At 35.7% G+C, this 72,089-nt stretch overlaps 1 protein-coding gene across 1 annotated transcript; it reads left to right on the top strand.

The window, feature by feature from the left end:
• The first annotated feature begins 28,640 nt into the window (after positions 1 to 28,640).
• On the top strand, positions 28,641 to 66,474 carry SMC2 (structural maintenance of chromosomes 2). The gene is made up of 17 exons (XM_061201084.1): positions 28,641 to 28,676; positions 31,666 to 31,899; positions 33,410 to 33,569; positions 34,080 to 34,197; positions 34,953 to 35,091; positions 35,475 to 35,594; positions 40,008 to 40,212; positions 42,146 to 42,281; positions 45,084 to 45,208; positions 49,435 to 49,628; positions 50,666 to 50,809; positions 54,008 to 54,202; positions 56,110 to 56,310; positions 58,650 to 58,766; positions 61,917 to 62,077; positions 65,114 to 65,261; positions 66,163 to 66,474. Exons 1-17 carry the CDS (start codon positions 28,668 to 28,670, stop codon positions 66,319 to 66,321), a joined length of 2,565 nt encoding a protein of 854 aa, XP_061057067.1. The 5' UTR covers positions 28,641 to 28,667; the 3' UTR covers positions 66,322 to 66,474.
• Positions 66,475 to 72,089: the final 5,615 nt, after the last annotated feature.

Below are 72,089 nucleotides of genomic sequence, written 5' to 3'. Positions count from 1 at the left end.
GAGATCAATGGAACAGGATAGAAAGCCCAGAGATAAACCCACGCACCTATGATCAACTAATCTATGACAAAGGAGGCAAGAATATACAATGGAGAAAAGACAATCTCTTCAATAAGTGGTGCTGGGAAAACTGGACAGCTACATGGAAAAGAATGAAATTAGAACACTCCTTAACACCATACACAAAAATAAACTCAAAATGGATTAAAGATCTAAATGTAAAGCCAGACACTATCAAACTCTTAGAGGAAAACATAGGCAGAACTCTCTATGACATAAATCACAGCAAGATCCTTTTTGACCCACCTCCTAGAGAAATGGAAATAAAAATAAACAAATGGGACCTAATGAAACTTAAAATCTTTTGCACAGCAAAGGAAATGATAAATAAGATGAAAATACAACCCTCAGAATGGGAGAAAATATTTGCAAAGGAAGCAACTGACAAAGGATTAAACTCCAAAATATACAAGCAGCTCATACAGCTCAATATCAGAAAATCAAACAACCCAATCCAAAAATGGTCAGAAGACCTAAATAGACATTTCTCCAAACAAGATATACAGATTGCCAACAAATACATGAAAGGATGCTCAACATCACTAATCATTAGAGAAATGGATATCAAAACTACAATGAGGTTGTCACCTCACATTGTTCAGAATGGCCATCACCAAATGTCTACAAACAATAAATGCTGGAGAGGGTGTGGAGAAAAGGGAACTCTTCTGCACTGTTGGTGGGAATGTAAATTGATACAGCCACTATGGAGAACAGTATGGAGGTTCCTTAAAAAACTAAAAATAGAACTACCATCCGACCCAGCAATCCCACTACTGGGCATATACCCTGAGTAAACCGTAATTCAAAAAGAGACGTGTACCACCATGTTCATTGAAGCAGTATTTACAATAGCCAGGACATGGAAGCAACCTAAGTGTCCATTGACAGATGAATGGATAAAGAAGATGTGGCACATATATACAATGGAATATTACTCAGCCATAAAAAGAAAGAAAACTGAGTTATTTGTAGTGAGGTGGATGGACCTAGAGTCTGTCATACAGAGTGAAGTAAGTCAGAAAGAGAAAAACAAATACCGTATGCTAACACATATGTATGGAATCTAAAAAAAAAAAAAAAAAGTCATGAAGAACCTAGAGGCAAGATGGGAATAAAGACGCAGACCTACTAGAGAATGGACTTGAGGACATCGGGAGGGGGAAGGGTAAGCTGAGACGAAGTGAGAGAGTGGCATTGACATATATACACTACCAAATGTAAAATAGATAGCTAGTGGGAAGCAGCTGCATAGCACAGGGAGACCAGCTCGGTGCTTTGTGAGCACCTAGAGGGGTGGGATAAAGAGAGTGGGAGGGAGGTGCAAGAGGGAGGGGATATGGTGATATATGTATATATATAGCTGATTCACTTTGTTATACAGCAGAAACTAACACAACAATGTAAAGCAATTATACTCCAATAAATATGTTAAAAAAAAGATCCCTTTATAGGAACATTGGGTTTTTCTAGTATGCACCTCAAAAACTCTTCCAGCCTCTACTCACTATCCAGTTCTAAAGCCACTTCCACATTTTCAGGTATTTGTTAGAGCAGAACCCTACTTCTTGGTACCAGTTTCTGTCTTAGCTCTGGCTGCCATTATGGGAGCTCTATACTCATGACGTCATTCAAAACTACTTCCTAAAGGCTCCACCTCTAAATACCATCAGACTGGGGATTAGGAATTCAACATATGAATTTGGGGGGGGACACAAACATTAAATCCATAGCACTGCCATAGTACCCTACCATAAAATTTATTGATCTGTACTGTTATTGTCTGTTCATTTATCTGCCTTTTTTGTTAGAATGAAGAACAAGATTTTTGCCATTTTTATGGTTGTATTCCATGCATCGAGCATAGTGATTATTGGGCCCAGATAAATATTTATTGAATTGCAGGAGGAATTAATATGTGGAATAGAAAGATATAGTTCTTTTTCTAATAGAATGTTTTCAATATTTATTAATACTTCTCTAAAGGGCAGCAAATGCAATTTTATTATTTTACACATTTTCAATGAATTCACAGTTCTTTTCATTAATTTATAGTTTGTCATACCTTTTTCTGAGAAGAGAGAAATTACTATTAATTTATAGATAAACTCAAATCAGGTGATACCTCTTTCAGAAGTTAGTGCTAGCATTCAGACCAAAATCTCCTAAAAATCAGCATTCAACACATAAAAATGATTCCTTAAAATGCTCAGTATTATGATGGTTCTTTCTGTGGTGTAGACAGAAAAAAGAACTCTATATTTTTAATAAAGAATTCTGTAACTTAATGGGGAATGTGAATGATATAATTAGCTAAATCCATACAGCTATTATTATTGAAAAAGTGTTCTCATTTTTCAAAAATAACACACAAGACATTGAAAACATCATTTTCCAGAATTCATTTTTTCCTTTTTCCCTGTCTAAGATTATTGAAGTGTTGAGAACTGGTGAATCATTGTTTTATCATTCATTCTAAACTCTACCCAATGCAGACTACATAAATTCAAGCCTATTATTCTCATAGCATTTATTTCATATTGATGTCAGTTTACTGCTTCAAGAACATTTAATTGAATCTGTTGAATAAAGGAGATGAAGCATTTTTGGAAATAGGAAATTACACTGATATTGATAAACTATAAAGAATCAACTTATAGGTGCCTCCAAGGTCTGACATGGGAGTAATTAGTTCCATTTTATTAATTTCTAATTCTGCTTTCTGTTTGTAGCACAGGAAGCATTTTATCAATAATGAAAGATATAAATAAAAATGAAAATCTCTTGCAATCTCACCTCACTAAAATATCCTTTGTTTTCATATTTTATGTTCTCTTTATCATAAGAACACAAATTTTATGCATTTGAAAGTAGTGCACACTTTAATGTTTTTTGCACTTGACAGTATGTATAAACATTTTTACATGTTGCTGTTCTTCACAACAATACATTTTAATGGGTGGTTTATAGTCTACAAATTGATATCCTGCTTTTTACTGAACCATTTCTCAGTTTCAGACATTAAGCTGTTTTCAAGTTTTCACTACTATAATTAAGTTGGCAATGGGTACTTTTGCATGTGATTTTTCTTTTTCCTTAAAATAATATAGTCTCAAAAATATCAACAAGAGATCCAAAAACTTGAAAATTTTCAAAATTTTTTTTTTGCTATTTGGTTTTCAAAAAATTACTACAATTTATACTCAGGGCAGTGTGCATTAATGCAGTAGTTTCAACGCACACTCACTTGCACATATAACGTAATTTAATAGTTGTAAAAAGATATATCATTTGATTTTACTTCTTTAATAAATAGTCACATTAAACTTTGTTCCCTATGTGATTATTGGTATGTGGACTCATTATCCCCTTCTGGATTGCGGCTCCCCGATATAAGGACTCTTAAGGCAATGACAAGGTTATAAAGGAAGCTAATAATCCTCTGAAGGGAAAATGATCCCATCCCTCTTTTAGCCCCTTTCCAATTTGCTGGTTTATTCTTCAGCTATGTCTGATAGGGATTTGTATTATACTTTATTCTTGCCACAAAATCACTAGTTCAATATTTTCTGATGTTGGGACATGATATGTATCATTCTGCATTTCATATAATAGAGGAAGTAGGGATACTAATTAAGTTGGGGGCGTGGGTAGGTGCAAGCTCTATAATTACAGAATAGCATAGGTGTTTCTATTTGACATATAATCTAAGAAATAATATCAGTAAAATATGAGGAACCACTGAACTTAAGAGTACCACTGAGCTTATTCATGATTGTGTCGCTTTAAGGTCGCTATTAACACTTTGATTCTAAGGGGACTTTTAAAATGTATTAAATGCTAATTTTGTAAAAAATAGCTACTATGTATCAAGTGGTATATTTTTTCTATATACCTTATATCTAATTTTGCCAATAATCCTATAAAATAGATATCCATTTTCTCCACTCTACAGGTTAGGAAACTAGGAATCAGAGAGGTTAAGTATCTTGTCCAGGTCCATGTAGTAAATGGCTAAGGTGAATTTCATATCCAATGTTGTCTCTCTCTACAGCTATGATCTTTCACTTATACTGAGTTATTTAAAAGGATAAGTATATTTTCTTCTTTAAACCTTAATTTTCTATTATAAATTATACTTTAACATTAGTATATTTTAAGATATGAATAAATTATAATCCATGTAATCAAAACTCTCAACCAATTTCTATTTCTGCTTATAAACCAAAAAATATTTCTTTCCATATAAATTTTCACCTGAATTTTAAAAACCCAGTATAAATAAAAGCCACTTTGAGGGCCTTATCTCCCAGTGCTCTGTTACACTAACTGTACTTTCTGGGTAACAGGCTCATTTGCCATTCTTTGAACATGATTTACACCTTCTTGCTTTTGCACCTTAGCTTATTTTCAACTGCAAACCTCCTTCTCCAGCTATTAGGGGTGTAATCCAAAAGATATCTTCCTTATGACAGATTTCTTAATTACTTCAGTCAAAGTAACTCCTACCTCTTTGGAATAGCTATACAACTTTGTTCTATGCTCTTCTACTTCATTATTTTTATTCCACACAGTGTATGGAAAGAACATGGGCTTTGAAGTTGTACAGGCGTGATTCAGTACTCTTCCCTAGGCTAAATTATGTCACTTTTCTAAAGATTGGCGTGTCAGTTAACTACTGCTGTGTAACAAATCACCCCAAAACTCAGTGTCTTAAAACAGTAAGGATTTCTTCTTGCTCTTCCGTCTGTGAGTAAGCTAAGTGGTTCTTGTGGTCTTGGCTGCACTTACTTATGTATCTGCAATGAGACTTGTATCAAGGAGGCAGCTTTACTGGTCTTGGCTGGAGTCTTTCATGTATTTGGTGGTTGGCTAGCAATAGATGATGTAGAGAAGTCTCAGGATCGCTAGACTTTTTTCCACATAATTTCTCATCCTCCATTAAGCTAGCCTGAGCTTTCTCCACATGGCAGTGAGCGTTCCAAGAGAGAGCAAGCGGGTGTCTTAGAGCCTAAGCTCAGAAATGACAGCCACTTCTACCACATTCTGTTGGCCAAAAACTAATCATAAGGGAAGTTCAGATTCAAGTGGTAGGAAATAGAGTCCGCCTCTTAAAGGGAGGAGCTGCCAAAATCAGCATAATGGGAATATCTACATTTCAGAGCTGTTAAGAAATAGGATATCTGATTGAAAAGTACATAACAAATGCTTTAAATATATATGTATACTCAATACATGCTAAGTTACGTGTTCCTTACACATCTTGGCCTGCCATACCCTGCACAAAGTCCACAAGAAATACCAAATGAATGGATTATAGAAATATATAATTTAGAAGACTTTCTGAAAAAGATTTTTAAAAAACATTTTAATAAAAATATGCAATTAAATAGTTACACTATTGCCTCAAAATTATATTTAACTCGTTATGTAAAATATATAGCAAAATAAAAATTGATGCTAAAAGTCATGACAACTTTAACCATTTTTCTTCAAACTTCTGTTTCCTAATTTATATTTTTATGTCATAAAAAGTGGGAATTTTGAAAGGAGGTATTTGATCATTTTCAATATATAATTTGATCAGGACCATTATTTTTGGCAATAGATTTTCTTTTATGGGAAGAAAATAGAGTATATAAATTCTGCATCGCATGCTGGGAGAAAATCAGTATGGCTACACACTTCTCATGCGTCAAGAATTTTTACTATAATAGAAATCTACAGGAACCTAACACCTTCGAACTTCACTGCCTCAATGTGTCTTAGGCAGACATGGTGAGAATGCATTCTCGTGAGTTTTACTTGCTGAAATAAAGCACACATTGTGTTTAGTAGCCAAACAAATGTGCTGACTTTACTTATAGTTTTAGAAACCACCTTATTTTGTCAAAGAGCTTTGAAACAATAATCTGAAAAAACTAGTGTTTCCAAGAGAAAATTGAATATACATATGTTTATATATGTAGTAAAATTCAGGGCCCAGATTTGACTCATATAAAAATGAATAAAATTTCTCTCATTCAATAAGCAAATACAATCCCCTATGATAATGAAACTTCCCTAATTAATCTCCTGTTACAGATTTATATGTTTCTATAGAACCCTGAGCAGGCACTTCAGTGTTTCTAACATTTGATTGGCATTTTATCTTTTATACACGTCAAGGGCAATTTTCATACATGTAAAAAAAAATACGCAAGTTTGAATGTTCTATATACAATATATAAGCTTTTAAAATTAGTGTTGCAAAGTTATGAAGTGGTTCAAAAAACTCAGACAACAATGTTGAATAATATAATAAAAATCATGTGCTCAGCACCTAGCTTTACCATATTCTCACATTATTCCATATTTGCTTTAGTTATACTTGGGGTTTTCTCTAAAATTTTTCATATTTCCATTACCTTCATTCCTTCCCACAGGTAATCTACTCTCATTAACTCAACGTGTATCATTTATAGTTAGGTTTTCTAATATTTCCATTTGTATTTATCTCTAGACAATATATACTGTGATTTTGCAGAATTTTAAACTATATAAATGGTATCATATTATAGGTATTATTTTTCAAATTGCTTTGTGAGCTTTATCCATATTAATATGTGTTGCTCAGGTTTGTCTGCATTATTTTTGTAATATTCTATTTTATGACGATATCGCACTATTTATTCTCCCGTTGATGGACACTGCAATTGTTTCTAATTCCTCCCCTTTTCAAACAATGCTGCCAAAAAGTCTAGGACATATCTCCTTTTGTACACATAGAAGAGTTTCTCTGCTAGAAAATGAGCTGCTGAGTTATAGGGAATATACTCCTTCAACTTGACTAGATATTACCAGTTCACAATTCATTTGCTGTGGTTGAGAGTTCCCATTCTCCACATTTTTCTTTCTATAATAAGTTATGTGCTTTCTTATTATCATATAATAACACCTGTAATGCTTCTCTTAACTCAGACCTCAGTGTAGTACTCAACTATGGTAATTGCCAGACTCCTCATCAAGATCATGGATCATGATTAAACATATCAGTTGGTCTACCATGGTTTGCAGCAAGGAAGATGTTTATTTTGTGAGAGGAAGAAATTGGGAATGTTGAGAATGGGACCTCTCTCTGCTCCCATATGGAAGGAATGTTTGGTTGGTTAAAGACTGACTATATCCAGATGAATCCTCTGCAAATAAACATACGGATCTCACAGGGCAAGGCTCTTGGTGTTTTGTAGCCTGGGAATCAGTAGTTAAGCATTCTTACCCCTCCACTCCCAAGTTCTCCTAGAAAGTCTATATATTGAGAAGCTCCTCTTGTCTTTGGAATGAGACACCTTTGGTACGTGTTGTGTTACAGTCCAGGAGACAGCAGATTTTGCCCTCCTATCCCCCAGAAAGTGATAAGTCTACTTTGCCTACTGTTCTGATTTTGATCTTCCAGGTAGCATCAAGTTTGTCTGATATTATAATGATACATTACAATGATATATCATTATAATGATATAATGATACATTAACCTCTTCAATTCCCAGTAGCCTCATTTATTCCAGGAGAGACAACTGGGAATCAGGGAGGGAAAGCATTTTCTCAGAACAGCGAGAAACTAGCAAACCATAGACTGTAACCCAGTCCCTCTGCTTCTTAGCAAAATGTTCTCTCTCCTATACCATTCTTCCAAAATGACTCCCTTTAGTTGCTGTAGTTTTTCCTCTGAGATTTTATTGGCATTTGCAAAACTGGGTTTTGTAATGTGTTCTTAGAAATAATACTGTGTAAATATGGACTTTAGTCTCAATATTATATAGGTCCTCTGCACTCAGTATTCTACCCCCTGTCGAGTCTTACAGCCACAGAATTTCAAAGCAGGAAAGGATCCTCAAAAAGTTGGCTCAACACTACCAATTTCCAGATAAGACAAAGGTGAAAAATTAAATATAAAGAGGTTATTTGCCCAGTGTCATACTGCTAACAAGTGGCACTACCACTATCATACTAACTTTTTCTAATTATAACTGTAAAGGACAAAATAAAACTCAGCTACAAAACCTTATTAAACAGAGATGACTACTATTAAAATATCTTTGTTTCTCCAAGCTAAGTATCCATCAGAAAAATTTATAAAAGAGAAATAAAGGGATGCCTTCTCCCCTGTATGAATTGTTTATATCTGAACCATAATACATTTTTAATTGAAGACAAAGACAAATCTTTGGGTGTCCAACTTAGGCTGACTTACATTACAGTATGTCACAAGTTAGGCCACACCTCTGTGTTTTTGCCTATCTGTGTTTTGCTCCCACTGCCTGTATCCCCTTTTCTCCTTTCACCTCCAACACTTCATCATCACCCTGAAGGAAGAAAACCTAACCATATTGCCAGACACAATTTGATTCTCCTCCTGAATTAAGATTTTATTAATTATTCAATAATAATTGACCTCTCCTATCTTTGTAACCCATTGTAGCTTGAACATATACTTGTCATCAAATGAAGCAATTTTTTTCATCTTTCCAAGTATATGTCTGTACCTTGGGATTACAGACAAATTCATCTTTCTTTCCTCAGTACTTAGCAGAATAGCAAGTACTTAGCAAGTGCTGGACACACACTAGGGGACAAAACATTTGAATTTTCTTACCTCGTGGAACTAAAATTTTAGGAGGAGGAGATAGGAAATAAACAAGTAGATAAGTAAATAAGTAATGGAATTTTAGGTATTCATACCCAGCATGGGAAAGAAAGGAATCAAGAATAACTTCTAGGTTTTGGAGAATGGTTATGCCATTTACTGAAATGTAGTAATTTTTTGATTTTTTAGTGAGCAAAACCAAGTGTTTAGTTTTGAACATGTAAATTTGAGTTGCTGACTTGATATTAATGGAAATGTTGATTAAGCAGTGGAATATAGGAGTCTGGAGCTTGGCGCCCAGCAATGAATCTCCACTGCAACAAGCATGGAATTAGGGATAGGAGCATTGTTAGTGCAGCCTGGAGCAATACATATAGACTGACAGCAAGTGGCTGCCTGGACTGATTCATAATCCATATGTCCCCGTCTCTTGTGTGTTCCCATATATGTTTGAGGATGGTTACTCTGAAAGGAAAGGACCTAGAATTGTTGAGGAGCATGTGGGGGCTTGAAGCAAGCAAGATTTGAGTGCTAATGTTGATGTGCTCACATTGATACCTACAAATTAGTGAGGTATGGCATATTCCCATAATAGATGTACATGCAGAGTGCTATGTAATTGTTTAACAGTGTCCCAATGTGATTATTTACTTTCACTTTATAATTCACAATTAACATTTATTAATGTCAACAGACTAGTGGTGTTACATCAGTGGAGATGGGTGACACAGTGGGAGGGTACTGGATTTGGAACCAGTGTAAGTAATCTTCCTTCAATGAAGAACTTGTTGCCTCAGCTGCTGGGAGTCCTACTGGCAGACAATCCTCAGCTGTCACCACCTTCAGGGGTTGCTTCAGCTGCAGAGAACCATGTTTCCCCAGTTCACGCCCCTTCCCAGGGTGGCCCACACCCAATGTGGAGAGTCCGTGTAGGCAGACCACGGAGAGAGCTATGGCTGAGAAGCCCAAACTGCTCTCACACTGGATGTTAGAGACTTCCCAGCCCAGCCATCAAACATGTGAGTCAAGCCTTAGGGGTGACCTAGCCCCAGCCATCACCTGATTGCAACTGCTTGAGAGACCCCAGGTGAGGATTGACTAGCTGATACTAGTCAACCCTCAGGTGAGCAAAGAAACGAGCGCTATTATTTTAAGCCACTGTTTTCGGGTGGTTTGTTCACAGCTACAGATAACTGCAATTATGATTAAATTATTTTACTTCTTTCAGCCTCAATTCCTCTATCTATGGTATGGGAATAATTTTATTAAAACTTCCTGAACCTAACTCATGAGCATGTTGTGGAAATAACTTTAATAGTAATGTAAACTAGGCATTAGAGGAGCAATTTACTATAATTATCACCGTAAATCATCATGAACTTGGAAGGGAGTGTACAGAATACCAAAAAAGCAGGGCTCTTAATTTCAAGGAGCAATGATATCACCTTTCAGTTCACAATCATTTGTCCTAACCACATAAACATTTGTGGCATTATCTATGGAATTTTTTAAATATAAATAAAAGATCTGGAATGGGAGGGGTGGAATGGAAATCAAGAAGTGGACTTAAAAGCGATAATGTAACATTTACTTTTGTTTAGCGCCTCTGTATAGCTCAGATCAGCAGGCTATTTTCAGGCATATTTGTAGAAGGCACAATTTTGTCCACTCCAGCTTCAAACCTGGAAACTCAGCACTTAACAATTAGCCTCTTTTACACTCACTAAACACGGCCTGCCCCGCACCCCGTCTTCTCTTTGTTCTCTTCCCCTATGTAATTTGAACGCCTATGTCTCCAACTAGATATGTCTTTAAAGAAACAGATCCAGAGATTTTTTTTTTTTGTAGTTGTGCCCTAAGAGTAAACATCATAGCACTTCATAAATAGCAGATACCTAACACATGTTTTCAAAATAGATAATTATAAAATCCAACAGTACAAATATAATTGGAAAGATAATAAAGGATCAATGAGTTCTTACTAATAAGATGCTTTTCATTTAATTGAAAGTTGAAAATTCAACTATCAGTTTAACCTGCTATTTCTTTTCTTTTTTGATTTTCTAGATTCCAGGATTTTCCCCTAGTTGTTAGTACAGCCTGCCAAATAGTCCAGTTCTCCCCTTCTCCTTGTGCCTTTCCAGGCACATTTTGAGATTGCATTTCCTGAGCCCCTTGTCATAAATAGCTGTGGTGAGTTGTGAGTGTAAGTGATGTGTGTCACTTTGGAGGGAGCATTTCAAATTCTGGTTCCAGACACTTCCAGAGCTCTTGTTCCCTCTAGCAGGTATCTACAAGATTCTAGGTAGTGGCTGCTCCATTAGGCTGGCTTCCTTACTGACTATGAAAAGAAGAAATGCCTCCTTCCTCTGCAATGGATATGTAGCATGAACAAGAAATAAGTCGTTGTTTTTAAGCCCTTGGTAATTTTTGTTTATTTTTTTTTCCCCATAGCATAACTTCCTGATATAGCCATTCTGATAGAGCACCTAACGCTTAGTGACCAGAACTGATTGATAAGTTTGGCAAAGCCTGAGAGCAGAAGAATCACAGCTCAGGTATGATTTCTTTCCTTTCCAGTTCTTTGTCAGTGGAATATAAATCGGTTTAGTAATTCAGCACTTAACTTGAGACGCCAACTTGTTACCGTAGAGACCACGAATCAGCACTTCTAATGACTGAATCATATGCACATTTAGGCTTTCCAAACTCTACATTAAATTCTGTTAAAATAGCCTATAGTATCCCAAATTTTATCTGGCATTATCTTAGGTGGGTTCCCCAAAGAGTAGACTGAGACACAGATTTGTGTGCAGTAAGTTTATTTGGGAGTGCTATGCAGAACACCTGTGACCTAGTGCAGAAAGCAGAATTGGCCAGAGGGAGAAGCCACACTGCGGTGCAGTCACAAGGCTTCAACTGATGGCATGGAGAGCTCTTTAGATGGCCCCTTATAGTTGTCCTGGTTGAAGCAAAGGGGCTTTTGTGTCCCTGCATCAAGTCATTGGATATGGGCCAACACAGAAGAGGAGGTGTAACTTTCAGCTGGGCAGCTTCCTTCTGTGGAGGACAATGCTGGGGAAGAGGCTCAGCTGTAAGCCATCTGCAGCCAACACTCCTGGCAACTGGAGGATCTCATGCCTCGTCCCAAAGGAGGGTTCTGCGTGGTATGGCACAGCACCCGCTATAAGTAGTATAAATTTCTAGTAAAATTATTGGAAGCCTGTACAGGGTTATCTCCTATCAAAACCATTACCTCCTTGTTTTGTCCCCAAATGATCTGTCCACTTGGACTGTTGTTTCCCTATCTCCAACTGTCAGAGGCATATTTTTCCTTAAGGATTCAGCTCAAATACCATCTAGGAAAATCCTCTGAGGATGTATCTCTCGATGATGTCCCCAGCCATGATTTTTTTCTTCTTTTGGGCTTCCCTGGGACTCTGCACTGATCCTGTGTTACAAGTTTGCCTTATATGAGGAAAAGGTCCTTTAAGTGAATGACTGTAGGGTTGCTTCTCAAACAAGGCATAGAGAAACTAAGATGGAAGATGGTGGGGTCGCGGGGAATAACAGGAGGGATTCCGATGGGACACTCTAGTGCCATTTGTTTTTCTGGGGTCCCACACAGATGACACTATGCCTGTGAGTCCCAGACTATCTTGTTGACCCATGTTGTGTCTTGTAAGTTAGAGTCTTCTCTCTTTTCACCATATTCTATTGATTGTTTCCCCAATATTATTCTTAAAGTTCTAGTCAAGGATTGTTTAAATGTTCCATTCTTGACTTGGCCTTAGTTCAGAGCCTTAAAGGGAGAACAGATCATTTCAATTCCGTCTCAGGCTTTCTGTCCCCACTCCCCATCCGACTCTATCCGCACCCACAGCTGAATCCTGCATGGTGGTTGTGCTATTACTCATTGAGGTATTTGTTGGAGGGAGAGGGAAATGTCAGAGAGTAAAAGTCTGGGCTGTTAGGTCTAACTTATTTTACAAGTAAAAATCCTACCTACAGAGTCAGCCTCTGATAATCTGTTTTAATTTTTATTTTGCAGGAAAGCAATTTCTTTATACTTTGAATTAAAATCATTCATATACCTATTTTATTTCATTAGACCTTAATTTATTTGAGATAAAGAATAAATTTAAGAAAATCATCAGAAGCCTTAATTTCCCCATTTGCAAAATGAGTGGCTATAATTCTTCCAGGGCCCTTCCATCTGTAAAAGTTGCTGATTTGATGTGAGTCAGCCTAAAATGATAGGATGTCACAATTCTAGAAAAGTTGAGAATACCTTATCTCGTTTCCATATTAGTTTGCTGGCAGATATGCTGCCTACATCTTTTTGTTACTGTCAAGTAAAATAACTGCTCTGGAATAGAGGGCGAGAATAACACAAAGAAAGTAAAACAAAGAAATTTCACAACAGCCATCATCAGGAACTCAGGGGCAATTTGACTTACAGCAGCTTGAAATTTTAAAAGAAAAACAGAAAATGCAGTCTGTTTTTTCATTTGCTTTCTGTTTCTTCTTTAAACAAGCATACTCTATCTCCCCAAAGATTTTCCCCTAAAGAGAAAACACATTGCACAGCTTGACCTCTAATTTAAATCATAATTAAGCTTCCAGTTAATCCCCCAGTGTTCTGTTAAATCCCCTTATCCTCTTAAACAGCATGACCCCAGTTTTATTTTCCCTAGACATAAAATGCTGAATTATAGCTTATTTATGAGTTTCATGAATAAGACTAATTTGATTGCCGTTTGCAGAGAAATTCTCACCAGGTTATTACACTTCTAGATCCCATTAACTAATAAAAACTATACAAAATAAAAATTATTCTAAATTAGTCTTCCAAGCAGAATCGCTGGCAACATTTCTTTCTATAAAAAGAAGATGCCACCAACCAGCCCAATTAGGAAACTTTCCTCCTGTTGTCCCTGCTCAGCACTACTACCTATGCTAAATCCAATCTATTTTTTATTTTACGGGTCAAAAGAGCAGGACTGGGGAAAGTATATGGCGCTGAGAGCTCCGTGAAACCGAAAGCTGTAATGTTCATTCCATGATAGATTCCTCAGCCTTATGAATGTCACAGTGGTCGCTGGTGGTATTACACAAAAAGAACACTGCTAGCTGAAAAAAATTTTCAGTGTTAGATCAATGAAATAATCACCACCATTAACTTGCTGAATCTTATATTGAATAGTTTGTGGATTATGTCGTATAATTCAATATTTTCCAAGTCTTTCTTATTTTTAAAATCTATTCTTTCCCTTTACCTTGATCAGAAAGCAGCAAATGAATCTCCTAAATTTATTCATATTCAACCAATATTGTCTACTATGTGCTATGTCACAAAGATATGTCACAATAGGAATATAGGTCAGAAGAAAAGTCTGGATAAAGGGTTAAGGGATTACAGAAGAGGTTGCAAATAAGTCGCCCAGAAAGGGATAAGATTTGGGGTTTGAAGTATAAGTAGAAATACACATGGGGGTAGATATGGAGAAGGGATACGCATTTCAAGTTCAGCATGGGCAAAGATACAAAGAAGAGAACATCAATATTTCAGGAATGACAGAAAGTTCTTTAAGATGGCACATAAAATGCTCCATAATCTGGCTTCTGTGCATCTCCTACACTAAATCTTGCTACTTCTTGCCTCATACATTGTGTTTATCTTCTTTGCCCTTGCCTGTGCAATCTATTCTGTTTATAATGCCTTTCACTCTTCCTCTGGTTAATGTCTTTAATACATGTCATCTCTATTCAACTACAGACTCCTTGAGGACAGGCCCACATCTTATTCATCTTTGTATCCCAGAACATAGTACAATTCTCAGAATAAGGTAGGCATTCTATAAATGCCTATTGAATTCATACATTCATTCATCTATCCATTTAAAAAGTTATCGAACACTTCTTTTTTTTTGTCATTGGTTGGTGCTTGGTTTACAGTAGTGAACAACAAATGACATGGTAATCTAAGGAAGAAGCTGCAGGAGATGAGTCTAGGAAAGCAGGTTGAGAATAAATTATGAAAGGCCAGGCATGCCACCTTAAAGAGGTTAGAATTAATTCTGTAGGCAATTTTCACCAAGTTTATACAGAGTAAAGAGATATCATATTTCTGATATAGAAACATATATATTTTGTAGGACATTAGAGACGGCAGAGACTGGCGGCTAAATATTGTTGAAGTAGAAATTTAAGTAGGAATTTGAATAATGTAGAGAGGAAACGTTGATTACAGAGGGGCAGATCTTGTGGGAAAAAATCTAAGAGTGAAATCTAGTAAGAATTGAGTTGTTAGTAAAGGGAAACCAATGGAGGAAGGTCAAGCAGATGTGTGTGGATTTGAAATAAAAAGTAATAAGGGACCACTGTGAGAGGGAGAACAATGAAATGAGAATGATATTTGAGAAAGGGGAATGAATAATCCTCCCATAATGGAAGGGGTGTGGCAAAGCAAAAGAGCAATGAGATGAGTAGCGTTGGCTATTAACCAGCGTGGAAGTGATAAAAGCCAAGGAGAACTGGAAAAACTGAACAAATGTGAAATAAGTACATAGACACTGGATTTTATGAGTAGTGCATGAAAATATTTTCTTAAGAGCTAGTACCAGACATCTTTCTCTGTTTTTTAGGAAAAGCTAATTTGAATGTGGAATGTGAGAATCTGAAAGCAAGGTTCAGCAGCAGTAAAACAAAGATCACTGATGTGCTTCATAAAAGGTAAATGGGAAGACCTCCGCTAACGTGGTTGACTAAAATTCCCTTTATAAACTCATAGAAATACTGGGTAAAATATAACTATTGTCATGTAAGCCATATATCAAGCACGGTAACAAAAAACAAAAAACAGAAAATTCTAAGTGCCAGAGACAAATTGAAAATTTGAAGAGCAGACACTGACAGGCAGCCCTCCAACATTTATTTTATACTTGGCTATAGGGCTCAGAAGCCAGTGGCTGGGCTCTAATGCACAAACACTGGCCCTTGAGCTTCACTGAGTCAGAGGAGCTGGAACTAGGCCCTTAGGTAAAACTCAGAGCCTTAAAGATCTGCCAGTCATTGGGATTGGAAAAACTCCACCTACTAGCCTGGGTAAGAGGCAAGGAAATTTGTTCTTTGTCTGGAGCTTTGGATAGGGGGATAAAACAAAAGATTACTTCTGAGCAATCAAAACCCCAGACCTGCAACAGATATAAATTTACAATATCTGTATAATTCAGGAACCACAAACTGAGAAACACAATCATTTACAAATGTTCCCAGATCTTTAAGAGCCAAAGAACCCTGGCAGAAACAAATGTGTAACTGCTCTGAAAGGACACTTTCACAACTCAGGGCATAAGAGACTCCCATAAACAAAACCACCCCATCCCAGAACAGCACCACAGGAGGAAATAAATCACTATGAGTAAGAGTCAGCCACTGCTGTAAACAGTAAGATTTAGGAACTCAAAAGCTGGAAATAGAAGTACCTGAAAGAGAAGATAAAGATATTTAACTTGACTAAGGAGGCAAAATAATAGAAATCATAATGAAAGTACAGGCAGATTTCACAAGGCACCAAACAGAACATGGAGTATTGAAAAGAATATTGTCATTGAAATGAAAATGAATGTGTCTAAGCAGATCCCACAAGTGAATGAATCCCACCTCCTTTTCTATTCCTCATTTTAAATTATGCTCAGCTGTATTTCTTTCCAAGTTTGTCAGACAGGTTATACTTGGTGTATTCAAAATGTGCTGCTACTCAATACAATTTTGCAGTATGAACTTCAGTTCATCCCCTTGAACCAAAAATTAATCTCTCAACAAAATGAATCAACCTTTCCTTATTTCTGCAATGAAGGTAAAGTTCTTTCAGTTTTTTCCTTCTGTCCTAAATTCCAGGGAAAGAGGATTCACCCAGGTTCACTGAAGAACTACTGTAGGACTCCAAAATTAGAAAAGTGCACCCAGGGAAAGACGGTCCCTCCCAATGCCCTGGAAGAGTAGAAGACCAAATCTTTTTCCTAGGTCTTGTTTTATGGCTTTTATCAGTGTCCTTGCTGGTCCTGCTGCCTTCTACATAAGGACGAAGACTACACTAGCCAGCCAGTGTTAAAGCTTTCAGAAGCTTGAAGCTTTTGATACACGGTGATGAAACAAGAACAGTGCTCTATTTATACTGTATCCACCCTACAGTCTATCTTTACTTCCAGCCCTAACCTCTCCACATAAGAGTGGTTTTAACGGCTTTGTGCCTTGGTATTCTCCACTCTCTGTGGTGATCTCAGGGGCCAGTTGTAAGTCAGCCATTAGTGATTTCCTCAAATCCATCTGTACTCATGGAAATTCCTTCGTGCTTCTGACGTGTTCTAAGACTAAAATTGCTCTAGATCTCTCCTTTTATAAGGAATTTTCATTTTAATAATTACTTTTAGTAGTAGTTAGATGTGTTTATTTTTATAACTACCCAGAAGTTCTTATCCAGCAAGTGTATTTGCATATATGTTTTATCCATTTGACTTAAATAATATCAGCTAGTTATTAACTTATTAAAATAGTGCAAAGGCTAATAATGTCTGTCTTAACACTTACATTTTCACCCCAAAGAACTGTTTATCTCACAACTTGGTAAAATCCACATTAGGGTTTGTTGGCAAATTAAAATTCTTTATTCATAGTGATGAAGAGGACAGAGTTGAAAAGAAATGTATATTAAGACTGAATAGAATCAATACAAGTGAAGAGCCGTGGCGTGTAGATGAAGGAATCACAGCACACAAAGATAACTGCTTGACTAAATGACGTTAGGCCTGTAATGATTGACTTCTATAAGTGGGTGGGATGAGAGTAAACAAATGAATTCTTTCTTATACAAACAAAAAACTTCATAAAACTTATTCTCTTAAGTAGAGAAAGAACTTCAAAACACTGGCTCATTCTTGGTAATTCTTGGTAGTTCGACTGGTGTTGAATATTGCAAAGCCAACCCGGGGCGAAGAAAACAACTTTAAATATACAACCTAAAACAGCATACTGGCCGCACCATCTTTTTATACATCACCTAGGGATAGATAGCACCATAGTGCACTATGAAGCCAAGCCCTTCCTAACTCATTAGTATCAATATCCTTAACTGTGAGTAAACTGGCCATTTTTTTTTTTTTTTTAAAGAAAAGTACACACTGATAACAGGATCTGTTATTACGAGTACTGGAGTCTATACACGAAGAGAAGTAAATATACTATTTAAGAGTACGTGCTCTGGAGCAAGACTGCGTGGGAACAGATCTCCGCTGCTCCGCTAACTACTTGGAATAAGTTGTTTAACCTGTGACTCCGTTTGCTCATTTGTAAAATGAGAGCAATATCACGGATTTCATAGGGTTGCTACGAGGATTTTAAAAAGCCCTTGGAACGCAGCCTGGCACACGAAACGCAATAAATATCAGCTGTTACAAGGTGTTCCCCCTAAAATTCTCTGAAATGTTAGTTCTGCCATTGCTTATCATTCTACAGCTTCTCAGTGAAAGGAGGGGAACTCCTATTCGTCCAGCACCTACTATCGGCCCCACCCAATTTCTCCCCTGGGCGCTGCACAGCTCTGGCTGCGAGCCTATCGTCCCTTCCGGACGCTAAACCCGAGATGAAAAGGCCCGCCAGGCTTAGTAGCCGGCGAGGGGTGGAGCCAGACCGCGACCTACAGTCCTCACAAGTTCGGTCGGCGCTGCCCCAGTTCCAACAAGGGGCAGCTTCCATTTTTGACGAATCTGCGCCAGCATGGGGAGATTCCGGGGCTTCTGAAGCAGAGCGAGGAGACCGGTAGGAAGCCACCCTGCCTCCGTTGCTCACAGACCACAACAACCAGCACCTGCGAGTCCCCCCTAGGCCCGCGGGAAGGCGGGGCTTCCCGAACGCGGCGGCAGCAAAACCGGGCCTGAGGCGGGGCGGGGCCGGCGAGCGCGAGGCCCCGAGGCGGAGGTGCGGGGCTGTCCGAGATGTGCCGGACGCCGAGCTTAACGTATGCCACCAGCTCCCTTAGTCCTCAGGCCCGAGCCGTCGCTTTCCCGGAGCCGCCACCGTCGCGACCTTCTTTTCTATCTCCCTGTCATTTTGGTTGTTTGATGGAAGAGAAAAATGGAAGTCAGGCATCTCTGAGGCACCAGCCAATGAAATAGACAGAGGAGGTGGGGTCCTTTGCTCGCGCCTAAATTCAAAGGCATAAATAGTTCCTCTCCGCTGCTGAGCGCGGGTTGAGTGTTGTATCCGCTATGGTGGAATTCGCTTCGTAGCGCCCGAAGCCGGGCAAGGCTGGCCCACTCTCCGCCCTAGTGACTAGGAAGAGCTTTGGGGGCGCCGCAAGCCCAGGCGGCCTGACGCAGCGGTGAGGCAGGTGCGTGCGCGCGGCCGGTTGGGCCTAGCCTGGCATTCCTAGCTGGAGATGGGCGTCGGGGGCTGCGGAGCCGAGGCGCAAGGGACCTCAGACTAAAGTTAGTTCTAAGGGTTCCTGGCAGAATGGCTAGTTCCTGCCATTGAAGTAGGGCGAGGAAGTGTTGACAGAAAGGCCTGGTGAGGCGAGGAAAGAGCCTGAGTGAAAGCAAAAAGCTTCATCTCTTTATGTGGGATTTATCTATTTAATAAATATTTACGAACCCCCCTCGCCCCCATCCCAAGCTCTCGAGTCAGGGACTGTTCCGGCATACAGCGGTGGACGTAGGCGAAGGTGCTATGGATATTACATTGTGATAGGTTGGATAGACGAGTAAATAAGTACTGTTTAGTGTCAGCTTTAAGTGCAATGAAGGAAGAAGGAAGCAGAGCGAGGGGGTGGGTAGAGGTGCTCTTTTATATAGGGAAGTCGGGAAGGACCCCAGTTAGGTGACGTTTGAGCAAAGACGTGAGTGTTGGAAAGGAGAGTGAGCCATGCCAGTATCCGGGAGAAGGGCATTATGGGCAAAGGGGATGCGGTGTGAAATAATCAGCCTACGTTAGCTAGTGTATGATAACGGTGGAAGATAAGCCTGGAGAAGTAAGTGGTTGGCTTCCAGGTTGAATTAATGGTTTAATTAAGTTCTAACTAGAGACTAACGCCTGTATATTTTTAAGTTAAAGAAAGATACCTTTGCATCAGAGGAAGTAGTTTGGCAAGTGGCTGTTTTATTTCCATAGAGCTGTCATTCTTATGTTTCAGTCTTTTACATTTATTATGATTCCAGTTTTACATTCCACTTATGTGTTGTTATTTGTTTTGTACAGAACTGCTTTGTGGCTTGCTTGATTTCTAGCAGAGATTTGCCTGTCCGAGTCAGTAGTGAAAATGCACATTAAGTCAATCATTCTTGAGGGATTCAAGTCCTATGCTCAGAGGACTGAAGTCAATGGTTTTGACCCCCTCTTCAATGCTATCACTGGTTTAAATGGTAGTGGGAAATCCAACATATTGGACTCCATCTGCTTTTTGCTGGGCATCTCCAACCTGTCTCAGGTAAAGTGTAAACTTTCTCATTTATGTGAATTTAAGTTTGAGGAGGCTCGAGGGAATCCTCATTGCACTTGGAGACTATTGCCAGTATCCTCTTCATTTGCATTTTTATGTGAAATATCTTATACCTCACCGCAGTCCTTTAAAGGTAGGTATTATTACTCCATATTTTAGGTGAGAAAATAGAAACTTAGAGGAGTTGCCTAAGGTTCATCTTCTCAAGATGTTTGGAGCAACGCTGAAACTCAGGCATTCTCATTCCAGAGTTGTACCCTCACCCCATCCCTGCCTCCCCCCCCCCCACATTATAATGTCTTTTCAGGACCTTCTAATGGGATTGGATGAATAGTGAAATTCTTAGACACTGTCTTTCCTTAAATCTTTCAAATGAGCTTTTGTTAAGAAATGAGTAGAAAACAGTCTGTTCAGGGTTGAAAAAGTCCTGTGGAGAAAGGTGCCCATTTTCAGGTTGTTACCCATTTTCTTTGCTCTTCTTGCTTATGAATGCCACTGCCTATCCTTGGCTGCTTAATGGATACTACATGGGTGATTTTTCAACAGCAAGAAGCACATTTTTAGTGCGATTTTACGTAGTATGGGGTTTTGTAACTGAAACTTTTCCTTTATTTTAGGTTCGGGCTTCTAATTTACAAGATTTAGTTTACAAAAATGGGCAGGCTGGTATTACCAAAGCCTCCGTGTCAATCACCTTTGATAATTCTGACAAAAAGCAGAGTCCTTTAGGATTTGAGGTTCATGATGAAATTACAGTAACAAGGCAGGTGAGTGGCTACTAAATATTTGGTTACCTAGAAACTTGCAGGTCTGATGTGCGTTTTGGCAATGTGACTACTGGAGAGAGAAAGTTTATGAGCCAAATTGATGGATCAAATACTGACTAGATTCCTTAAGAATATCTTCCTTATGTTAAATTTTGATCATGCAAATTCCGCCATGTACCAAGAGGATTGAAAGGGATCTGAAATCCATCAGTCCAAGCACTCAACCATGCTTAAATCTTGAACCACACTTGAGTCTTCTCTCTCTGTGCTGGAACACCTGTAGCTCTTGGGATCTTTCTATGTTCTGAGGTAACCCATTCTGTTTTTGGAAAGGTCTAATTAGAAAGTTATTCCTATATATTGAGCCAAAGTGCTGTCTTCAAGTTTTACACATTCATCCTCGTTTTCTTGAGAGCATCAAGAGCAAATCTAATTTATTCTGTATTTCAACATTTAAGTGTTCTGTAAGTCTGTTTTCTAAGCTAAATCTCTAGGTCTTTCAATTGATATTTAGTTGTTTATAGGTCTTTCAGTTGTCTCACCACATTGAATACCAATTTGCTCCAGTTTTTTATATCTTTTTTTTTTTTTAATGCTTGGCACCTCAAATTGCACATACCAGAATTGGTCTAGCTACGACAGGATTAAGCAGAATTGTTGCTGCTTTCATTTTAAGTACTCTACTTCTATTTTTCTCAATATGATGTTGGAGAGTTCATGATACATTGTGAATTCATATCTGATTTACTTAAAATCACTCTAAATTGTTCATGTGTGTTATTACTTAGCCACATACTGCCAGTTCTGTATCTAAGCAGGTTTTTGAAACCAAGGGAGGACCTTACATCTGTCCCTTAAAATCTTTTTTATTATAGTCAGAAAATGTTTTCAGTTTGTCAAAGTTTTATTTTTAAAAATTCTGTTAATTCGCATTTACTCTCCAACTTAGCATTATGTAACTTAGATTTCCCTCTCTATTTTAATGAAAGCCTCTGGTTGAAAAAAAAAGGGGGGGGGGATTGACTAGATTGGGACAGAATCCTGTTCTCTGTCATTAAGCATCTATCAAATAATAACCCTTTAAGGATTTTAAGTAAGTCTGCTACTAATCTACCCAAAATTCCTGTCCTCATGCAATCCATATGCCTGTATCTTCACCATAATTTTTTTATAAAGACTGTCTCAAATTACTTATGGGTATATTAGGACTGTTGTTCAAATATATTAATAAATGATCTACCACCCTCATGATCCTGTCAGGAAAAAGGAGTGAATTAATATTTATTTAATATTTATTAAGTGCTTAATGTGTGCTGGGCATTGTTGAATGCACTGGGAAATACAGATAGAAAGAATGAGAAACATACCTTATCTTTAAGGACCTCAAAATATGGGTGAGACAATCATACCCAAAAAATGATAATGCAAGTGCTATAGTATAGTGTGAACAAGCTGGTATCTAGTATAAGTTGTTCCTATTAAACCCATGATGAAGTTCCATGGTTACTCTTTTTCTTTCAAGTATTTACCAGTCATGTCTTTTACTAATCCCTTTTAGCATCTTGACAAGGATTGATATTAAACTATTTGCCTTTCGTTTTCAGTTTCTGACTTCCCTTCCTTTGGAAATCAAAAAGGGGAGGAAGAGGGGTTAACCTCTGAGTATGGAAAATTGTAGAAAGAGGGTGATCAGGGATAGAAACTACAATCTACACATACTTGGAAACATGAAGCTAGAAGGGACCTTAGGGACCTAATCCACTGCAGGGGAGGTTAGGAGGCTTGTGCTTGGTTACGTAACTAGTTAGCAAAAGTCCCTGGATTAGAAGCCAATTATCCTGACTCAATCTCATATTCTTTTTGACCATGTCACACTTTCTTTATTATTTATTTACCCTAGATTGATTTTGTTTACCATTAGTTGGACAGAACAAACATTAAAAATAATGTATTTGGGAATTTATCATCATAGCGCAAGATGTGTGTGTTCATTTATATCTTTTAAAATTCTTTCCTTTTTAGGTGGTTATTGGTGGCAGAAATAAATATTTAATCAATGGAGTAAATGCAAACAATACCAGAGTACAGGATCTCTTTTGTTCTGTTGGCCTTAATGTTAACAACCCTCACTTTCTCATCATGCAGGTATTTCGTTTGTGGTCTTTATGTCTCTTTCATAATAGCTTTGACATCTTTTATTTTTTAACTTAGAAGTGCTTCTGTTTGGATTTTTCATTTTTTATTTTACTATTAGGCTGCTGTTTGGGCACCTGTTAAGAAATGTGGGTTAGTTTTTTGTACTTACGTGTTCTAGTATATTGTATACATTTGAATTTTAAAGAATGTCTGGAAGTAATTTTCTTTGACTTATCCTGGAGGGCCATTGTTCCAAAAAATCAAGAAATGTTCAATAATTATGCTAACATTTATTTATATACTTACCTGTCTTAGAATTGGAGACTTCTACATCATTAATATTAACTGTCTCGGAAATATGGTCGAGTTAACTTTGTATCATTTAATAACTTATGTAATTTGTATCACTCGTGAGAAAGTGGGTAACAAAATTCTAGAGTTATAAGCTACCTTTGGTCTCAAATCTAATAAAAGAAACATCTTTTCATGTAGGTGGAAGAAATAACTCCCAAAAGATTGGTGTATTAGGATACAGCAGCTTCAGTGCAGATAAACATGTATGTCTCTAGGTTATTCTTTCTGTATTTTGTTATTATTATAGTAAGTTTGCCAATTTTATTTTCAGGGCCGAATTACAAAAGTGTTGAATATGAAACCTCCAGAGGTAAGAGTACTCTTTAAGGACAGTAAAAATAGTAATTACAGATATTGTCTTAATCTTCTAGGTAATCAATTTTTTTAACATAATTTTTTCCATTATTAAAATTCTTGGAAACATTTAAGACTGATTAGTAGAGAAAATAGTTTTGTTTTTTAATATTTAACACTGTGCCCCATTTTTTTTTTAAGTTATGTAACAGAAACCTTCTGAGCCTTACTTTCCTCATCCATAAATTGGAGCCAATAATCCTTACCTCAGGGTCTGTTCTGAGGATTAAATGAGAATCCTTAAAAGAAAAAGAAAAGTCTTAGGACCTTGTTAAGCAAAATTTTTTTAAAATTATTTTTTTAATTGAGATATTCATAAAGTAGTTTCAGGTGTACAACATAATGATTCTATATATATACATATATTTAATATATGTATATATCACAAAATGATCACAGTAAGTCTACTCAACATTTGTCACCACACAGTTAAAATTTTTTTTAAAGATGAGAACTTTTAAGATTTATTCTGTCAGCACTTTTCAAATATGCAGTACAGTATTACTAACTGTAGTCACCATGCCATACATTACATCCTCAGGACTTATAGTTTGTACCTTTTAACTATCTGTATTCATTTTGCCCACCACCCTTTCCCCACCTCTGGCAACCACCAATCTGTTCTCTGTATCTATGAGTTCACTTTTTTTTTTTTTTTTTAAAGAGTTTACATATAAGTGAGATTATACTGTTTTTGTCTTTCTGTGTCTGACTTAATTTACTTAGAATAATACCCTCGAGGTCCTATCCATGCTGTCACAAATGGCAGGATTTCCTTTTTGTATGGCTAAATAATACTCTTTAATTTATTTATATATATAAATATCACATATTCTTTATCCATTCATCCATCAGTGGACACTTATGTTGTTTCCATGTCTTGACTGTTGTAAATAATGTTGCAGTGAACATGGGAGTGCAGATGTCTTTTCAAATTCGTGTCTTTGGTTCCTTGAGATAAATGTCCAGAAGTGGAATTGTTGGATCATATGGTAGTTCTAGTTTTAATATTTTGAGGAGCCTTCATGCTGTTTCTCATAGTGGCTGCACTAATTTACAGTCCCACAAACAGTGCACAAGAATTCCCTTTTCTCCACATCCTCACCAGCACTTGTTATTTCTTGTCGTTTTGATAATAGCCATTCTAACAGGTGATATCTCATTGTGGTTTGGATTTACATTTGCCTGATGATTAGTGATGTTGACCATCTTTTCATGTACTTGCTGCCCATTTGTATGTCTTCTGTGGAAAGATATCTATTCATACCCTCTGCACATTTTTTTCATTTGATTTTTTTCTATTGAGTTGTATGAGTTCTTTGTGTATTTGGTTATTAACCACTTATATATATGATTTACAAATATTTTCTCCCATTCAGTAGGTTGCCTTTTCATTTTGTTGATGATTTCCTTTGCTGTGCAGAAGCTTTTTAGTTTGATGTAGTCCCGCTTGTTTACTTTCGGTTTTGGTGCCTTTGCTTTTGGTGTCAAATCCAAAAAAAATCATTGCCAAGACTGATGTCTAGGAGTTTTATGTGCCCACTACAGTATTAAAAGAAATTTTGCCTCTATAAAGTAGCCTTTCTCAACTGGTGTTCCATGTCAGCCTATAGAAAAAGATTTGAGTGAAATTAATTCATTACATACAATGGATTGCTTAGGACATTAAGACTTAATTTTCTCTTAGAGCCCCCTTGAGAAGAGTTGGTACAAAGGAATGAATGTTTTGTATAAGAGCAAAAGCTCTTTTGGTATTTTTTTTCTATGGAAAAGAACTAAGAAGACGACTGATAATTGATAATACTAGTCTGGTTTGACCATAGGTCACGCTTATTTTCTTTAGATAACATCTTAAGGGAAAACTTCTAATTCAAAACCTGCCAAATACATAGAGATCAAAATGGTTTTCAGAGAAATAATCCTCTTGAGATAGGGATTGATGGTGAGTAGAAGCTTCTGAAAAAGGAGTGCTAGCAAAATTGTCCTTACAAAATTTTAATTAATATTTGCCTTTTTCAGAGTACTTCTCATGAATTATTTTACTTCATGTTTACTTCTCAGCAATGCTGTGAGATACTATCAGTACTCTTCAGAAGAAGAAACAGAGGAACAGAGAAAATTAAGTTACTTTCCCAAGTTCTTAAAGCATGTGCCACAGTTGGAATGCAAATGTTAGGCCATGCTTCATCCTTGTAGGAACAAAATGGCTGAAGTCTCACTTGGAACAATTTTAAGTAGAAATTTCTAAAATGAAAACTGAATGTTGTTAGCCTTTACTTTTTCTAAGACTCGTATTTGAAGGAAAAGAGGAGGAAGGAATTACTGGCTTCAGTTTTAAAGGAGATGTACTCGGGAACCTCAGTGTGGCATAAAGTTTTAAAGGAGATGTACTCGGGAACCTCAGTGTGGCATAAAGTTTGATTTTAGAATTTGAGTGAAGGCCAGAAATGTTTCTTGAATGTTAGGGTTATTAGCTAATATGTACAATTTTATGTACTTAACTTTTATGATCCATAATTTTGTTACAATACTTAGGTTAAGGCATTAAATCATATCCTTAATGTAAATTCCAATGAGACTCATTGTCTTGGATTCTTAAAACATTAATACAATCGTCTTTCCAGATTTTGTCCATGATAGAAGAAGCAGCTGGAACCAGGATGTATGAATACAAAAAAATAGCTGCCCAGAAGACTATAGAAAAAAAGGAGGCTAAGCTGAAAGAAATTAAGACGGTAATTAAATTTATATAAAATATTTTGAGAGAAGAAAGTACTTTTGCATTTAGAGTTTATCTGCTGTAAAAAGGGAAACTTTACCACACCCCCCCTCTGCCCAGCCTTAGTTCAGTTTTCCTTAGTCTTACATCCTACTTCTCCCTTTTAAATTTCTTCAATGGTACTTCACATACTGAAAAATATGATTTTCCTTTATTTTCCAGATACTTGAAGAAGAAATTACTCCAACCATTCAGAAATTAAAAGAGGTATTTACTATATATGTGAGGACAGCCAGCTAGAATGTCTCTCAAAATTGGTGATGTATCCACAATCATACACATGGGGATGACATGTGTACCACTTCTCAGGAATTATTCTGGCGGATGAGATAAGGCGTTAGAGTTGGTAGTCCATACTCTGCCTTCTGCTTGTAGAGGACAATGTACTTCATATCTATTAAGTCATAATGGTTTTGTAAATAGATTGCCTATCTTAATCTCAGAAAATATGCCAGATTTTAATTCTTTGTTGGAGAGAAGTAAGTCTAAATTTTCCTGTATACTTAGAATTGAATGGAATAATATTTCATAAAGATATGGCCCTCTCAGTGACTTTTCTTGGTAGAGTGAATAACTTCTCGGATAAGAGGGGGCTATCATTACAATTGCTGCTGTCAAGGCAATTGGTAAACGAAAGGTATTGAAACAGATGACTGTTTTCTCTATAATCTTTGCAGCTTCTGACATTGTAATTGGTGTTTCAGTGAAAGAATGTGTTTATAGCACATTGGTTTTAAATTATGTATTTAGGAATTTATTAAATGTTCATTAAAGTTTGATATTTCTCAGGCTCTCTTCTGAATCCATATAGTAGCATAGACATTATTGGAAAAACTGAAAAATTGTGATCTTGAAGGTTCTGCCTTTTGTATGTATGATTTAGTAGAAAACACTAGATCACGAGTTTAAACCTAGATGTCATGTTTGATTTTGACAAGTTCTTTCTAAATCTAATAATATGGAGTGGTCATTTAATCACCCTGAATTTGTTTCTTGAAATTAGGAATTTTTTGTTATTTTGTTACTTTGTCCCAGTAGGTCCTAATGGGAATCAAGTTTAGTAATGTGTGAGCAAATACTTATAAATAGTTACATGAATGAATGTTGGGTGGGCATCTTGGTAATACTACTACAAAGAACATTTAATAGTGTATCATTCATGGTTGTGTAGGTTGTATTTATATAGACTTCTTATTACTGCCAGTCTGTGAATCTTATGTCTGCATTTCTTTGTTAATCCCAACTGCCTGATTATATTTGAGAAGAAATAACCACAAAGGATTCACTAGAGATGGTATTATGCTATCTAACCATAGTTCTAATGTTATTTAAAGCTTCCTAAAATTTATAATCCATGATCACTCAGTTTAAGACAAAATCCATTACATCATGTAATGGGAAATTTTATACATGTTGCTGTATTTTGATTCTTTCCAAATTTGTTTAAAAATATGAATTTTGAGTTATACTTTACTGGTGATTTCTCTTTCAGGAAAGATCTTCCTACTTGGAGTACCAAAAGCTAATGAGAGAAATAGAACATTTGAGTCGTTTATATATTGCTTATCAGTTTTTGCTGGCTGAAGATACCAAAGAACGCTCAGCTGAGGAGTTAAGAGAAATGCAGGATAAAATTGTGAAGCTTCAAGAAGAATTGTCTGAAAATGATAAAAAAATAAAAGCACTTAGTCATGAAATAGAAGAGTTGGAAAAAAGAAAAGATAAGGTCAGGCATATATGTAAGAATAGAATATACACTCTGAAAAAAAAATTATATATTATACAATAACTATTTAGGATTTACTGGGCATTGTCTTCTGTATCGATTTCTTAATCTTAAAGTATAATAATGAAATAGCTTATAAAAAGTCAATAATTTATGTAGAAATTATACAAGAAAAGGACACCATGAACAAATGTTTAAGTACATTGATTGAATTGGGTGCATTTGATTATAGGAAATTGGAGGTATACTCCGATCTTTAGAAGATGCTCTTGCAGAAGCTCAGCGAGTTAATACTAAATCTCAAAGTGCCTTTGATTTCAAGAAGAAAAATCTGGCAAGTGAAGAGAACAAATGCAAAGAGCTGGAAAAAAATATGGTAGAGGTAAGCAAACGAAAAGTGTAATTTAATTCTAGTAGTATACATTTATCCATTCTGTTAATATTTATTGAGTGTCTGCTATGGATCAAGGGTAGTTGTTTGGGGTAGGATGTAGCAATGGACAAAATACCTTGTAGGTCTTTGTTCCAGTGAGGGAAATGATGATAAAGAAGATAAATAAGTGAAAAATATCATATGTTATATAGTGATAACTGATGTGGAGAGAAAATAAAGCAGTGGAGAGGGTTGTAGTATAGGGGAGGTGGGGGTGTAGTTTGGGATTTTAAATTGGGTAGCCATCGAAGGTCTCATTGGGAGGGCTGTATTTCATTAAAGACCTGAAGGAGGTCAGAGAACAATGTAGATAAATTGGGAGGCTGTGGGGAAAGATGTTCCAGGCAAAAGAACAGCAATTGCCCTAAGTGCCTAAGGTACTGGAAAAGTAAAGAGATAAGTGTAGCTGGTTATCACTAAGTAGTAGAAGTGCAGAAAGGTAATGGGGTGTAGGATCACATGTGGTTTTGCAAAACATGTGAAGGACTTTGACCTTTATTCCAAGTGGCATGGGAAGCTGCTGGAGTTGGCTGAGCAGAAGCATGACATTTTAATATTTTAATAGGACTATTGCTGTTTTGAGGATAAACTAAAGATAAATGGAAGAAGCAGGGAATCCAGGTAGTAGGTGTCCAGGTGATAGCCCTTGGATAAATGCAATAGAAGTTGGGATATTAGAGAAGTTGTGGGAATTTATGAGTATTTTAAGGATAGGTCCAGCAAAAAGACCCAGTAGATTTTTTTTTTTAATTGAAGTATAGTTGATTTACAATGTTGTGTTAATTTCTGCTATACAGCAAAGTGACCCAGTTATATGTATATACTTTTTCATATTCTTTCCCATTATGGTTTATCACAGGATATTGAATATAGTTCCTTGTGCCATACAGTAGGACCTTGTTGTTTATCCATCCTATATATAATAGTTTTCATCTGCTAATCCCAAACTCCCAACCCATCCCTTCCCCACCCACCTCCCCCTTGGCAACGACAAGTCTGTTCTCTATGTCTGTGTCTTCCTGTTTCGTAGATATGTTCATTTGTGTCATGTTTCAGATTCCACGTATAAATGATATCATATGGTATTTGTCTTTCTCTTTCTGACTTACTTTGCTCAGTATGATAATCTCTAGGTCCGTCCATGTTGCTGCAAATGGCATTATTTCATTCTTTTTAATGGCTGAGTAATATTGCATTTTGTGTGTGTGTGGGGGGGTGTGTGTGTACATACACACTACATCTTCTTTATCCATTCCTCTGTCCATGAACATTTAAGTTGTTTTCATGTCTTGGCTGTTGTAAGTAGTGCCAGCAGATTGGTTTTTGAATATGAAAAAGAACTGAAGGATAACTCCAGAGATTTGTCTTTGACAGCTTGCAATATGGTTACCATTTGTTGAGTGGAGGATAATAGGCTTGAGGAGCCAGTTAGACATCTAAGTAGAGATGTTGGTTTGATAGTTGAATATATGAACCTTGAATCGAGGTTAGAAATACAAATCAAAATACATATGCTGGCATGCCCCAGGGCTAGTGCTCAGACTTCTTTTATATACACTCATTTCTTAGGTGATCCCATCCAGCCCTATAGCCCTAAATACCGTCTATATATTGATGCCTTTCAAATCAATAATTAGCCTTGACTCCTTCTTTGAAGGACTCATTTGTCAAGGTATTTAATTGACATTTTTATGTGGATGACTTTAAAAACTCTAAAACTTAACATAACCAAAATAGAACTCTTAAATTTTCCCTACCTACCCAAACCTGCCTGAGTTACTGCATTTTCCTCATGTAAGTAAATGATACCGCTATTAACCTAGCTGTTCACTCCAGCACCTGGAGTCCTCCTGAATTTTCCCTTTTCTCTCACACTCTACGGTATCTAATTCATCAACAAATTCTGTTGACTCTAAAAGTATATCCAGAATACAGCCACTTTTCACACCTCCTTCGCTGCTAACCTGGTTGAAGCCATCACCTCCCAGGAGGGATACTCAGTAGTGTCCTTAATAGTTACCTTGCTTTTACTTGCTCACTGTGCTCCAACCACAGTTCCTCTAACACCCAAGCATATTCCTCAGAGCTGGCCAAGTATGCTGTCCCCCTAGTATTAGCATGATCACTCCTTTTGTTTCATTTAGGTTTCTGCTCAAAATATCATCACAAAAGGCCTTCCCTCATCATTCTCAAAACAGTAGTCCCATCATTTCTTGTCCCTTTACCTTGCTTTAGTTATTTGTTTACTATGTCTTCCACCTTAGAAATGTAGGCTCCCTGAGGACCCTGTGTCTTTAATGTCTAGAATAATGCCTGGTACATATCTGATAAATATCCAATGAATCATGAATTAAGTGGGCCAAAATTTTTGGTCACTTTCATGTAAATATAGCTAGATTTTTTTTTTATTTATTTTTTTTTCTTTCAGTGCTGGTATCTTACATAGCATTAGATACCTGGTTACTAGAACTTAAAAGGTGTTAAGTGTTAGTAATGCTGTTCCCGTAATGATTTAACACTTAAATTTATGGCTTTTAATATCTTATAAAATATTTTCATATACATGCTCTTAATCCTAAAATCTCTACTTTTAAGCTTTGGGTAGGGTGGTTATTATTTCAGTTTTATAGGTTTAGAACTTGATTTTTAGTTTTTTCAAGTGGTTTGTTTAAATTTGCAATGATGTTTTAGTTCACTGTCTCCCGGATTTGACTATAACATATGGAATGAAAGTATTATTAGGATAAGAGGTACATTTATCCTAAAAACTGAGAAAGGCTGAATTTCAAAATGGGAATAAAGTATGAAGTTATGATGGTTAAATTACCATGTTCACTTCAAATTGCTGTGAAATTTGATGACATAAAGGTATATGTGTTTAAGAAAATGGATGGTTTTCTAAAATATAATACTTTCCAATCTGAAACTCTTCCTAAAGGATTCTAAAACTTTAGCAGCAAAGGAAAAAGAGGTTAAAAAGATAACAGATGGGCTGAGTGCCCTTCAAGAAGCAAGTAATAAAGATGCTGAAGCTTTGGCTGCTGCACAGCAGCACTTCAATGCTGTTTCCGCTGGCCTGTCCAGTAATGAAGATGGAGCAGAAGCAACTCTTGCTGGTCAAATGATGGCCTGTAAAAATGACATAAGTAAAGTTCAGACAGAAGCCAAACAGGTAAATGTAGACAGTAAGCACTGTGTGATTGCAGTTTTCATTTATTTTTTTATTTTCATTTTTGTTTGAGAAGCTCCTTCACATTATGCTTCGGCAGTTGTTATAAAATGTTGAAAATAATCAGATCAATATCAAGGAACTTGTTTATTGTTTACTATATTCTGTCACTCTTTAGCACCTAAAACAATGAAATTCAAATATGTTGATTGCTAACTATTGACAATGTTAGTTTAAGATGCTATAGAACGTAAAATACCTTTATAGATTAATTGAAATTATAAGTGCCATAAATGCTCTGTTCTGCTTTCAGCATTGTGTGGAATATTTGAGGTTAGCTTGTTTTCATCTTTTTGCTATTTTATTGACATCATAAAATTGAAGTTTTAAGCTTTAAAAGGAAAACAAAAATGTCTTCATTTCTATGTCCACCACACTTAGTTCTTTAAAACTTTGTTTCTGAAACTTTGTAATATCCTCCTTGGAAGTATCTCTACCTCCCATTTACCCCCATTCCAGTCTTTGGTTTCCCTACTCTGATTTCATAATCTTCAATGGCTTTTCGATCTATTAAAATGGTTTTCATATTTGTTTAGATAGTTGTGCAGCTTAGAAGTCCTATGAACGCAGTTTTGATGGCAGAAAGAAAAAATGTATATATACACATGCACATTCTTTTATTTGTTTTTTAATGGAGGACTCATCTTTAAAAATATACACAGATGTGTGTGTATTAATCCCATTCAAGGTTTTCTATTATATATTTGCAACTTTTTCATTCGAAGATTATGGTCACAAAAAAGATGATGGTCAGTTTTTTTTGTTAACTTATTTTATATTGGGAAAAGTCCACCATTATTCAGTTTTAAAGGAAGTATACACTCATTTAGATCTAATTTTATATTGGGAAAAGTCCACCATTATTCAGTTTTAAAGGAAGTATATACTCATTTAGATCTTAGAATACTAGTTCATGGTTTTAAGGTATAGTGCTCAATTATATAAACTAGCATTTAAGTATCAGACTTATAGCTTTTAAATTTTTCTGTCAGTTTAGCTTCCTTTTCCTGTATAATTTTATTTCTCATTGTTCAATACAGTTGTACAGTTAATTATACAACACAAATATACATAAATGCAAACATGCATATCTAAGTGGAAAAGGAGGGAAGAAAGTGATAGAAATAGCTTTCTATTTTGTTTTTAATTTAACCAGCTAATGACAGTTATTCTTTGATAAAATTTTTGAGCTCATTGATGTCAGTTTTATAAATATTAAAAATATGGACTTAAATTGCAAATTACTTAATGATTGGAGCTTTTATTCATTTATATTCTGAGTAGCGTTTTGAGGTGAAAACATTGGGAAATGATTGATCTATTGAGATATTGATCCAAGTGACCAAACAGTTACATTTTCAAGGCTGATGTCTCTTAAAGCAATCTGAATCTGTGGCCATTTTATCACTAGCACTGTCTGCCTCATAGAGTCTGTTACATTTTTCTGTTACAGGCTCAGATGAAGTTGAAACATGCCCAACAAGAATTAAAGACTAAACAAACAGAAATTAAGAAGATGGATGGTGGCTATAGGAAGGATCAAGAAGCTTTAGAAGCTGTGAAGAAACTTAGAGAAAAGCTTGAAGCCGAAATGAAAAAGCTAAATTATGAAGGTTGGCCTTTAAAGATGCTAAATCATTAGGAAGTAGTGATTATTGATAGATACTTCCTTAAATAAAGGAAATAGCAAGTAGGAAATATTTTATCCCATTAATATTAATGGGTATTAGTATAGGAATTATTTATAAATATAGTCACAAAAAATAAGTATAAATCAACCCTTTGAATTTTTGAAAGCTCAATACTGAGAATTTCCTGCTTCAGTGACTCTGAAGTGCCACTTGAAAACTCAAAAATGTTATTTATATATTTCTACATTAGTAGGTATCCAATTCATATGTTGTTCCTTGGCATGAAAATGGTGTTATGTGTTGGAAATATGTCTACTTGACACTTGATAGAAATTTGAATGTCAAGCATGCTTTTATTTAATACTTACCAGAAGTTTGTATTTTGCTTTTAGAAATGCTTTGGAAATAGAGGTTACTAATATTTTCCTTAAAACAGTAGAATATTTGAGTTTTTAAAACTTGGTTTCAATTTACTTATGACTTATTGTTCAGAAAACAAGGAGGAATGCCTTCTGGAAAGGCGCAGGCAGCTATCTCGTGATATCAGTAGATTGAAAGAAACATATGAAGCTCTCTTGGCCAGATTTCCCAATCTTCGATTTGCCTACAGGTAAGAGAGCTAAACATTGAATTCTAACATCATGGTAATAACCAGGATATATTTTTGTATGAAAGTTATTGTAAGCTGCTTTTCCTTAATTGATATTTTTTCCTTAAATGTTTATTGAATGTTTCAGAATTGTAGGCAGGGGAAATTCTTGTGAAATTTAAGGCTACTAATGCCACTAATCTTAAAACCAAAATGAGGGGAATTTAATCTCAGTTGGAAAGTTCCTTTAAAGTTATTATATCATTAATATTAAATAACTGTAAACATTAACATTTTACACTTTGTTTTACTATATGGTCCTTTTTTCATGGAATACTTAATATATGTATTACAAAGATTAGAACATCAAAGTTATTTTTGTTACATTGAAAACATGTATACTGAAAGATCTTTCAATTGATTTTAAAACAATAGTCAAGTGTACAGTAGCATACTGTGTAAAAAACCAATGTACATACCTTAATTAAAAAAGCCTTTATTACTAAAAAATACTATCAGCTGACAATGCAGGGTTGCCATAAACCTTCAATTTGTAAAAAGCAAAACAACAAAAAACAGCAGTATTTGTGAAACAATAAAAGGTATGCCTGTAGCTGGCTAGTCATCTGAGACATTTGAAAATTTTTGTTTCGTTAAAACTATATGATTCTTGTGCTATCACTTTAATGTATTGTCAGAAAGAGCTCTGACTACTAAAGTACAACTTTTTCTATTTTCTTGTCTAAGATTAATTTTTGTCCACTTTTCTGTTTTAGGGATCCAGAGAAGAACTGGAATAGAAATTGTGTGAAAGGACTTGTAGCTTCACTGATTAGTGTGAAAGATACTTCTGCAACCACAGCTTTAGAATTGGTGGCTGGGGACCGACTCTACAATGTTGTAGTAGACACAGAGGTAAATTGATTTTAATGAAAGAAAACCTACAATTGCTGTTTAGCTTGAAAAATCATGTGCTCCTAGTAGAACTGGGTACTTTCTTGATGTTTTAAGCTTCTCCTATGGCTGGATGCTTATCTTTACAGGGTAAAACTATAGAGTTAATGACTTTTTTATTATGTTAGTGATTATATTTGCTTAACTGTATTCTGTTCTTTACTATGGCTGAGTAATGCTAACTCAGGAGCCCAGAATGCATATTATCGATCTTAGAATTTTGATTGTTCAGGATAGTAGGCACTCAGCATTTATTTGATTATGGATTCCTAAACTTGCACTCATCCCATTTAAATGTTCTCTGTCATTAATATTTTTTTCATTTCTAATGCACAATGTTTTAGGTTACTGGAAAAAAGCTACTAGAAAAGGGGGAATTGAAGCGTAGATACACTATAATTCCACTCAATAAAATTTCAGCCAGATGTATTGCTCCAGAAACTCTGAGGGTTGCTCAGAATCTTGTAAGTCTTTTTTATATGCTTTATCTGCATCTTACTTTTTTTTTTTTTAATTACAGGACATTAACTTTGTCCTTTGAAGTAAATTGGGATTTAAATCATATATCAAAGCACAAAATTTTATTGTGATACCATGCTTAAAAAAGTTAAGATACCAAAGAGAATAAGTTGGCTTTTGTGAAATTAGATGGAGAGAGAATAGAAATGTTGGAAGACTAAAATACCCTTTGATATTTTAAAGTTGTAGTATTAAATGTCCTTATTTTATTTTTTAAATTTTTATTGGAGTATAGTTGATTTACAATGTTGTGTTAGTTTTAGGTGTACATCTACGTGATTCAGTTATATATATATATATATCCATTATTTTTCAGATTATTTTCCCATATAGGTTATTATGGAATATTGAGTAGAGTTCCCTGTGCTATACAGTAGGTCCTTGTTAGTTATCTGTTTTATTTATAGTAGTGTGTATATGTTAATCCCAATCTCCTAATTTATCACTTCCCCTCACGTTTCCCCTTTGGTAACCATAAGTTTGATTTTGAAATCTATGAGTGTTTCTGTTGCTGGTCTCTTAACTTCAAATGCGTTTCCCATTTCTTGGCATTTGTACTCTTCTCTTCTCACAGTTGCTGGTTTTGATATTGTATTTGTGTCTGGATGATTTCCAACTTTTACTTTATGTTTGCCTTTCTTGGTGAGCTTTCCCATTTGTGATTTTCTTGCTTCTAGTTGTGGACTCTTTTTTGTTTTTTTTTCCTGCCTAGAGAAGTTCCTTTCGCATTTGTTGTAAAGCTGGTTTGGTGCTGTTAAATTCTCTTAGCTTTTGCTTGTCTGTAAAGCTTTTGATCTCTGTTGAATCTGAATGAGAGCCCTGCTGGGTAGAGTATTCTTGGTTGTAGGTTTTTCCCTCTCATCACTTTGAATATATCATGCCACTCCCTCTGGCCTGCAGAATTTCTGCTGAAAAATCAGCTGATAACCTTATGGGGGTTCCCTTCTATGTTATTTGTTGCTTTTCCATTTTTACTTTTAATGTTTTTCTTTGTATTTAATTTTTGTCAATTTGGTTACTATGTGTCTCGGTGTGTACCTTCTTTGGTTCATCCCGTATTTGGTTCTCCTTGCTTCCTGTAGTTGAGTGAGTGTTTCCTTTCTCATGTTAGGGAAGTTTTCGGCTACATCTCTTTAAATGTTTTCTCAAACCCTTTCTCTCTTTTCTCCTTCTGGAACCCCTATAATGTGAATGCTGTTGCATTTAATGTTGTCCCAGAGGTCTCTGAGACTGTCCTCATTTTTTCTCATTCTTTTTTCTTTATTCTGTGGCAGTGACCAGTGTTGTGGTGATCAGAGCCTGCACTGGATATTGAGCGGGGCCTCCACTTTCCTCTGTGGTTGTCACTGCCGTCAGGGGCAGGGTCTGCTCCCTAGTTGTTGGAGTAGAAGCCCCCAGATCTGTTTCTGAGCTGTGTTTCTGATCTGCGGTGTGAGGTAGGCAGGATTTCTCTCCCACTGGGAGAGAAACCACTGAGTATTCCTCCTCTGGAGCTGTTCACCTGTGATTGTGCTCTGTTGTGTCACCTTCCACCCATTGTGCAGGCTCACAAAGTACACTGTTGTTGGCCCTGCTCTCGTCCCCTCTTAACTGTGGGTTTGCTGGCAGTTGGCCCTGGTGTCTCTAAAGCATTGTTTCACGAGGCCACCAGTGCAGATCCACTGAAGTCAGGTGCCAGGACTGCAGCAGTCATGCACATGGAGTTGCTGTGGGACCTGTGGAGGCAGCTCAGACTCTGGCCTGGTTCAACCCGCACAAAGCCCACAGCTGCTAAAGCCAGACCTGTCTCAGCTGCAGGAGCACTCGTTGTCTGTTTGGATATTCTGCAGGCGGTAAATTTACAAAGCTGGCAGCAGAGGTGTAAATCCATGGTTCACAAAGCTGCGAGGAGAGATTTCAGCTCTTCTTCCTTAGTCACACGGCCCCTGGGGCTCAGACCCACCAGCCTCTGCTCCTGAGGCTGCCCCTGAGCACATGAGCCTGCCCAGGCAGGAGGGGGCCAGAGTGGTGACTGGTGCTTGCAAGGCTACTCAGGCAGGAGGGGGCCGGGGCGGCGGTCAAGGTGCTCGGGCCCGCCCAGGTGGGAGGGGGCCGGGGCGGCGGTCAGGATGCGGGGGCTGCGCAGGCGGGGGCCCCTCGTAGTGCCTGCAGCGGCAGGTGCCAGTGCGTGGGGAAAGAGGCTGCAGTGGCGGCTGTGCCCTTCGCACACCGCTCAACAGCAGCGCTTTGCTTCTGTGGTGGCTGGGGCTTCTTCCACGAACATTCCTGGCTGCTCCTGTCCCTTCAGGCTGACTCCATGCAGACAGAAGTGGTCCTCTCCCCAGGTCAGCTCTCCAAACCCCACATTCCAGCGCCCAGCCCCTGTCCGTACCAACCACACGTGTCTCAGGCTGGGGCGCGCAGGACTGTGGCACGGACCATCCGTGTAGGTCTCACTCTGTCCTGCCTGTCACAGACTGGTTGCTGCACTTCCCTCTGAGCCCGCGAAGCTCCCCGTCTGTCCCATTGGATCTCCCCACTGGTAGGGGTGTCTCCCCAGGTGTGCGAACCTCTCCTCTCCTTCAGCTCCCCTCCAAGGGTACATGTCCCGTCCCACTTCCTCTTTTCTTTTTTATGTCTTTCATCCTGCCTGGTTACATGGGGATCTTTCTTGTCCTTTCAGGTGTCTGAGGTCCTCTGCTAGTATCCAGAAGGTGCTCTGTGAGAATTGTTCCATTTGTAGATGTATTCTTGATGTATTTGTGGGGAGGTGTGTTCCACGTCACCCTACTCTGCCATCTTCTAGAATGTCTTTAAACCTAAGTCACATGACTATCAGGTGGCATTAAATGTTAAATTTTTGATTTCCAAATAGAATTATAGAACTTATAGATAAATACAAGAATTCTTCAGGTTTTTTCATGCCAGGCACACTTAAACTGGCCGCAGTGACAACCGTTATGGAAGGTATCCATCCGCCTTGCAGAGATGCTTCTCTATTAGAGCTTTTCTAGATTGCTTACCAACCTATGAACATACAAAGCAGGTAACCAGTATATGCAGTCAGCTGCTGAGATAGATCTAAAGTGGTGTGGTTACTAGTAAACAGATGAGTACAAGGAAATACATTTAAAAGGCTGTTGTGGTTGCATAATATTTGGTAAAAACATGAAGCCAATCATAACATTCAGCAGTGATATCAGTTATTGAGCAGGCATTCCAAGTGCATGAGTTGAAAAGAAAATTCTATGAAACCTGAAAATGCATGTATAATTAAGATACTAAATGGATAGTCAGTATATTTCTTGAAATTGAGACGCCTTCAATGAAAATTGTTTACTATCAGAAGAACAAAGATGAGTACAGAGTAATTGAAAGGTGGTATTTTTGGTTAGTATTTACATCCTTTACTTAGAAAAATCACCTTAGAGTCTAGAAGGTTTTGGAAGTTATTTTAGTCCTATGTCAAGTTCCAGTGTTAGAAGTCAATTGGGGTTTTAAGTAACAACAAAAACACTTCTACCCAGATCCCTCAGCCAGACCCATTTAATGGTAACTGCTATGTCAGAGGACACTGGTGAACATATGTTACATAGAGCTGCCTTCATTATGATTTCTGCTACTACTAAGCTCCATAAAGTATGCTAAGTTGTTCTAAAAATGTGGGCAGAGGTAGACATTATAAACAAAGGTTGAGAAAAGACAGTTGGATCAAAATAAAAGATTGAGGGATTTAAAAAAGATTTTTTTTTATTCAATTATTGTTTTTATTTCTGTAACTGGCAGGTGGTTGCCTTAGCATGTTTTATTTGAATGAGAAAGTATTCACTTTGGAACAACCAAGTTAATAATTGAAGCAAAACATTTTATGTAATTGTGTTGATCCAGAAATTGATGTACTTTAATTAAGAAAGGATATTCACTAGAGGGGTGGGATAGGGAGGGTGGGAGGGAGGGAGACGCAAGAGGGAAGAGATATGGGGACATACATATATGTATAACTGATTCACTTTGTTATAAAGCAGAAACTAACACACCATTGTAAAGCAATTATACTCCAATAAAGATGTTAAAAAAAAAAAAGTGTGTTCAAATAACCCACTTTGAATTTAGGAACTTGGTAGTGGCTTCTGCTTGATTGAAACTCTCATAATGACTGGTATTCTAGCTAAATATTTTACTTAGATTTTTCAGTGTTTAAACTTGGAATTGTTTTTTTCTAAAACTGTTGAGTTTTCTATAGCATTTTAGAAAATTCAAAAGGAGTTGTAGTGCTGGATAGGTATTCAGTTTCTGTTGTGGCAGTTCTTACTATTTTATAAAATAATATTTGAAAGGAAAGGAGTAATATGTATCATGACATAACTGTTTTCCCCCAGGTTGGCCCTGATAATGTTCATGTGGCTCTTTCCCTGGTTGAATACAAACCAGAACTTCAGAAAGCAATGGAATTTGTCTTTGGAACAACATTTGTTTGTGACAATATGGATAATGCAAAAAAGGTAGCTTTCGATAAAAGGATAATGACTAGAACCGTAACTCTAGGAGGTGATGTATTTGATCCTCACGGGACGTTGAGTGGAGGTAGGTTTTATATCGTTTTGTCCTCACAATTCTGTGTGGTAAATCGGATGGGGGCTTTTTTTTTTTAAACAGTAAATATTGGGCTTGGAATGACTTAATCCAGTGTTTTATTCCTAATCAAAGAATTGAGTTTTCTTTTGAATACCTGCTTTGTGACAGGTGCTTAATATTAATTGAGAAATTATACACTGTCATTGTCCTGAAGGAACTCACAGGCTAGTAATCAGTCCTATAGCTTTTCTTATTCATCTTAAGTCTATTCCCGTTTATTTTCTCTTGCTTTTTGTCTTATTAAGATATTCTAGTCACTGGGATATGAAGTCTTTTTAGTCAGTACATTTGTAGCTTAACTACCCACTTCTCCTTTAGGAAACATGTTAACTTCTAATTTGTGTATATGTTACTGCTCCTGTCAAAAGTAAAACAAAAAATTAAATCTGCCTGAATGCCTTAAGTAAGGAATTCTTAGATAATGACCATATATTTCTTGTTCTAATATTTGCAACACTGAGTTTCCAGATCCGTGTCAAGTGACCATGTAATAAATAACAAACACTAAATAGTACTTACTGTGTACTGGGCAGTGTTGTAAGACTGTACTGTCCAATACAGTAGCTACTAGCCACATGTGGCTCTTTACACCAAAATAAGATAATTAAATTTAACAAAATTAAAATAATTTCATTAATTGCACTAGTCATATTTCAAGGGCTCAGTAACCACAAGTCGTTAGTGGGTAATTGGACAGTGCAGATGCAGAACATTTCTATCATTCTATAAAGCCCTATTCTAAGGACTTTAAATGATTAGCTTATTTAATCCTTATAGCAACCATGAGGTAGACATTACTATCATCTCCATTATACAGTTGTAGAAACTAAGGTATAGAGCGATTAAGTAACTTGCTGGTACGTGGCAGAGCTCAGAATTTGAACTCAGGTGGTCTGATAACAGAGTTTGTGCTTTTAACCAAACCAAGAGACTTGGATGCCTCTTGAGATATCAAGTGTCTTAATTTCTTTCTAGGCCAAGAAAACAGCCAATATAATGAATTCCATGATAAAGTATCAAGTTCCCCAGTGTACAAGATGACTAGCATCTGCAGTTGGAAGATAGAGACCAAATATTTCTAAATATCTAAAATAGAAGAAACATTTTAGATTTCATTGAATTGGAGGTTCTTAAAATTCCTGCTTAAGAGATGGCAAATATGTAACTCCATATCATATAAACAAAGTGCTCACAATAGCATTGCTAATTGACCTTTGCATCCTCCCATTCAAGCCTAGAGTTTTCTTGCCAAGCTAACACCTCAGCCTGTTACTGCCAGACAATTATAGTGCACGTAAGGTGAAACCAGTTTATGCTGCTACATCGAGTTTAGACCACATTATGATGTGGTAATAAACAGCTCCCAAATCTCAGTGGCTTACAAGTTTATTCCATAATTATGCTACATTAACTGTGGGTCACTTGTCTCTGCTCCATGTTATTCTCATTATGGGACCCAGGCTGACTGAGAAGTAAGTCCCTTTTTTGAACATACTTTTCTCATGAGAAGGGAAGGGGAAAACATGGTAAATTATGTGCTGCCTCTTAAAGCTTCCTTTCAGAAGAGGTACATTTCCCACTGATTGGCAAGAGCAAAGCACATGGCTAAGCCTGATGACAGTAGAGAGGGAAATGGGCCCAGTAGGCAAGGGCAATGATTATTTTGAATAAATAATCCATCACATCTACTTAGAAGTATTATTTGTTATCAAGTATGTATGCCCTAAGATTCAAATGATGAAGTGAATTCTGTACCTTCATAAACTTACTAAAGATTGGCTGTTGAATTATTTCAAGTATAATTCTCTCAGAAAAGTTTTTATTGCTTACTAAATACGTGGTAACTTGGTGTCAAAGGCCTGTTTCAATTTGCCTCTGTCAGGTGCTCGATCCCAGGCAGCTTCTATTTTAACCAAGTTTCAAGAACTCAAAGATGTTCAAGATGAGCTGAGAATCAAGGAGAATGAGCTACAGGCTCTAGAAGAGGAATTAGCAGGTCTTAAAAACACTGCTGAAAAGTAAGACTTTGGTTGGATTAAGCTGTATTTAAAAATTTTCTTGGTCAAAGATTTGCATGGTAGAAGATGAAAGAAAATTTTATTTAAAGAAATACTACTGACTTTTTTTAATAATAACCTTGGTATTATTGAATAAGTTGTGAGTTGATAACTTGTTTATCAGTTTTTTTTTTTTATATAAATAGTGTCTTTGTTTTAAGAAATTGGGGAAAGCTAATTAAAAGAAGGAAAGAAAAATCAGCCAAATATTCCTCTTTTTCTGCTGAGATCTACTCTGTTAACATTCTGCTGGGATTAGTGAGGAAATCCATAGATACTCTAGAGGTTGATGCCAGAGGATACTTGAGTCCTTGATTTGAAATGATGTAATATTATAGCGCCGATTGGGTGTCTGCGCTAAGTTTTGCAGCATTATGGCTGTCCTGTAGATGAAGATTGCTAAGTTTCCTATGGAGAAGTTAAACAAGTTGATGTCAAAAGTCACTGCTAGAATTAAAGTGTTTACTTACAGTGTATTTTCTGTGTGGGTGTGGATATAGGTATGTGTGCGTACTTTTCAACATTACTTCTGTTTGTGTATGATACATATTTTGTGTATGACACAGTATGTGTATGCCATTTTTTTTTTTCAAAATTGGTACCATGCTATTTAATGTAACCTTTTTTTGTCACTTAACGTTATTTACTGTTGTGTGCCTCATGCCAAGTACTCTTCGAGGAGCTGGGAATATAGCAGGGAGTCAAACACATAAATCTCTTCATCTTGTTTTGATATGTGTAGCTGGGGCAACAGACAATATAAAAAGTTAAACTGGTAAAATGTATGTTAGATAATGCTAAGTTCTAAGAAGAAAAAAGTAAAATAGTAAAGGAGGTATGAACTATCCAGGGCAAAGAAAGAGGTGTTGAAATTTTATATGGGGTGGGCAGGGAAAGGCTTACTGAGAAGAAGACTGTTGAATAAATACCGGAATGATGTGAGTGAACTCGCCGTGTGGTTATCCAGGAGAACAGTCCTTACTTGCTGTAAAAGCTTCAGGAGTATAAATGCCACAAACTTACTAAGGACAGTATTTGAGAGCTTAATTGTAATTTTTTTCTAGTCACTCTGAAGATGGCAAATGGGAACTGAGATAAAATTAAAATCAAACATTTTATTTAGAATTCACAATACTGAATAAAGCTTAAAAAAAGAGAGAGAGAGAGATAAAAACCTTGAAATGAGGGACTTCCTGGTTCGAGCCCTGGTCTGGGAAGATCCCACATGCCGCAGAGCAACTAAGCCAGTGCACCACAACTACTGAGCCTGCGCTCTAGAGCCTGCGAGCCACAACTACTGAAGCCCAGGCGCCTAGAGCCCATGCTCTGCAACAAGAGAAGCCACAGCAATGAGAAGTCCATGCACTGCAATGAAGAGTAGCCCCCGCTCGCCTCAACTAGAGAAAACCCATGTGCAGCAACGAAGACCCAACGCAGCCAAAAATAAATTAATTAATTTTAAAAAACTTGAAGTGATTTTTTTTTTTTGTAAACTTTTGGCATTCATCTTCTGAAATCATCAAAACTTAGAATGGTACCAAGACTTTTTTGGGACACAGTATTGTATGGAAAAGATTGCTACAGTAAGTCAAAGTGGCCATTCCAAGATGTAAATTGTATCAAAATGCCCACTTTCAAACATTATATACATGTAAAGCCTGCCTTTTACCTTTATTAACATACATTAACCATAAAGCGAATGAACTTTTTCTGTGAGAAAGATACAAAAAGATTTCTCTGATATGTGGAGGCTCTGTCAAGGCAATGAGTTTGTGGTCACATTTGGCTTGGAACTGTTAACTTTGTTGAGCAATACTGGATCATTTATTCTGCAGAGTTGTCTTGTAGACTAATTGTGGCCCAGAGGTTAAGGAAGAGAAATAGATTTTGAAAAATGAGAGTGGAAGGGTCAACTAAAGCCATTCTTTCATAGATCGTATCAGGAAAATAGCTTATATCTTTTTTCACATTTCTACACTTTACGTTTTTAAATGAGTTGGAAAATGACTCAAGTAAAAATTATGGCTTTTTAATTGCTGTCAAGCAGTCTCAGACAAGAATACTCAAGGGAGTATTTATGTTTTATAAGTTGCTTCCTTACTTTGTCCTCAAACCTCATGAATTTCTAGTGACAAGCAACCTTTGAATTTACTGTAATTTAAAATTTCACTGCAGCTGAATTAGCGAAATACCTTCCAAAGAAATAACTTGAAGCATCCAGAACTGGGGGAGAATTATAGGGTTTGCAAAAAAAGTGCTTTGCAAATGTTTAAGTTCAGTACTGTGCCATTTTAAACTACCAGTCTCCTTACAAAATGTAGGGAACATTATTATTTTTTTTAACATTTGAAACTAGGGATTAATAACAAAATTTTTGAAATTTTATATAATTGTTATGTATTCTATTTTTGTGATGGGGAGCTGTTACGGAGTTTTTCTTTTTGATAAGGATCAGTGGGAGGAGTTATTTTTAAGGAAACCTATTTATTCAAAGATTATTAGTATTTTCTAAAATTAAGAATATTTCTCTGGATAGTTACTATTGGTCTTGGTCATTTAGGGTTGTTTACCTTCAGTAACCAAGTCAAACTTGAGTTTAATTGATGCCTCAGAAATGTGGAAGTCATCAAAACGAGTCTTGTAACCAGTGGCATCTTATATTATGTTGTATGAGTTTGTTTTGGGTAAGAGCCTGTTATTTAAAAGCATGTCTCAAACATCAGAAAAACTGTTGTCATTTATTATAAAGTTCTCTTTCTTAAGGTATCGCCAACTAAAACAGCAGTGGGAGATGAAAACTGAGGAGGCAGATTTATTACAAACCAAGCTTCAGCAAAGCTCATATCACAAGCAACAGGAAGAATTAGATGCTCTTAAAAAAACCATTGGTAAGACAAAAACATTCTGTGCTAATCTGTTTCTACTGATAACCTTACTTTAGGTATTTAGAAGCTCTCGTGTTTATTATATATTTATCTGCATTAATTACTTTAAATATTTTAATTTTAAAAAATATTTTTCAATTTAAATATTTTAATAATTTTCTGTTAATTTGCCCTTTTTTATTGGGTTGCTCATAGCTTGTTTTTATTGTTCTCATACATAAGAGTACTGATTTTTTTATAGGTCACCACGTTACAAATATCTTTTTTGTTATGTGCTTGTCTTTAGCTTTATGTTTATAGTATTTTTGTTATACAGAATTTTTTAATGTGTAATTCAATTTATATCTATCTCTGTCCCAAATTTTAAGAACCTATATTATACCTTTAATCAGAATTTAATTGTATATGGTAGTTTTAAATTTGTCTTGTTCCTTAGGACAATATTCACAGACCTATTTCCCCCACTAGTATTTTCATTCTTTTTTTTTCTCTTTTATAAAATTAAAAATTCATCCATTTCACTCACCTCCCCCACCCCTGCCTCTAGCAACCACCAATCTTTTCTTTGTATCTACGAGCTAGGATATTTAAGAGTCCACGTTATAAGTGAGATCATATGATATTTATCTTTCTCTGACTTATTTCACTTAGCATAATGCCCTCAAGGTCCATCCATGTTATTGCAAATGGTAGAATTTCCTTTTTTTTTATGGCTGAATAATATTCTGTTGTATGTGTATACCACAGTTTCTTTATCCATTCATCCATCAGTGGACTCTTAGGTTGTTTCCATGTCTTGGCTGCTGTAAATAATGCAGCAGTGAAAATGGCGATGCAGATATCTTTTCAAGTTAGTGTCTTTGGTTTCTTCAGACAAATACTCAGAAGTGGAATGTTGGATCATACAATAGTTCTATTTTTAATTTTTTGAAGAACCGCCATACTGTTTTTCCATAGTGTCTGCACCAATTTACAATCCCGCCAGCAGTATACAAGTGTGCTCTTTCTTCACATTCTTGCTAACACTTGGTATTTCTTATCTTTTTGATAATAGCCATTCTAATGGTCAAAGTGATATCTCATTGTGGTTTTGATTAGAATTTCCCTGGTGATTAGTGTTGAACATCTTTTCATGTACCTGTTGGCCGTCTGTATGTCTTCTGTGGAAAATGTGTATTCAGATCCTCTGCCTATTTTTGAATTTGGTTGTTTTTTTCTATTGAGTTGTATGAGTTAACATATTCTAGATATTAACCCCTTATCAAATATATAATTTACAAATATTTTCTCCTATTCAGTAGTTTGCCTTTTAATTTTGTTGATGGTTTCCTTTGCTGTGCAGAAGCTTTTTAGTTTGATATGTAGTCCCACTTGTTCATTTTTGCTTTTGGTGTCAAATCCAAAAAATCATCAAAACCTATGTCAAGGAACTTACCACCTGTGTTTTCTTCTAGGAGTTTCATGGTTTCAGGTCTTATGTTCAAGTCTTTAATCCATTTTGAGTTAATTTTTATGTATGGTCTTAGTGGTCCAGTTGCATTCTTTTGCAAGTCCAGTTTCCTTCCACCATTTATAAAAGAGACTGTCTTTTCCCCATTGTATATTCTTGACTCCTCTGTCATAAATTAATCGACCATGTATGTGTGGGTTTATTTTTGGGTTCTCTATTCAGTAGTTCCATTGATCTGTTTTTAATATCAATACTATACTGTTTTGATTACTCTAGCTTTGTAATAAAGTTTGAAAACAGGGAGTATGATTCCTCCAGCTTTGTTGTTCTTTTTCAAGATTGCTTTGGCTGTTTAGGGTCTTTTGTGGTTCCATACAAATTTTAGGATTGTTTATTCTATTTCTGTGAAAAATGCCATTGAAATTTTGACAGGAATTGACTTGAATCTGTAGATTGCTTTGGGTAGTATGGACATTTTAACAATATTCTTCCAATCCGTGAGCACAGAATATCTTTCCATTTATTTCTGTCTTCTTCAATTTCTTTCATCAGTGTTTCCTAGTTTTCAGTGTATATGTCCTTCACCTCCTTAGTTAAATTTATTTTTAGGTATTTTCTTTTTGATGCAATTGTAAATGGGATTGTATAGAAACACAACAGATTTTTTATATATTGATTTTGTATTCTACAACTTTGCTGGATTTGCTTATTATTTCTAACAGTTTTTTGATGGAGTCTTTAGGGTTTTCTATTTATAATATGTCATCTGCAAATAGTGACAGTTTTACTACTTCCTTTCCAGTTTAGATGCATTTCTTTTTCTTTCCCAGTTGCTATAGGACTTCCAACACTATGTCAAATGAAAGTGGAGAGTAGGCAAGTATCCTTATCTTCTTCCTGATCTTAGAGGAAAAGCCTTCAGCTTTTTACCATTGAGTGTGATGTTAGCTGTGAGCTTGTCATGTATAGCCTTTATCATGTTAAGGTATGTTCTCTCTGTACTCACTTTATTGTGAGTTCTTATCATAAATAGATGTTGAATTTTCTCAGATGCTTTTTCTGCTATTCAGATGACCATGACTTTATCCTTCATTTGTTAATATTATGTATCACACTGACTGATTTGCAGATGTTGAACCATACTTGTATCCCTGGAATAAATCCTACTTGGTCATGGTGTATGATCCTTTTAATGTATTGTTTAATTCAGTTTGCTAAAATTTTGTTGAGAATTTTTGCATTTATGTTCATCAGGAGTAATAGCCTGTAATTTTCTTTTCTTGTGGCGTCCTTGTCTGGTTTTGGTATCAGGATGATGCTGGCCTCACAAAATGAGTTTGGAACCATTTCTTCCTTGTCTGCTTTTTGGAAGAATTTGAGAAGGAAGGATTGGTATTAATTATTCTTTGAATGTTTGTTAGAATTCACCAGTAAAGCCGTCTAATCCTGGACTTTTGTTTGTTGGGAGGTTTTTGATTACTTACTAAATCTTCTCACTAATAATCTCTTTTCAGATTTTCTGTTTCATCATGATTCAATCTTGATAGGTTGTCTTTTCTAGTAATTTATTTTTTCTAGGTTGTCTGGTGTGTTGGTGTAAAATTGTTCATAGTAACCTTTTATGATTCTTTATATTTCTGTGGTATCAGTTGTAACATCTCATCTTTTATTTCTGACTTTGAGTCTCTTTTTTCCTTAGGTCTAGCTAAAAGTTTGGCAGTTTTGAAGAACCAGCTCTTAGTTTCATTAATTTTTTTTTCTATTTCTTTTTAGTCTCAATTTCATTTATGTCCACACTGATCTTTGTTATTTTCTTCCTTCTACTAACTTTGGGCTTTGTTTGTTCTTCTTTTTGATGCAGTTGTAAATGGGATTATTTAGTGTATAGAAACACAACAGATTTTTGGTGTAAAGCTGTTTGAGATTTTTCTTGTTTCTTGAGGTAGGCATTTATTGTTATGAACTTTGCTATGAACTTCACTCTTAGCTAGAACTGATTTTGCTACATCTGATGTAAGTTTTGGTATGTTGTATTTCCATTTTCATTTGTGACAAAGTATTTTTTTATTTCTCTTTTGATTTGTTGGAATGACATTTCTACAATGAAAAAAGTAGTATAGGAAATTGTCTAATATCATGGCTTTTAGGGTTATATTTGTACCTAGGGCCTAACGCTTAACAGTGTATGTCAGTTGTGACCATAACATGCTCATTCTATCTTACTTTTTTTTATTTTTAAATTTATAAATTTAGAGGTAATATGTTTCCTATGCGTCATCCTAGACATGTTCTCACAGTGCTTCTCTACTTGAATAAGAGATTCCTTGAATAAAAATAAAGGAGCAAGGAACACTAAGTAAGCTTGCTTATGAAGTAAATTGTAAGCTTTCTTATAACTAAAATAAAAAGAAAATACCATAGTTACACACTCAGTTCTGATGTTAGGAGGCATACAGGCATATAAAAAGATGGTCTGTGATCTTTTTATAAGTTAAGTTGTAGGTAAAGTTTATGTTACTCAATTTCATGTGATTGGAAATAATTTCTTTACAGATCATTAGATAATAATTCAAGTATGGCTCTTAGGCGTGATCTGTGTTTCAATATACCATTTCTAGAATAAGGTTAGAACAGTTAATTTTTTTTTTTAAACTCTTGGCTCCAACTTTCCGTACCTTTTCTTCTATTAAAAGTTGAGTTTGTAAGCCATTAATATCTATACCTGTTAATAGTTGTTGGAAGACCTCACATAGGCATATTTACCTGCTTTATGATGCAGAGGAAAGTGAGGAGACCTTAAAAAACACCAAAGAAATTCAAAAAAAAGCAGAAGAAAAATACGAAGTATTGGAGAATAAAATGAAAAACGCAGAAGCTGAAAGAGAGAGAGAACTGAAGGATGCACAGAAAAAACTAGATTGTGCCAAAACTAAAGCAGATGCTTCTACCAAGAAAATGAAAGAAAAACAACAGGTAATAACTGTTTTTTGAAATGGAACTAATCTTTTAACATCAGAATAGAACTGAAGGTGGTAGAGCACCATTGGTTGGCCTTGGCCTTATTCATCGGTATTTATCACAAAATCCAAAAGTGAGATGTACTTCTTTAGGAGACACATTACACATCTTATGAGTCAAATTAAAATATGCTTTACTCTGAAACCCTGAAATTAAGTGTTATATAATTTTGAGTAGGGGTTGCATTGGCTTGCTAATTTTGGAGAAAGAGCAAAGTTGCCTTTTGGTAAATGTTTCATTCAAGAGTAGACCAAAGCTCATATCATGTACGCAGAGCTGTGTCGTATCAGAGATTCACTGTTGACATTTCTGTTTGATCATCTTTGTGAACATACATACACTGTGAAAGAATGATGTAAGACCAGGCATGTTATATTTACAAAGTGCTATTCGATCATAGACTGGTGATATCTGATTATATCTTTTGGATAGTGCCAAGGCTGGAATTTGACCTGCGTTTTTCTGTCTACAGAGGCTGTGCTCAATCACTATTCTGTACAATTTCACTTAAGTCTAACTTTGTTCATAGTTTTTGTTTTTTGTTTTTTTTAACCCACCTTATGATTCTTTCATAGCTTGCACAGTATTTTCTAAAGAACTAAAGGCTATAATGGGAAAGAAGAAAATTAAGAAACTAATTTTTTTGTCACTGAATAATTGTTTTAAAAAGGCTTTACCTCTGTTAATTTATCTGCTATGTAGAACTGTATATTGTTTATCCCTATAGGAATAAAAGGATAAAGGATATAGTTTATACAAAGTTCTTTGAACCCATAAAAATTGTATGTACATTTGTCATTTTTTTTTTAATACAGAAAAATAAATTTCCTTTCCCCTTTCTTTTTTGGAAGTAGCGTACATGTTTTGGTAGTTGAGTAACTAAGCTATGGGTCTTACTTGCTTGAGAATCTTACTAATTTTGTTGACATACATGTATTTATTTTTCAGTACTTAATAACCTATTGAATGCCCAGATGCTGTGTTTCTTATAGGAAGTTGAAGCTATCACCCTGGAGCTAGAAGAGCTCAAGAGAGAGCATGCATCCAATGAACAACAGCTTGAAGCTGTAAATGAAGCTATCAAATCCTATGAAGGTCAGATTGCAGTAATGGCAGCTGAGGTGGCTAAAAATAAGGTAAGATTTACTAATCATATTAGAGAAATTACAAATGTTAATCTACTTCTGAAATGGTGGCTTGAAGATGTTTGACTTTAGAGGTCTCAGTCTCTTCACTCCTGTCGTGATGAGTTAAAATGATGAGTACCAATCCAGAAAGAGACCTGAAATAATATTACTAATTGTTTTGGTCCAGGTCTATTCAGAAGACAAAAACTACATAGTAATTTGACCAGGCAAAGCTTAAATAAAAATTATTAACTATAACAGGAGTTTGGAATGATGCAGCATTGATTTCTAAGAGATAAAGAAAACTCTAAAGACTATACGAACAGCAGATACAGGGAACAGCGTTACCCATAAGGCTGAGGCAGTGCCCCTTTGGAAGGAACAAATCGGGAAAGGAGCCCCATTTTACCTGCAGGGCTGAGAACCACATCTACTTGGAGAAGATAACTGTGGCCCACTGGTGGTGGAGTTTGGTGGAGTACTAGGGGAAATCATGCATAGGAAAGTGCTACACAGGGGCACTTGCTGGGAAATAGCTTTCCAGGATGCCATGGGGACTGGCCATGGGGAGGTGCCCAGCCTGCGGACATGCTGGGATGCCAGGGGAAGCCATGAAAGCTGCTAGCCCCTGCACATGACAAGCTTGCCTTTGAGAAAAGCACATTGGACCAAGAAGTAAAGCCCCTTCCTTCTACAGTGTCCCTATAGCATCCTTTACTGATGAGGCTTCATACTGTTGCACCTGGCAAGGGAGAAATGTCCCCATCTCAGAAGCAGGAAGTAAAGGGTGGATTTGGGGCTGAGGGGCTTTCAAATGTTATAAAGACATTTCTATTACCTACAAATATTAGAAATGGTCCCTCATGAATATTGGATACCCTCTTGACCCTTTTTTTAATTCTGAACTTGAATCCTGTTTTATTTCATATTATTTCTACTCCTTTTAAAAACTGAGATATAATTAGCATAACATTTATATTAGTTTCCTGCGTACAACGTAATGATTCAATATTTGCATACATTGTGAAACAATCACCACAGTAAGTCTAGTAACCATACATAATTACAGAATTTTTTTTCTTGTGTTGAGAACTTCAAGATGTACTCTTAGCAACTTTCAAATATACAGTAGTGTTATTAAATATTGTCACCATGCTGTACAAAGTGTACCCACTTTTGTTTTTTCAATATAACTTTCATTTTTAAGTGTTCTGTTGTGTGGCTATATAGATACTGTTTTTGTAAGTAATATATCATTGATCTTCATGTTAAAAATATAACAGCTTTTAACAGGGGAGTTCCATCCATTTTACCTACATTATAGTAAAGTGTGTTTTTGCCTTTTGTCATCAGCTTTTACATTTTCTGTTGTTTCTCCCTTGAGATGATTGTTTTAATTGTTGTAGCATGCAGTGTTTTAGAAAGTAGTTCCTTCCTCTTCATTCTGTTTGTGGTTAAATTCAAGTTTTGTTTTGTTTTTTTTTTAACACATTATTTATCAAACCAATAGCAGAATAACAATTCTTTACTTTTTTTTTGAAGATAAGGGATAGAAATGCTTTTCAGCTTTGTGTTTTGTGTTGCTGATTACATTTTCTACAGTTTCTTTTCTGCCTTCTGACTTGTCTTTTAATCTCTTCATCTCATTCCTCCATATTTTCTACCATCTTTCATGGACATCATGTTGTGGAATTTTTAAAAATTAGATGTCATGTTTCTAAAGAGAAATGTGGAAGTAAAATAAGCCACTTCTTCCTTAATCTAAATAAAGATAAAATCAAAACATGTACATATTTCTATAAAGAGGGCATCCATTTCTCTTTATGGAAAACTGTAAAGTGGATCACTTAGTTTGTAAAGGTTGTTCTTTCAGGCTCTACATTCTAAATTGTTTCCATTTGCTGATAAGAGTAACTAAGGACACTCTCAGGGAGCTAAGAAGAGAAATTGCCTACTAACTAATTAGGTTCAAACAAAACCAAAATTTTATTTTTGCTCAATCTTAAGTGATAGATTTCCTTGTTTTTTTCTTACCATTGTAAAGATTGAAACAGTCATACCTGCGATGCAATCTTCAACCTTTAGGCATGAGAGAATCTTCTTCATAAACACGATTTTGTCATGGGTTTTTGTTTTGGGTTTTTTAGATGAATGCTGTGATTTATCTTCCTCCTGCAAAGGACCTTTAGTAAGACAAATTAAACATTATAAGGAAATTAAAGCATTTATGGCACATTCATAACCTAACCATAATGTCAAGTATTGTTTACTGATCAAAATGATCTTGTTTTCTAATGAGCATGCCTAAAAAATTCCTAAATTTTTACTGGTGCTTTTCATCACTTACAGAGATCTGTTCTTCCTCAGAGTCTTTTAGCTGGTTGTTCTACTTATTTGTTTTCCCTCTACCTAAATCTGAGTTGAGCTAGGTTTTTTTGTTTTCAGACATTTGTGTGAGTCTGTGACCATATCTTTACCAGAAGGACTTTTAAGATCTAGCAAAGAGGTTTGAGGGGGAGGAGGTGAGAGTTGATAGACTAAATCCCAGCTGTAATTATCACTTTGGAGGTTGAATAACTTCAGCCTTGGGAGGTAGGGGATAGTAAAAGTCAAAGCAAGAAGTTTTTCTTGGTGCCACAGATCCATTTCATCAAAAAAGTTTCTCTTCCTCTTCCACATCTCCGTTTTGATCCCTCTGCTAGAACCAAACACTGACTTTCTACTGCCACTGGTAAAGTCCCTATGGCTTACTTCTATAGAAGGGAAAGGAACAAATGCCAGCTTACCTGCTTCCACCCCTGTTCTTTGCCTCTCCTAATAAATGTCATTTGGGAGTCTGTCAGATTATCTTGTAAACTCCCCAAAATGCCACTTTCTTTAGAGACCTCACAGGTCAGAGTCCAGTAGTCCCTCCTCCTGGAGGTGATCCCAGTTACATTGTATCTTGCAGAAACATTGTTGCTTTCAGCATGAACAATACATCCCATCCTTTTTTTTTTTTTTCCCTAGTGGTAATACAAGTTTTCACTTATCTGTAAATTCATTAGTCATTTTAATGGGGATATAAAATGTAGAGGGTTAGATGACTACCGTCTGTAATCACATTGCCATCTTGCCCAGAAGTCTGTTTGTTAGATGATCTTTCCGTAAACTAAAAATGTCTCCATCTTACCTTGCTATATGTTGTCTTCTAATTATCTGTTTCAGGAGTTAGTAAATAAAGCTCAAGAAGAGGTGACCAAGCAAAAAGAAGTGATAACAGCCCAAGACAGCATAGTTAAAGCTAAATATGCAGAAGTAGCAAAACATAAGGAGCAAAACAATGAATCTCAGCTTAAAATTAAGGAACTGGACCACAACATCAGCAAACATAAGCGGGAAGCTGAAGATGCTGCTGCAAAGGCACGTTTGTGTTGTTCGTTCTTACCCTTGATCAAATTTTTGCCTCTGGGTTGAAATATTCTGGTAACCTGCTCAATGAAGACCTTACTATAAATGGCAGAACTACTGTGTAACATAATTTTGAGGCTTACAACTATGTTAACTGCTCCTTAGCAATCACCAAGAGGCAAAAATGTTTTATGTTTAAATTTAATTTCAGGTGTTTATTCCATCTCCAAGATGTTTTTAACCAAATATTGAGTGGTCTCCTATGGAAACGACTGGTTTTTATCCCCAGTTGCTCATAGAACTAATTATTAATGTATTAGTAATAATATATATTCTTTACCTTATTGTAAATTGAATTTAGGGAACTCACAGAGAAATATACACAGGCAACTTCTAAAATAACGTCTTAATTGGTTTCTGGATGTCCTTATGAGGATCGGTTATAGTCAGTTTTAGCAGCCTCATTTGAAATCTGATGTTTTGCCAAGCAGTTATCTTTTTGAAGTTATCCCACAGTTTCTTGGTCACTCTTGAAGTTTCTTTCTTTCATGTGTCACAGTGCCTTAAGTACTTTAGAGAAAATACATGGTTTTGTAGAAATTCGTTGTTTAGTTAAGAGATTGCATTTATGTGGTCTTAGTCATTCACTCAGCATGTTTTCTTACTGGTGTGTAACAGTTGGGTGCCTTTTAAATCTTTTTAACATCATAAAAATACAAGAGATTTAATTTCAAAAAGATAAGAACATACAAAACAGTCTTCCACCCTCTCTGAAAGAGCCATGAGTATCTGTTCAGGTTCATTACTTGGTTTAAAAAACATTTTTTTATGGCCACGTCATAATATCCTAGTATTTTATTAGTATTGCTTTCCTAGTAGCCTCCTATTAGTGGAGTCACTGAATTATTACCAATGCTAATATTACTGTTAATGGTTTTTTAATAATTGAAAATGCTAGTATTGGTGATTGCTAGGGGACTTTATTTACAATTAAGGGAAGGGGGTAGAAAGAAGGACTTGTAAGCGGAACAGCTAAAAAGTCAAGGATTCTTTGAAATACATGTTTATCAAATATTTATTGCATACTATGCCAGGCACTAAAGATATAAGAATGAGCAACATGAACACAGAATGTGTTCATAGAGCTTACAGATCAGCAGGAAAGAAATGATTATTTTACTTTGGATTCTAGCGGGGAGACTGTACCTATGGAATTAATAAGGATGATTGACGAGGATTAGATTCTACCAGTCAGAACCAACCTGGAACAATTCTAGTAGAAGAAAGTCTTCCTTAAGCACTATAATTAAAAAACTTTAATTGGTTATATTATATGAAGAAGTATTTTACTGTGCCTTGTCAAAAGAGGGTGACAAGGGGATAGAGTCAATATTTAGGACAGTTTTTTACTTAGATTATAATTTCCAGAAGAATTATTAGATATCACTCAGGATTAGGCTTCCATGATTTTACCAAATCTGTGACTTAAGTATTGTTATGAGACTTTTAACTTTCACAAGTTGTTTTTTTGAAGCAATAGATTGAATTTGGTAAAATCTGGAGCCTCATCTGACTTATATTTCATTATAATGGAGATGTTCTATATATGTATGTGTGTGTATACACACACACACACTTTGTAACTATTTCTCTTGAGTTGGCTCTTACTCGAATGCTTGAGTAATAGGAAGATCTTTTTCTGTATAGTCTCAAGTTTCTTACCTATCCTCCAGGTAAAAATATTCATACTTATTATAGGTTCATTGTCAACAGTGAATCTCATTTTTTCCAAATGTGTCATTGTGGGATTTTTTTCCAAAATGTTTGGTTTAAAATTAGTGAATATTTAAGAAACTAATATTTAAATACGGGTTTGTAAGCAATGATATCATTCTGTTATCATTATTGCATGTGGCTAGGTGTCCAAAATGTTGAAAGATTATGACTGGATTAATGCAGAGAAACACCTCTTTGGGCAACCCAATAGCACCTATGATTTCAAAACTAACAACCCAAAAGAAGCTGGTCAGAGACTTCAGAAGTTGCAAGAAATGAAGGAGAAACTAGGAAGAAATGTCAACATGAGAGCTATGAATGTACTGACAGAAGCTGAAGAGCGGGTAAGTCACTTTGCTATGACTATTTGGCCACTTCAGAATATGAGTAGCATTGATGGCTTCATATGACCCCTGAGGCAATTATTAGAGTCAGTCTTTTACTTGATGCTTTTGATAACTTGTTTTCTTTGCGTTTTCCTTTTCTCCCTTTTCAGTTATTTCTTATTTCATTCTTTTTGCATCATCAGTTATATATTCTGTTTTACCTTGACTGACTTTTCCAACTCCTTTCTTATTTTTGGTGTAAATAAAAACAACATTTTTGATCATGTTAGCTCTTCACATTTCCATCATTTCTTTCACTTGCCTTTTTGAAAGATTTTGAAAAATAGAGTACAGGTTTCCCCCACTGTCCAAAAGTAGCGCCAGTCCTGTGAAACTATTCCTGTGAAATGGTATAAAGCAAAGAAGCAATTACCTTAGGGCACATCTTGCTAACAGATGCACAAAATAAACTGAGATAAAGCACAGATGCTCATAGACACAGTTCAAAGCTCTGGCGGCTTAATGCTGAGATGCTGAGTGTTGTCCCCTGTGAGGAGCTTGATGGTGCCACTCTCCCTGCTCGGGGTGTGTGCTGCTTCTCTAGGGGCTCACTGCAAAACACATGCTGAACACTATTTGTGCTTTTTACCTTTTCTTGTAAAAGTAGTGGTGTACAGCAAACTTCCGAAAAGTGGGGGATACCTGTATCCTGCTGTCTGCCTCCTCACAGTCAGTCACTGCGTAACTACCGTCTTCCTTTGACTCCAGTATATGCTGGAACCATCACATAAGTAAATGGCTAAAATTGTTATATACATAAACACTGTTTTACTAATCTGTAAATGCAGCAGCGTCTTCTCTGTTTTAATGCTCTCAGTTACTTGATAATGTTATCCATCTCCCCTACCTTTTATAGTCTGCATGTCCCTAGAAAAACCCAAAGGAGAAAGCAGTTCCTATTCTTGATGACTCCATAGGAAATAGCAATCTGAGTAATTTTATATTATACCTTCTTTAATTCTGTAAAATTCTGTTTGAATTTGTATGACAGAGTTAATGAGAGCTCTGTAAAAATGGAAATACTTATGAGCTCAATCACTTTTAACAAACTTTTTGGTAACAGGTTTTTTTAAACTGTTATTGACATTAGTATCTACAGAGAATCTATATTATGTTAGATGCTGAACAGTCTAATAATGCACATGCTGTGATCTCTCTATAAAATGTTCCTGCTGGTTTACATTTCTCCATTAAAGCTTTGCAATATATGGCATCTTTTTGGAAAGGAAATATTTTGTCTGAATTTGAGCTGCTTAACATCATGAAACTTGTTTACTTTTACTTGTTTGCTTCCATTAGATAATGATAACTGGGGCTAATATTTTTTTAAAAGAATTTACCAACTCCCATCTCCTTACCAGAGAGGAAGGCTCTATTGTTGATCAGCAGCTGGCCTTTTGTTTTTTGTTGTATTTTGTGTCACCACATATAAGAAACTATATGGAATTATGCAAGGAATAGGATAAAAATATGGCCAACCTCCTAAAGCCTCCTCTCCACAAAGGAGAGGGCTGGCAAGGAAACTAGCAAGACTGGCTGGAGTTCTTCAGGGAGAATTTGAAGCTCCTTGAAATGTGAGGCTTTGAGGAGAAATAAGTTAAAAGGATTTTTAGAAAGTTCTGCTGTTGCTCATGGTTTATTCTCCCTCTGTTGCCTCCCTCAAAATTTTTTTCAGTAAATTTCTGCATTAACCAGGGAAGGCTACTTTGAAGATGTGATGTTTGAGTGGAAACTTGAGGCACCTGTTATGTCAGAAATAGAGGAAGAACAATGCAGGGGCCATAAGGCTACAGTGAGCTTATTCTGTTCACGAAATTGAAAAAAAGAGACCATATGGCTGGAGCCTGGGGAGGAGTGTGATGCCAAAAATTCAGAGATAAATAAGATCCAATTTATGTAGGACTTTATACATCATGGTGAAGAATTAAAATTTTATTTGTGTCACTGCTAAGACTGACCTTGCTTCTTGAGCATGCAGGGCTACTTTTGAGTTTACATATGACAAATTTTCCTTTTTGCCTTGGCTGCTAGGAAGATAAGGGAATATTAGTGGAGTCAAAATATTTCAACAGCTTGTCCTATAAATTCTCAGTTATAGTAATTGAATTTTACATATAGATGATATATTTACTTTCCTTAATTTGGCTTACATTATAACTCAATGTATATCTTTTTGGTAAATAGGAGTTGTATATATAGCATATAAAAATAATGAAATCTCTTTATTCTTGACTGAATTCTAGAATATAAAGAAAATTTTGTGTTTTCCCAATTAAGTATGCCTTTTATCTTACTAGTATAATGACTTGATGAAGAAGAAGAGAATTGTAGAAAATGACAAATCCAAAATCCTTGCAACTATAGAAGACCTTGACCAGAAGAAAAACCAAGCCCTAAATATTGCTTGGCAAAAGGTATTTGAACCAAAAATTGTATCATTTATTCTGTATGAGGCAAGGATGAAAGATAAAGTCAATAGGGTTGTACTCTAAGATGAATTTGAAATAGCTAATTTTTGTTTGAGGCACAGCTCAGACCTTAATTAAAACCTTGTAGGCTTTTTAAAGCATTTTTTCCTTTTGGACTTTCCTACTGATTTGCAAGGTAAGTCGTGTCATTCCATCGTGCTCTCATAGTCTACTTCTCTGGTTCCTAAGCTATATTAAATTTCTAATTTTCTAGATTTCTACATTTTTCCTTCTTACATCGTTTGCCGGGTCTGGGTTACTGTTTACCCTCTTTCCTTCTCATGAGATCATAGGTTCTAATATTGGACAGTATCTAGGTTTCTTCCAAGTATCTGCTATAGTCCCACTCATCCTCTGCTTAAAACTGGAAGCATTATCTGTTTCACATTTGGGGAAGCTCTGATTGTTGGAAAACCTCTCCAAAGGACCCCTTCAGTTCTTAGCTCTTCAGTTTCTCTTGCCCAGACTCACAGAGGTCAAATATTAGTTCTAAGAATGTTTCTATAGCAAGATTGTGTATTCCTTACCACTTATAAATTAATTGCATTTCAGAATTCATAAGTATTAGGCATTCTTAGATTTTTAGCAAAGGATTTTTATACATGTTAGATTAATAATTATGTAATTGTAGAGTAATATTATTAATTTTATATAATTATATTAAATTAAGAGCAGTTCTGTCATTTTACATGAATTATCTTAATTCCGTAACTTTGATAATTATTATCTCTATTTTACAAATGAGGAAACAAAAGCTTAGAAAGGTGACATAGCCTAATAGAAAGGTGACATAGCCTAATATCATAACAGTCAAAAGGTAGAAAAAGTGGAATTCTCTTTTCCTAATTAGAACTAAAGTTAAAATTGCCTTTTGTTGCTTTTTAAGAAGTCGAACTGGGTAATAACAAGTTCAGTATTCATTTCCAGGATTCATATGCAGCAGAATCCCAATTACCATTTTTGTTTTATTTTATGACAACTTTGGCAGATTTCAAGGTTCTTTACTATTATTTCTACTTCCCTGGCTGCATAGATTTGTCACCTTTAGGATAATTCCTTAGCCTCTTCTGTGAAGTTTTCCTATATCTACCATAGAAAAAGACTCCTCCTCAAAAGATTCCATAGTTACTATGCTGTTTGGTACTTTAACAAGCCTGGGCCTCTGGGATTTAACTGGCACCTTACCTCTTTTTCTCTTTTTAATTCTTCGGGAACTTTATTTTTGGTAATGGCAGAACAATTATGTCTTTCAATTGCGTTGTTTTTCCTGCTCTACAACTTATTTTCAGTGTTCAGTCTCCCTGTAGTATTTGTCTTTTTATAAATGCTTGCAAAAAGTTGGCCCCATTATTCTTGCACAATATGTGGATTTAACACTAGATCTGAGAGATTCTGTCTTTTGTTTTTCCCATGGTTCCTGGATTTAGTGTGAGTACAAATTTATCTTTTAAACTGATTTTTCCCCAGTCTCTAAAGTTCTCCCAAAGCAAGTAAATTTATTGAGTGCTTATGATATATGTCAGGCACTATTCTCCTATTAATTTTCTCACTTAATTCTCAGAGTAACCTAATGAAGTAGGTACTATTACTATCAGCATTACATTACTTCCTTATGGCTTCAAGTATAGTTGATTCACAAAGCCAGAGTATTTTAGGCACTGGTTGTGTTTTTTGCTTTTTTGTTTCCTTCTTAGCCTTATTGGAATTTCAAAATTCAGTTTATTTCCTATCTATATTCTTCTCTACCCATTAACTGATAAGTTTGTCTTTTCCCTTTTGGAGGAATTTCCACATGGGATCCATGGTCATCTTTGGGATTTAGTAGCATTTAGTAGTCTTAGTTTTGAGCTGCCTCTATCCTGCCTGGTCAAAAATTTTTAAAAAGAAAAGGGTGTTTGTTTATAAATACTATGCTATCTTCTGTCTTTCTCCTAGAAAAGACAGCGATCCTCTCCTCATTGTGATGAACCTTGCCTAGCTCTGGAAATCTATCCCAGATAAAACTAGAATCTACTTTCTCTGTGTAGGATATTAGCATGTGTGCAGTTGTTCTTAAGATATGTGTTCCTTAGTAAATTTATATTTAGGAGACTGTTTATGTCTAGGAGATTTCCTTATTACTACAAATATTCATAAAAAGTGTATTTGCACTTGAATTTTATACTTGAAGGTGGAGATTTCCCTAGAGAACATGGATGTCAAATCCTTGTGTGTGTGTGTGTGCACATGTGTGCATGCATGTATACATTCTCATTTTGTCTGCTGAACTCTCTAAGATTATTAGTCATGTCTTTTTGAAGACAGATGGCTGAATTCTCCAGTCATTGATCAAGTGTGTATGCACAAAAATTACTCAGTTACAGTCTAGAATATTGGTCCTAAATCTCTGTGTAATCTTCTGCTGAGCCTTTATGGGAATAGGCCAAATAGCTTCTTTAGCCTTTTTCTTTTGGGGCTCAATCCTGTTCCTGTCCCTTGATACCTTAACTTCTTTGGCTTTGAGAAGAAGCATAGAAAAGAACCATTGAACACCTTTAACAGATCTGGTTTGATTTCATGCCTCTTTTTCTCCTAGACTTCACCCTGATCTTAGGCTTCTTAAAGTTAGCTGATTGATAACCACAGGCCTTACCATACCAGTCAGTTTTTTAAGAGAACATTTTATGCCAAAAAGAGTTTTTGTTTTTCTTCTCCAGCTGAAAGTTCAATCTCCTATATTATCCAATTGTGTGTCTCTGAGGTTTCCGGCAACCATGGCCTTTTGTTGTATCAAAACTTCATGGTAGAGTTAGAAGTATAGCCTCTAGTTTCCCCTGGAAGTTAGAGCAAAGCTCAGTAAACTCTTTCTGGAAAGGGACAGATAAGTATTTCAGAGCCATATAGTCTGTGTTGCAACCACTAGACTATATTGCTGGCAGCCATAGACAATACATAAATGAACAGGCATGGCCAGATTTGTCATATGGACCATAACTTGCCAACCTCAGAGCTAGGGTGACAGGCAACGAAATGCTCCTGCTGGTTTGCGTATATACACATCATTTGATTCTTCTTGAAAAACCTTCTCTGATATTTTAATATCATTTTTTTATCCAGGTGAACAAGGACTTTGGATCTATTTTTTCCACTCTTTTGCCCGGTGCTAATGCTATGCTTGCACCACCAGAAGGGCAAAATGTACTGGATGGTCTGGAGTTTAAGGTTGCCTTAGGAAATACTTGGAAAGAAAACCTAACTGAACTTAGTGGTGGTCAGAGGTGAGTGAGTAATCCCTTTGCAATAATCCTCTTATTTTATTATAGTCCATCATCTCATTGCCTCCCAATTTTACTTCAGATTTGCTTTGCTGTCTTTGCATGTAGAATTTAAGGAGCCTAATATGTGAGACTACAAATTTTGGTTAGGACATTTGATTAAAATAGTAGGCAACAAAGTAGAAATAAGGATTGGCAACTAGAAAACTAGACAAAATACATGAGAAACAATTACTTTCAGACATTGGAAAATGGATAACCCAGGAGATACCTGAGAGAAATGAAACAAAAATGCTGAGTCCAGTGTTTACCCTAGCTTTCTCCCTAGGAGCAATTTCTTGACTGCAGATGCAGGGAGGGAAACCCACACAAAGCCCAGTACTCTTACTAAATGAAGGAAACAGATTAGAATTTGGGGAAGCCCCAGAGAGCTACACCTTAGCATTACATTTGCACTATCCCTAAAGTGAAGGCTATTTTAGACACCCTTTAGCAAAGGTTCATTGCAGGCCCAACATGCTTTAAAGACAGACAACAAAGTTGAGACTGTAAACAACATAATCACAGTGTTCAGCATCTAATAAAAATTACTAGACAGAAATCGAGAAAATATGGTTCATAACCTAGAGGAAAAACAGACCCAGAAATGACAGGTGATGAAACTAGTAGACAAGGAGGTTAAAGAGTTACATTAACTGTTTACAAGAAAAAAAGAATGTGATGAGAGAAATGGAAGCTATCAATGAAGAATCCAGTGGAACTTCTAGAGATAAAGAATATACCTGAAAGGAAAAGTTTACTGCATAAGAGTAACAACGGATTCGACAGAATAAAAGAAACATGACTCAATTTGAAGACATATCATCAATAGAATCCATTCAAGCCAAGCTTAGAAACACAAAACTGTAAAAACAAAAAGAGCTTCAGTGACCCATGGGGCAATATTGAGAGATCTAACATACATGTAATTGGCGTTTCAAAGGGAGAGGAAGAGGTAAAACCGAAAAACACTCAAAAAAATAATGGCCCCAGATTTGATGACTTCTGTAAACCCACATACTTGATTTCTGTGAACCCCAGGTAAGATAAATGCATATACCCGCTTCCTGCACATACAGGAACACAGCAAGGCATGTCATATAAAGTTGCGGAAAACCAGTGATTAGGAGAAAAATCTTAAAAGCAGTCAGAGGTAAAAAGGCATATTAAGTGCCAAGGAACAAAGAAGAATGACTTTAGACTTCTTGTTAAAAACTATGCAAGCCATTATAAAGCAGAAACTAACACGCCATTGTAGAGCAATTATACTCCAATAAAGATGTTAAAACAAAAAAACTATGCAAGCCGGAAGTCTGGAACAACATCTGTAAAGTGCTAAGAGAAAAATGTGTCAACCTAGAATTCTGTATCTAGTAGAAATATTCTTCATATTGAAGGCAATATATTTTTTCAGAAAAACAAAAGGTGGAAGAATTTGATTCCGGCAGAACTGTACAAGTTAAAGGACGTTCTCTGGTGAAAGGAAAATGATACCAAATGGAAACTTGGATCTACATAAATGAAAGAAGAGTACTGGAAATAGCATATTCTGGGCTTCAGGGAAGTTTCTCCCAGCCTTACACAGTGATTCAGACAATCAGTATATTGATAGAAACTTAGAAGGTCATTTGGCCTAACTTCTTAACTGCAGAGAGCCAAATAATTAAAACCTGAGAGAAAATTGTGAATATCAATATAATTGAAGACGCTTATTAATTTTGTATTTTTTCCCCTGCAGGATGTACAGTCCACAGTTCTTGAATTGTTCTCATGTGCTCTATGCCATCATGTAACTCTTCTCTTATGGATGTAGAAAATACTAAGACCTGTTAATTTCTCTTATGAAATCTTTTGTCATTTTTATGAATAGAAGTCCACGCTTTATTTTTCATTATTGATAAAATTCCTAAATATTTTAAGTCAAAAAAGACAGCTTCTGCTGCCTGTCAATCAAAGTTGAATTCCACAGTTTAGATCACAGCATCTTTAATTGTTTTTGCCAACGTCCTAGAAAATTTTTTGAGGAAAATAGAGAATGTATGCTTATTTTCTTACTGGAACCTAAAAATTATTTCCATAATTAAGATGATATAAACTTATTTTCAGATATACCACAATCCAGCATAGTAGTTTAACTCTTGGTGAGTTGTTTTTAAGCTCAGTGCCTTAAACATTTGGTACAGAGAAAGACAGTGAAAAGTAATTTTAGGTTTCTTGAGTGACCTCAGCTACCCTGTATAGCAGTAAAGATCAATTAGTTTGGTTTTTATTGTACTGTTTCATTCATTTCCTTTGCTAGAAATTTTGGTTTCACCTTCCTAGACCCCCTCTACTTATACACACAATGTTTTTTCCCCACTTACATGTTTCTTAATAAATACCCTATTGGAATACGGTAAGCATTAGACTGACTATTTACTCCAGTGCTGCATGCCAGGAGATATCTGAAGTTATAGAATTAAGTGTGCTACAGATGTTACTGTAATTTTAATACTATTTTTAAATAATTCTAAACATTTGTATTACAATAAACAAGGTTTTTTAATGAAATATTTAAGAAAAATATAAGAATTATTATATTTCTTCATTCCAGACTAGAACAAAAACAGCTATCGTTAAAGGGGATATAGAAAAGAACTGAAAAAGAGTTTTAGGGAGAGAAAGAGAAAACTATTAACACTAATATGATCTTTTCTTAAGGTTAGGTGCCAAATATAACATCCTAATTATCTGACAGGAAAGAAGAATATGTACCTGTTTTATTTAAAATAAAACTTGTTGAAGAGAGGGAAAAATGGAAAGCTAAAGTAAAAGAAACATTTTAATGAAACAAAAGTTTTCAAGTTTGAAACTTAAGATTCTTTTTTCTATAACTATCTATCTTTCAGCTAAATCGGCACTATTCATAATAATAACAGGATAGCAGATTTGCTTCAGTGCTTTGGTAAAAAGTGGTAAAATCAAGTTCTGACAGCTTTTCTTTCGGCCTTCTTTTCTTAGGTCTTTAGTGGCTTTGTCATTAATACTGTCCATGCTCCTCTTCAAACCTGCCCCAATTTACATCCTGGATGAGGTAGATGCAGCCTTGGATCTTTCTCATACTCAGAATATTGGACAGATGCTACGTACTCATTTCACACATTCTCAGGTAAGAACCAAAAAAAGTCTCAGAATAGTTCTAGTGTTTGTTTTCTAAAACTCTTTTTTAGTAATCGTCAATATAAATAAGATATTCAGGATTGAGGAATGCTAAGGTGTTATGTATCTCTTTAAATATATTTCTATTCAAATGGGTATAGAAGGAAAGACGGTTTTGTCTCTTATTAAAGAAAAGAGCCTGGAATTATAAATTACAGGTTGTAACATGAGGGAGAATCTAATTTTTCTGTAATTTGGAATTTTTTAGGGTAATTATTTTCTCTAGCTAGCTGCCAGAAGATGCACAATCAAAACAAGACTGTTTCAAGGATACATCTGAAAAATATATCAGAAAATCATGTGGCACTTGATGGGGTACTCTTCGTTCCTCCTAGAAAGTAGATTTAAAAAACCCTTGAAGCTAAAAACAGTTTGTTTTTATTGAACTGTTGCTGCAGGAACTAAGGCTACCAAATATGATTGTATAGATAATGCATTGAACAATTCTGGGGGGCTTCACTTACCATAGTTATCATAGACTGTGTATTTATTGTGGCAGTTTTTTAGCAGCTAACAGTGGCATTTAGAGCTAGCAACAAGACAGTGATACTTACTGGAGAAGATAGCAACAAGCAGCCAACCAGCAGAAGATAGTAACTTGGGTAATGAAGTACTCAAAGTAAAATTAAGAGACTCCTAAAACTGCGTATGGAAAGAATTCATTGAGGTGCCTAATAATAACTACTTGTTACTTGCATTTGAGGATGTGCATATGCATGGAGCCAAGCATTTAAAGCAATAACAAAGTCAAAATATCTCCAAATGATTCTTAACCTCAGTATAAAAAGAGTGAACTTCTTCAAGGATACTGCAAAAAGTACTTTTTATGCTGTTTTTCTTTTTCCCTTAAGTTCATTGTGGTGTCCCTAAAGGAAGGTATGTTCAACAATGCAAACGTCCTTTTCAAAACCAAGTTTGTGGATGGTGTTTCTACAGTAGCCAGATTTACTCAGTGTCAAAATGGAAAAGTTCCAAAGGAAACCAAATCCAAGGCAAAAGGACCCAAATGATCACATATGGAAGTTAAAAGTACAAATTTATTCTTTCACCTTGACCTATTTTTTAAACATAAAAACTTTTTAAGAACTTGGGATTGATGTAATTTGTTCATATAAAAAATTTAGTATCATTTTGTTACCTAACCCATTTTCTCTTCCTTTATATAATCACTTATAAATGAGCATAAATTCCTCTGTTCTGAATTAGTGTTAACTATGGTCCAATTACTGTGATTGTGATTTTATGTATGTCATCAAATGTTTTTTCTTACACAAGTCTTTTATATATTAGGGAGCCAGAGATACATATTTGTTGGTAAATTTTGTATGTAAAAGCAAAATTACAAAGAAACAGATGAAATTAAATTATAGGATAAATATAGCTGATAATCAGCTTTTAATAATTAGCTAATTCCTACGGTAATATTTGTGTGTTTTCTATTGCTAATAATGTCATTCAGGTAAGGAAGAATTATAAAGCAAGTAGCTGGACCAACAAAGGGAACACAAAGAAAGCTATTAGGCATGCACCGAGTTATTTGTGGTTTTAGTTCCTTGAGGACAATGCCAGATCCTTGATTTAGACTCAGATGGGAAGCAGATCTTAAAAGATTTCTGTCATTTTAATGATGTTTGAATATCATGTTTCTGTATGCTTAGTAATTGGTCTGTGCAGTCTTGTCTTTTTAAAAATCTTTATGAGTATTTTAATAAAAGCTTGGGAGAAAGGTATGTTGCATGCTGCTCTCTGTTGCAAGTTTATCTGAAGTCTCCTAATATTTTCAAAGATTTTTGTCAGACTTTTCATAATCCAATCAATCAATAACAATCTATTGGTGAGTGAGAATATAGGAGCCAATATATATAAATAAATAGATCCAGCTGTTCTACCAAAAGGACTCAAAATTTGATGATTATTATATTTCTTCGTGTCCTCTGCTTTCCAGCTTAAAACCATGAATTTCTTTTAAGATTTCAAAAGATGGCGCTAATAAACACCGTAAGAATACTATATATGGTTCTTAGTATCTCTTAGTATGTCCCTAGAACCATGTGTTTCAAACTCCAAATCTTGAAAGTTCTGACACGATCTAATCTGACCTTGGGTATGTTATTTTGGCCCCACATTTTCTTAATACTTGAGTCTCAGTTCCTTTGTGGCATCCTTTTCCTAATGTATGCTCATACTTCCTGGCCTGGGTTTAATACTTCTCATCCTTCATCCTCATATCATATCTGAGCATGTCAGATAACACCCAGGTAACTGATACTGTGGGGCACATTGGAAAGACTGAATATGGAATTAGTTCTGTCCACTGTGGGAGGAGAAGGAGACAAAGCTGTAAATGCTGAGTTACAGGAAGTCCAGTGTCACATGCAATAGACGTAAGTATATTTCTTTTCAAATGTTTGGCAAATGTTTGCCAAAAAGAATTACATCAGTTCACACTGTCACCAATATAGTATGCCTGTTGACTAAAACCTAGTCAGACCTGGCTGTTAATTTTAATATTTCTAATTTACTAGTTATAAAATGGTATTTAATTGCTATTTGAATTATCATTTTATAAGTAACTTGTGGGATTGAATATTTTGCATATGTACTAATTTTGTTTCCTCTGCTAACACATTTTCTATTTGTTTGCTTTCTGATGGAAATCCTCAAACATATTAAATTTTTGTGAGTAATATCATTATTCTTTGATTAGAGGGAACACATTAAGGGGAATGGGAACATTTGTTTCAAACATCTGCAATAATATGAGTAACTAATATTTAATGAGCTTTTTCTATACATCAGACACTATTTTCATTTGCACACGTTTTCACACTTAATCCTAGTAATCCTAGTAATAATCCAGTGAGGTAAGTAACTGTTATTATCAGCACTATATAACGGAGGAAATTGAATTGAGCAGAGAAGTTAAGAAACTTGCCCACAGTGTTCATACAGTTAGTGAATAGCAGAGCCAAGATACAAATCTTAGTAGCTGGTCTCCAGAACCTATTATACACTACCTCTCTGACAGCTCAAACATCTGCATTTATTGTACATAGTAAATTTAAAAGAGGTCTGGATGACTAGTGTGCACAACATGTGAAAATTATCTTTCTTTAGGAAGAACCGCCAACATTTGAAGAAAGGATTCCTTGTATTTTTGTTTTGGTATTTCACGTATGCTAACAGCAAATGCAAAAGCAAAGACTTGAGAATCCCTCTTCCATATGGTGGAGTAATCTAACAGACCAGTACTCCCACAGTCATGTCATTTGCAAATAAGAGTGATGAGAGCTGGCATATTTGCCTTTTCCCCAAAATTAGGAGCATTCAATCTTTCACCACTGAATATAATGTTAGTTCTAGGCCTTTGGTAGATACTCTTTATCAAGTCAAAGAAGTTCCCTTCTATTCCAAGTTTGATCATAATTTTGTCATGGATGGGTGTTGAATTTTCTCAAATGCTTTTTCTGCATTGATATGACCAGATGACTTTTTCTTTACACCTGTTAATGTTATAAATTTACATTGCTTAATTTTTGAATATTAAACAAGCCTTGTATCCTTGGAATAAACCCCACTAGGTCATGATGTATATTTCTTTTTAGCTGTTGCTGGACTCTATTTGCTAATAGTTTGATCATGATTTTTGTGAATATGCATGAGGGGCATTGTTCTGTAGGGTTTTTTAGTTTGTTTTTTTTTTTCTTCTACTTTTTGGTTTCAGGGTAATACTAGCTTTATAAAATGAATTTGGAAATGTTTCCTCTTCTGTTTTCTGGAGGGTTGTATAGAATTGGCGTTAATTCTTTATTTTGTAGAATTTTCCTGTGAAACCATCTGGGCCTAGAGATTGGGGAAGGGGGTGGTAAAATGAGTACAGTTTCTTTAATAGTTACTGGGCTATTTAAATTATCCATTTCATATTGGGTGACTTGTGATAGTTTGTATTTTTTGAGGAATTGTTTCATCTAAACTGTCAAATTAGTGTATAGAGGTTATGGCATTTCCTCATTATCCTTCTGATGTCTTCAAGTTCTAAGTTGATATCCCTTGTTTTATTCCTGATAATGGTAATTTGTGTCTTTTCTCTTTTTGTCAGTCTTGCTGGAGATTTGTCAATTTTATTGTCTTCAAAGATTTTCTAATTTACATTTTGACTATTGAATTTTTTTTGGAGTGTTTTTCTTACTATCCAAATACTTGGAGATTTTCCAGGGAGCTTTATTTTACTGATTTCTAGTTTAATTTTGTTATGGTCAGGGCTCATACTTTGTCTCATTTCAATTTTTAAAAAAATTGTTAGAAAATGATAGATTTAAGTACTTCTATTAGAAAATTTAAAAAGATACAAATTCAGTGATCTAAAGTTCTCTTAATCTTTTTTCTAGATAAGAATAAAATAAACCCAAATTAAGTAGATAGAAATAATAAAGTGTAAAAATCAACAATGTATAAGACAGAAGAACAATGGAGAAAATCAATGAAACCAACATCTGTTTCTCAAAAGAGCAACAAAATCAGTAGATCTCTAATTAGACCAATCAAGTAAACCAGAGAAATTACAAATCACAAATATCAGGAAAGAAGGAAGAGTTGACACTATGGATCTTACCTTACTTAAAAGGATACAAAATTATGACCATTTTTATGCCAGTAAATTTGACAACTTAAGACAAAATAGAACAATTAGGAAAATAAAACTCACCAAAACTGACACAAGAAGAGACAAAACCTGAATAGCCTCACGTCTATGAATACAATTGAAATTATTATTAAATATCTTCCCACAAAGAAAACTCCAATCCCATATAGTTTCTCTTATAAATTTTTCCATTCAACGAAGAAATAACACCAATCATAATTATACAAAGTTTTTCAGAAAGTAGAGGGGGAGGGACTACTTCCAACTTATTTTATGAGGCCAGTGTCGTCTGATACTAGAACTTGACAAAGACATTACAAAACAAGAAAATAACAGGACAGTGGTCCTCATGAACATAGGAACAAAAATCCTGAAAATATTAGCAAGCCAAATCTAACAACATCTATAAAAGGTAAGCCATTTTCAAGTTTTTCAGAAGATGGTACTGACATATTTATTTGGAAAAACAAGCATACACGAAGAGTAACTAAAAATGAGTCATAGACCCAAAAGTAGTTAAAACACTTCTAGAAGACCATTTTGGTGGCCTTAGATTAGGCAAAGATTTCCTAGGACAAAAAACAAACCATAAAAAAAAAAAAGACAAATGGAACATTAAAATTGAATTGAAAATCTCTTCAAAAGATAACAAAAAGACCACAGACTAGGAGAAATTATTTGCAGTGTACAGAGTTGACAGAATTGAGTACAAGATGTATAAAGAACTTATAACTAACATTGGATATTTGCATGAATGGTGCAAAAGCAATGGTAGGTAAAACTGCTGTCACTTGGCATAAATCAAGGCAGTGCCATGCACTGTACAAGTACTACTGATTGCATTCTTCACTGCCATTTATTTGAATTTTTTAAAAATGGCAGTTTCACTTGAGTGTATTTAATGAAGCTGTAAAAGTTATATCTCAACATCTTGAGTACATGTCTTCAATAAACTGAGTGATAAAATGAGAATTATGTATAAAGCACATATCAAAACATGATTTTTTTTTCAGAAATGCAGTTATTTCAGTTGGGGTCTGAAGTAACCCTTTTCATGGAACTCCATTTTTACTTGAACAGATAGACTAAGACAAACTATAGTTATTAAGTCTATGGTATTTGGTAGACATTTGTCCAAAATGAACAAAGTGAGCCTGTCATAAGAACCTGACATTTTTGTTGCAAATAATAAAATTGTAGCTCTCAAATGAAAATTAGAATTTTGGCAACCTTGTATTCCTCATTGTGGACTTGACATCTTCTCAGTACTAAAGACTTTTCTGATAACACTGGTAGTAATATTAACACGTGGGATTTTTTTTAGGTATTGTATTATGAAATGTGTTAACATTTTGAAGACCTGCATAACTCAGTGAATGGTATTTTCCAGTGACCAATGTGTGATGTTACAAAATCATGGATGGGTAAAATAGCCATTCTAATTACAGGAAAGACCAGTGATTCTAGTGTTAGAAGGTAGGAGAACTTTTGATACAGTTTCAGATTCCACATAGCAACTGGCTTAAGAAGCTGTCACTTGTTGCATTTTGTTGTTAGTATCAAGAAAGAATATCTACATGATCTAATACTCCTCCCCTTCCCAACTATGTATTTATTCTCAACTCTAGACAGGAAACTTGAATAAGTTGTATAAGTAGAAAGGGGTGGAGGCAGGATTTAAACTCAGACTGTCTAGCTGAAGAGCCATACTCCTAGCCATTATGATATAACAAACTGTAAGTTAGGTATACTCCTTGCTTTGTACCTGGAGCTGAGAGAACATTCACATTATTTTGCATAGGTGAGATTCTTATGTCACATGTCATGCATGGGTGGGAGCAAGGAGTGATATATTTAAATCCATTGTAGAGAACAAAGATTGCAGATTAGTCCTAAGGGTTTAGTGAGATAGTATGGCTACTAATCCCTAAAGGTGTGACAGAATGGTAGGCATAAGCGGTCCCTTTTCTTGCCACCAGTTAAGGATCAGAGTTTTCTTCAATGGCCTGAGGCTTCACATTATTATCCTTTACCACTTAGGCGGGTTATAGGATGAGCTCTGTTACCTGATGGTCATTCAGCGTCTAAAGTTCTTTTAAATCTCAAGGCTCACTCTTGCTGCATTCTGCATATTGG

Source organism: Eubalaena glacialis, chromosome 9, assembly GCF_028564815.1.
Source record: "Eubalaena glacialis isolate mEubGla1 chromosome 9, mEubGla1.1.hap2.+ XY, whole genome shotgun sequence".
Taxonomy (NCBI): Eukaryota; Metazoa; Chordata; class Mammalia; order Artiodactyla; family Balaenidae; genus Eubalaena; species Eubalaena glacialis.
Note: the sequence above shows the minus strand (reverse complement) of the source record. Positions and strands in the feature narration are given on the sequence as shown.

Bases quoted from the DNA above. Each gene is read 5' to 3' on its own strand.
- SMC2 (XM_061201084.1), top strand. The intron at 34,198-34,952 runs GTAAGAGAGCTA...TTTCTGTTTTAG, and splicing joins AATCTTCGATTTGCCTACAG to GGATCCAGAGAAGAACTGGA. The intron at 50,810-54,007 runs GTAAGATTTACT...TATCTGTTTCAG, and splicing joins CTGAGGTGGCTAAAAATAAG to GAGTTAGTAAATAAAGCTCA.